The 72,089-nt window shown below is 34.9% G+C and overlaps 2 protein-coding genes and 1 long non-coding RNA gene across 3 annotated transcripts; 2 read left to right on the plus strand and 1 right to left on the minus strand.

Moving 5' to 3' along the window:
- The first annotated feature begins 419 nt into the window (after positions 1-419).
- On the plus strand, positions 420-785 carry LOC139890380 (uncharacterized). Its single transcript, XM_071873267.1, has one exon. It carries the CDS (start codon positions 420-422, stop codon positions 783-785), a length of 366 nt encoding a protein of 121 aa, XP_071729368.1.
- Positions 786-26,301: 25,516 nt separating this feature from the next.
- Positions 26,302-28,079, minus strand: LOC139890381 (uncharacterized). Its single transcript, XM_071873268.1, has 2 exons — positions 27,954-28,079; positions 26,302-26,913 (listed from the first exon to the last, which is right to left on the minus strand). Exons 1-2 carry the CDS (start codon positions 28,077-28,079, stop codon positions 26,302-26,304), a joined length of 738 nt encoding a protein of 245 aa, XP_071729369.1.
- A 12,487-nt stretch (positions 28,080-40,566) lies between these two features.
- Positions 40,567-41,889, plus strand: LOC139894078 (uncharacterized). The gene is made up of 4 exons (XR_011774797.1): positions 40,567-40,759; positions 40,958-41,014; positions 41,118-41,370; positions 41,460-41,889. It is a non-coding gene; the product is annotated as an uncharacterized lncRNA (long non-coding RNA).
- The last annotated feature ends 30,200 nt before the right edge of the window (positions 41,890-72,089 follow it).

Below are 72,089 nucleotides of genomic sequence, written 5' to 3' on the forward strand. Positions count from 1 at the left end.
AAAAAAAAAAAAAAAAAAAACCATAGTTAGACATTTCTGGCCATAAATTTCTTCCCAAAATTCTCTTTAGCAAAAAATGACCACCACCATTAGACAAATACATATCGTAATTAGTAGTTGGTGAGTATTTGTCATATATCTACCTCATACTTTTTGGTGTTTGTTTCCTACTAATATTTGAGACAATTACTTAGATGACAAAATTTGATACTTGATATCTTATAACATCGAGAAGGATTGACAAGGACGTGACTCACCTTATTAAAGTAGGATGATTGAAGTGGAGAGCTTCGACCAGAGTCTTGTGCGATAACAAGGCTCCTTTTAAGCTGAAGGGGAAATTCTTCAAGGTGGCAATTAGACCGGCCATATTATACATATCAGAGTGTTGGCCATTGACGAAGGCCCGGGAAAGAATGATGGAGGTGGCTGAGATGAGGATGTTAAGGTGGACATGTGGTAGAACCATGCTAGATATGTTACCAAATGGGTTTTTTAGGGAGAACATGGAAGTTGAGAGCATCATCAACAAACTTAGAGAAGGACGACTTCGTTGGTTTGGGCATGTAATGAGGCGCCCACTTACTGCACCTGTTAGGAGAGTAGAAGCCCTCACGTTGGAAGGTGTAAGAAGAAGAGGTAGATCTAGACGTAGGTGGGAGGATCGAGTGAAGAACGACATGAGAGAGCTTTTATTGACTGATGACGACATGACTTCTAACACCCCTTTCGTCATAAGGCGTGGAATTAGAATAGGAATGTGTGGAGGTCTAGAATTAGAATAGAGGAGTAATTTTTTTTTAAGATAAATTACTTTTTTTGTCGGTGGATGTATGTATTCATGTTTATGTACGTAGGGATGTATGTTTGTATATGTGTGTATGTATGTATATATGCATGTAAGGAGGTTTATGTAAGTTTATGTATGTATGTTTACGTATGCATGGCTATGCACGAAATATATATATATATATATATATATATATATATATATATATATATATATATATATATATATATATATATATATATATATATATATATATATATATATATGAGTAAGGTATTTTTGGTTTCTGAATATATGAGTAAATTTACATAAACGTTTGTTGTGTAAGATATATGATAATGCTAAAAACGAACATATATTTCATAGCATTATTCCTCAAGAAAGACAAGCTTTTAGTTGCAATTGTTCTATTTACAAGTGATATTCGTTTAAATAATAAAAGGTGAAGACAAAAGACAGATTCGACGAATTGAAGACGCAAACGACCAAAAAGCTCAAAAGAACAAAAGACAATCAAAGAGGTTCCAATTATTGATAAGAAACGTCTCGAAATTACAAGAGTACAAGATTCAAAACGCAAAGTACAAAATATAAAATTGTACGCAAGGACGTTCGAAAATCCGGAACCGGGACTAGAGTCAACTCTCAACGCTCGACGCAACGGACTAAAAATTACAAGTTAACTATGTATATAAATATAATATAATATATAATTAATTATATTAATTATATATATATTATATTTATAAATAAAAACTGTCGGCAGAGAAAGACTCCAAAAGGGTGAGCTGTAAAAACAAACTCCGCGACTCGCGGAGTTTGAAGGCCAAAAAGGCCGCGAGTCGCGGAGCCCCAAAATGAAAAACTGCCTATAAAGCCAACCGAATTCTGATCATTTTCATCCATCTTTTTCTTCTTCTCTCATATATACGTAAAATATATATTTATAATTTATATTTTAATTTTAATTTTAATTATAATTCTAATAATAAGGGTATGTTAGCGAATGTTGTAAGGGTGTAAGTCGAAATTCTGTCCGTGTAACGCTACGCTATTTTTAATCATTGTAAGTTATGTTCAACCTTTTTACATTAATGTCTCGTAGCTAAGTTATTATTATGCTTATTTAAAACAAAGTAATCATGATGTTGGGCTAATTACTAAAATTGGGTAATTGGACTTTGTACCATAATTGGGGTTTGGACAAAAGAACGACACTTGTGGAAATTAGACTATGAGCTATTAATGGGCTTTATATTTGTTTAACTAAATGATAGTTTGTTAATGTTAATATAAAGATTTACAATTGGGCGTCCCTATAAATTACCATATACACTCGATCGGACACGATGGGCGGGGTATTTATATGTACGAATAATCGTTCATTTAACCGGACACGGGAATGGATTAATAGCCACTAGAATAATTAAAACAGGGGTGAAATTATGTACAAAGGACACTTGGTATAATTGATAACAAAATATTAAAACCTTGGGTTACACTCAGTCGACATCCTGGTGTAATTATTAAACAAAGTATTAAAATCTTGTTACAGTTTAAATCCCCAATTAGTTGGAATATTTAACTTCGGGTATAAGGATAATTTGACGAGGGCACTCGCATTTTATATTTATGACTGATGGACTGTTATGGACAAAAACCAGACGGACATATTAAATAATCCAGGACAAAGGACAATTAACCCATGGGCATAAAACTAAAATCAACACGTCAAACATCATGATTACGGAAGTTTAAATAAGCATAATTCTTTTATTTCATATTTAATTTCCTTTATTTTATATTTAATTGCACTTCTAATTATCGCACTTTTATTTATTGTTATTTAATCGCACTTTTAATTATCGTACTTTTTAATTATCGCAATTTTATTTTATCGCACTTTTATTGCAATTTCATTATCGTTATTTATTTTACGCTTTAAATTAAGTCTTTTATTTATTTAATATTTTACATTAGGTTTTAACTGCGACTAAAGTTTTAAAATCGACAAACCGGTCATTAAACGGTAAAAACCCCCCTTTATAATAATAATATTACTTATATATATATTTGTATTTTTATAAAAGTAAACTAATATAGCGTTAAGCTTTGTTTAAAGATTTCCCTGTGGAACGAACCGGACTTACTAAAAACTACACTACTGTACGATTAGGTACACTGCCTATAAGTGTTGTAGCAAGGTTTAAGTATATCCATTCTCTAAATAAATAAATATCTTGTGTAAAATTGTATCGTATTTAGTAGTATTTCCTGCTAAAATTAATAACTATTTCGTATCCCTTAGCTTTGACATCAATATATTAGGATTAGGATATATATTTTTTATTTTTTGAGGAGCAAAGTTTTCATATGATATTTATGTGTGGATGGATGTCTATGTATGTGTAAGTAGGTGTATGTATGTATCAGTATGTGTGTATGTAGACATGTAGTTATGTGTATGTGTGATAGAATAAATGTTCCCGCATCGTTCGGTGCCTCTTGGAACCATTTTAGCTAGTGACGGCCTTCCTTGCATTTGAGCTTGGTTGGTGGTTATTAGTCGTGTGGTTTCGGAGATGTATACCATAAAGGTGTATGAGTGATGTTTGGCTTGTTATGGGTGATGGGCTCTTTGCTTGCGCAACAACCTCCACCTGGCATATTGATATCGGCTATAAAATTACGTTTTTAACCCCGATATTAGCCCCATTTATAATAAATTTTGGAAAAGTTTATTTACTTAATCTTATGTTGTAGGATATTTTATAACAAATGCGTGGGCGCAAGAATCGCTTAAAACAGACAAGAAACGAAGAAGTTAGAACGAAAACGGTGAAAACGAAGTTATGATCTCGAAAACAAGGGTGGCAGCTCGTGTACACGGCTTGCTATTCATACGGCCCGTGCACACGGCCTCTTCACACTGGCCGTGTACACGGCCTGCCTAATATACACAGGCTCTTCACATGACTTTCCAGTCAGAAAAATAATCACTTGGCCATCAAATTAAAAGATGTCATAGAGATGCTTATGAATAGAGGAGTAATTTTTTTTAAAGATAAATTACTTTTTTGTAGGTAGATGTATGTATTCATGTTTATGTAGGGATGTATGTTTGTATATGTATGTATGTTTATGTATGTATGTATGCATGTAAGGAGGTTTATGTATGCTTATGTATGCATGGCCATGCATAATATATATATATATATATATATATATATATATATATATATATATATATATATATATATATATATATATATATATATATATATATATATATATATATTATTTATTTATTTATTTGAATCTTTAATTTAAGTTAAGGTCCCAGGGATAAATCTCAGCCCTTGGATCATGTGATGGGCGGGACAATCACATGTGATTACCAGCCTTGAATCACATGTGATTTACGATATTAAAACACAAAAATAAAGGAAGGGTAATCAGGTAATCACATGTGATTATATTATTAAATCTAAGGGCTGCTAATTACATGTGATTGTCTCGCCCAGCAGATGATCCAAGGGCAGGGATTTAGCCGTTGGATCTCAACTTAAATTTAAGGATGTAAATGAATATCTACCATACATTATATATATAATATAATATATATATATATATATATATATATATATATATATATATATATATATATATATATATATATATCATATGTAGATGTATATATGTTATGTATATATGTATCAACGGTATTCGAACTCGTAGCTTCCAATGTTCTGATTTCGCTATGAGTGTCGAACATAGGTGATTTGTTCCTTTCTCTTTCAGTCTGCTCTTGCTCGTTTTGCACAGAAACCTTGTTCAAATTGGATTTAGGCAGAGTACCTTTATCGCTAACATGTTTTGATTTAGCCCCTCTTTTACGAATAACATCCCAGTAGCTTTGACACTCTTTATCTATGCACTGGTTTTTCTTTTGCTCAGCTATTGGTGAAGTAATTTTGACATAAATTTTTGTTAGTTTGAAGGAGAATCTATTTTTGGTTGACTAAGTGTTGACAGTTTAGGAGGAATGGAAGGGAACTCCCTTTTATTATATGCAAAAGGTAATTTTTGGAAAGGGGAACAGTTTTGAACATCATGGTCACCATCCGAAATGGGTTCATTTTGAAACATGTTTTCAAGGCTTGGGAAATATATTAATACAAGATATAAAATGAGATATGCACAATCTCTGTATTAAATACAAGACATATAAAATATACGGGTAGAATCCATTCTGTTACCCCACACAAGTGAAGAGGGGGTAGGTACCAACACGCAGGGGCGATTTTATGAAGGGACAAGTGGGGGCAGTCACCTCCAGTGAATTTGCAATTTTCAGTGTAAAAATTTTGGATTTTTCGACTTTGCCCCTGGTGGATTTTTTTTTTTGCCCCAAAACTTAAATATTTTGCCCCAAAACCTTCAAATTTTGCCCAAAAATATCCAAATTTTACCCCAAAACTTTTAGATTTTGCTCACAAACCTTCAAATTTTGCCCCAAAACCTCCATAATTTTCCTAAAAACCTTCATTTTTTTGTCCCAAAACCTCCATATTTTGCCCAAAAAAATTGCTACGGTTTTAAAAATTTCTTTGCCCCCGGTGAAAAAAAATCCTGGTATCGCCACTGCCAACACGTAGCTTGGATCGAATATCTTCTAAAAGAGGTCGTAGAAGACTTTTGGTAAAAATATCTTGCAAGTGTGTGGATACATATTTCGTGTGAAGTTTGCTTGAAAGAACCAACTCGCGTACAAAATGAAAATCAATGTCTATATGCTTAGCGCACTTATGAGATATAAGATTTTGACTTAAAAATAAGGCACTGCGATTATCACATAGTATAATAGGACGTCCATATAGAGCCTTCTTTAAGCTACAAACATGATTCGGAAACTGAGAATTCACAAATCCTGGGGTTGTTCCATGTAAACAACATTAGATAAACTGCCATTTAAGAAGGCATTTTTGACATCGAGTTGATGCAAAGGCCATTTATTCAGAACCGCAATGGAAATAATAATACGCATCTCAGATGCCTTAAAAACTGCTGAAGGTGGCCGTGTAATCGATACCTGGTACTTGAGTAAACCCTTGTGCAACCAAACGAGCTTTAAATTTATCAATCGAACCATCGGCAATAAACTTAGTCCGAAAAATCCACTTAGAACCAACAATGTTGGTAACGTTGTGGACGAGGAACAAGAGTTCAGATTTCATTTAGTGTTAGTGCCTTCATTTCATCACTCATGGCAGCAAACCACTTGGGATCTTTAGCAGTAGATTTGAATCCTTTAAGTGTTAAGTGTTGTTGTAGTAAAAAGAGCATGATGAAGGGCTAATGTTGCAACATGGGAGAGATCAGCAATCTACAGAGGTTTAAATGTACCAACCTTTGAACGAGTTACCATAGGATGATGGGAAACAGGAGTGGTTTGTGGTGCAGTAGTAACAGTGGTGGTGGGAATGAGGGTATTGAGGGTGGTGAATTATCCGGTGAGGAAGAGGTCGTAGGTTCATCATCAGGGCATATATCACAAGAAGCTGTTGGTGTGACTGAGGTAACGATGGTGGCAGGTTTGGAAGGTTGAGGCGTGTGTGTGGATGAGATGAGTAAAGGATAATTGTCACAATAAGTCGAAAGAAGAACTATGGTAGATGGGGTAGTGGATGTGTGATCTTGAAAAGGAAAGGATGCCTCACCAAATTGAGCGTGACGCGTGGTGTAAATGCGATGTGTAGATGTATCGAGACATCTATATCCTTTATGTTTTGAACTGTAACCGATAAAAACACACGGAGTACTTCTAGGAGAAAGTTTGTGAGATAAATAATCCCGAGATACGGGAAAGCACAACATCCAAAAACCCTAAAGTTGCCATAGTTTAGTGGTGTGGCAAACAACATTTCATAAGGAGACTTATGATTAAGTAACTTTGTGGGTAAACGGGTGATGATATAGGTAGCAGAGATAAAGGCATGAGTCCAATAAGTGTCCGGAACATGGGCATTAAACATGATGGCCAACACAGTATCAGTAATATGGCGATACTTACAACTTTTTGTATATTTTTATATTTTGTCCCTTTTTAATCGTTGTAGCGTAATATTTGTATTTTTCGCTCATATTTAATTTTAAACTTAGTTTTTGCCATAGTCATTTTTACTCCTAGATTTTTAGGCTTTGCCGTAGAATTCCTTAAGTGCTTTTTCTTTAGACTAAGATTTAGGTACTCTAGAATTTTGCGACGCCTTTTTAAGTTTTAGTTTCTTTTTAAGTTATTTCCATTTGAGATTTAGTTTTTCCTGTAAGCTTTAATATTTTTAGACACTTTTTACTATGTATCAATTATCATTCCAATTAGTAATATCAATTTGCGATTATAATTTTAAGTTAGTTGTAGTAATAAGGTTAGGTTAGTCAAGTATTTTTAATTTTTTATAAGTTTCTTTTATTTTTCCGTCACCTTTTATTTTTTTCAACCATTTTTCTTTTTCAATTTTTTTTTTCCGACGAACTCTTTTTCTTTCTTATTTCTCGCTATTCTAGTTTTAGGACATAGATTTTTATTCTACTTCTTATCTAAATTTCTTAAAATTACGAAAATTTATTTTGAGTGGTTAAATTGATAGACATCAAAATTTTCTGGTTCGTAGTAATAGTTGGATTTGTACGTGGACCGGGTTATTGGAGCCAAACAGTCCTCAATTATATTGAGACCAAACGAATCCTGCCCCTCTGCTGCATCTTTTGGCTATTCAAAACGTGGACAAAATCAGAAAAGTCTATTGGTTGGATAACTTATTATAATTTTTCTTTCCTTTTTAAAACTAATAGGATATTCAGTGAATGCACCGAGCAAGACGTTCATCACCTTTTGTACGTTCACCACCTGTAACTAGATCAAGACATTTAGCAAATATAACCGCCGTTGATTTTTCTTTAGAATCGTCATCCAGTCGACCAAGTACTTCAGTTCAAATTTTCGATAATCCATTTTTTGAACCCGACCTCACAATTGAGAATCCGGAAAATATTCAGGAACGGTTCGTAGATCCTGAACCATTAAACTTTCCTCCGGAGCCACCAATAATTCAAACAGAGATTGTTGAGGAACGAACCATTAAATCAGAATCATCTAGTGATACCGATTCAACAAATTCAATTATGGAGAATCTGGAACCTTTAAGTATGGAAGACCGAATGAGAGCTAAACGCACTGGCCAAGGTCACGCAATTACTCATCCAGACATTAATGCGCCAGATTATGAAATCAAAGGACAAATTCTACATATGGTGACTAATCAATGCCAATTTAGTGGTGCGCCGAAGGAAGATCCAAATGAACATCTACGTACCTTTAATAGGATCTGCACACTATTTAAAATCCGAGAAGTTGAGGATAAACAGATATATCTCATGTTATTTCCCTGGACTTTAAAGGGAGAAGCCAAAGATTGGTTGGAATCATTACCTGAAGGGGCGATTGATACATGGGACGTTTTAGTTGACAAATTTCTTAAACAATTCTTTCCTGCATCTAAAGCCGTAAGACTTCAAGCAGAAATTGTTACGTTCACACAGAAGCCAAATGAAACTCTATATGAGGCGTGGACTAGATATGGAAAGTTGTTAAGAGGATGTCCGCAACATGGTTTAGACACCTGTCAAATAGTACAAATATTCTACCAAGGATGCGACATCACTACAAGGAAAGACATAGATATAGCAGCTGGTGGTTCTATTATGAAGAAAACCGAAACTGATGCTTACAAAATTATTGATAATACTGCTTCCCACTCACATGAGTGGCACCAAGAAAAAGACATCGTTAGATCATCTAAAGCAGCTAGAGCCGATTCTAGCCATGACTTAGATTCCATTTCCGCAAAGATAGATGCTGTGGAGAGACGAATGGAAAAGATGACTAAAGATATTCACTCAATACGAATTAGTTGTGAGCAGTGTGGAGGACCACATTTGACAAAAGATTGTCTCAGTATTGAATTAACAATGGAACAAAGAGAGAATATTTCATACATAAACCAAAGGCCTGGAAATAATTATCAGAATAATTATCAACCGCCAAGACCGATTTACAATCAAAACCAGAATTATAACCGAAATATTCCATACAACAACCAACAAGGTCCTAGCAATCAACAAATATCCAATAATACTTACAACCAGCAAAGACCTAATTTTCAAAACAAACCACCACAACAAACCGATGATAAAAAGCCGAATTTAGAAGATATGATGACGAAGCTAGTTGAAACTCAAACGCAGTTTTTCACATCTCAAAAACAAACCAATGAACAAAATGCTCAAGCATTTAGAAATCAACAAGCTTCTATTCAAAATCTGGAACAAGAATTGAGTAACCTAGCAAGGTTAATAGGTGAAAGAAAACCGGGAAGTCTACCTAGTGATACAAATGCTAACCCCCGGAGTGAAACAGCTAAAGCCATTACCACAAGAAGTGGCACAACACTTAAACCACCTGAAATACCTGTAACTTCTGATGAAACCATTCCTACTCCACAAGAACCACAACCTGATCAAGATAAGGAAAAAGAACCGGTAGTTGAAAAGGTTAATGAAGATAACACAGTTAAGGATAAACCTTATGTTAAACCATACCAACCACCACTTCCTTACCCGAGCAAAATGAAGAAAGAGAAACTTGAAGCCGAGCAATCCAAATTCTTGGATATGTTTAAACAGATAAATGTAAATCTTCCTTTCATTGATGTGATTTCAGGAATGCCTAGATATGCTAAATTCTTGAAAGATCTAATCTCAAATAGAAAGAAAATGGAAGAACTCTCGGCTGTTACGATGAATGCTAATTGTTCAGCAGTGCTGTTGAATAAGATACCAGAAAAAATATCTGATCCAGGAAGTTTCACAATTCCATGTTTTCTGGGTAGTCTTAGTTCAATAGAAGCATTGGCAGACTTAGGTGCTAGTATAAATCTAATGCCGTATTCACTATACACTAAACTAGACCTTGGAGAATTGAAATCAACAAGAATAAGCATACAACTAGCCGATAGATCAATAAAATATCCTAGCGGGATAATGGAGAACATGCTAGTTAAAGTTGGTACTTTAGTATTTCCAGTAGATTTTGTTGTTTTGGACATGGAAGAAGATTCTCAAGTTCCTCTCATATTAGGAAGACCATTCTTAAACACGGCTAAAGCAATGATAGACGTGTTCGGTAAGAAACTGACCCTAAGTATAGAGGATGAGAGTGTTACCTTTTCAGTTGATAGAGCAATGCAACAACCACAATCTGCAGATGATACATGTTATTATATTCAAACTATAGATGCACATGCAGAATTATTAGAATAATTTCCAGAATTACAAGGAACAGGAGAATGTTCTTTAGGAGAAGGTAATGAACCAATTGATGAAGCTGAAATGTTAGCTACACTTATAGCTAATGGATATGAACCAACAACAGAAGAAATTCAAATGCTAAAAGAAGAAGACAGATATCGATACAAATCATCGATAGAAGAACCTCCGAAATTAGAGTTAAAGCCACTTCCAAACCATTTGGAATACGCTTATTTACATGGTGAATCTGAATTACCTGTAATAATATCGTCTTCTCTTACTGAAAATGAGAAATCACAACTCATTTCTGTGTTGAAAGCTCATAAACCAGCCATTGCATGGAAGATTCATGATATTAAAGGAATAAGTCCTTCGTATTGCACACATAAAATCCTTATGGACGAAGGTCATAAAACGTATGTGCAACGCCAACGAAGACTAAATCCTAATATGCAAGATGTAGTTAAGAAGGAGATTATTAAACTGCTAGATGCAGGTTTGATATATCCAATTTCTGATAGTCCATGGGTAAGCCCAGTTCAATGCGTACCTAAGAAGGGTGGCATGACTGTCATTACAAATGAAACAAATGAGCTTATTCCTACTAGGACTATAACAGGATGGCGTGTATGTATTGATTATAGAAAATTAAATGACGCCACCAGAAAAGATCACTTTCCCTTACCTTTCATAGATCAAATGTTGGAAAGATTAGCCGGAAATAGTTACTATTGTTTTCTAGATGGATTTTCCGGATATTTTCAAATTCCAATAGCACCCGAAGATCAAGAGAAAACCACATTCACGTGCCCTTATGGTACTTTTGCTTACAAACTCATGCCATTTGGACTTTGCAACGCCCCTGCAACCTTTCAAAGGTGTATGATGGCGATTTTTCACGACATGATAGAAGAATGCATGGAAGTATTCATGGATGACTTTTCAGTCTTCGGTGATACATTTAAATCATGTCTAATTAATCTGGAACGAATGCTAATTAGATGCGAACAATCAAATCTAGTACTTAATTGGGAGAAATGCCATTTCATGGTTAAAGAAGGCATCGTTCTTGGACATAAAATTTCAAAAGAAGGAATTGAAGTGGATAGAGCTAAAGTAGATGTAATTGCTAAACTTCCACATCCCACCAATGTTAGAGGAGTTAGGAGTTTTCTAGGGCATGCCGGTTTTTACCGACGTTTCATAAAAGATTTTTCTAAAATTGCCACTCCTATGAATAAACTCCTAGAAAAGGATGCGCCATTCATCTTTTCAGATGAGTGTATCAAATCTTTTAATATTCTTAAAGAGAAACTCACTAATGCGCCGATCATGATAACACCAAATTGGAATCTACCATTTGAACTAATGTGCGATGCAAGTGATTTTGCAATGGGAGCCGTTTTAGGACAAAGGATTGAAAAACGATTTCAACCTATATATTATGCTAGTAAGACGTTACAAGGAGCACAAACGAACTATACAACTACTGAAAAAGAACTCCTTGCTATTGTCTTTGCTTTTGACAAATTTCGATCATATCTCGTTCTAGCAAAAACGGTGGTCTATACCGACCATTCTGCTCTTAGATACCTATTTTCAAAACAAGATGCTAAACCAAGATTAATCCGTTGGATCTTACTCTTACAAGAGTTTGATATTGAAATCCGAGATAAAAGAGGAGCAGAAAATCTCGCCGCTGATCATCTTTCTCGTCTTGAAAATCCTGAGTTAGAAGTTCTAAATGAATCGGCCATACAAGATAACTTTCCTGATGAATATCTATTGAAGATAGATTATAAAGAAATACCATGGTTTGCAGACTATGCAAACTACTTAGTTTGTGGATTCCTTGAAAAAGGATTATCGTACCAAAGACGAAAGAAATTCTTCAGTGATATAAAACACTATTTTTGGGAAGATCCACATCTGTTTAAAAGTTGTCCCGATGGAATAATACGCCTATGTGTATTTGGAGATGAAGCTAGTAAAATATTAAACCATTGTCACACAGGACCAACAGGAGGGCATTATGGGCCTCAACTAACAGCAAGAAAAGTTTATGATGCTGGATTCTATTGGCCAACAATTTACAAAGACGCACACCTTCTTTGCAAATCCTGTGATGCATGTCAAAGGGCCGGAAAAATAAATCAACGTGATGAAATGCCACAAAATGTCATCCAAGTATGTGAAGTATTTGACATTTGGGGTATTGACTTTATGGGTCCATTTCCAAAATCTCATAATAATCTATATATACTCGTAGCCATTGATTATGTATCTAAATGGGCGGAAGCACAAGCTCTCCCAACTAACGATGCACGAGTTGTAGTCAACTTTTTAAAACGTCTTTTTACAAGGTTTGGAACACCGAAAGCTTTAATAAGTGATCGGGGTACTCATTTCTGTAATAATCAACTTGAGAAAGTTCTTAAAAGATATGGAGTAACTCATAAAATCTCCACCGCATATCATCCACAAACAAGTGGACAAGTTGAAAATACCAACCGAGCTTTAAAACGTATTCTAGAGAAAACCGTAGGATCAAATCCGAAGGAATGGTCCATTAAATTGGAGGATGCACTCTGGGCTTTTAGAACAGCCTACAAAACTCCAATTGGAACCACACCTTTTAGACTTGTTTATGGAAAAGCATGTCATCTTCCAGTAGAAATTGAACACAAAGCATTTTGGGCTTTGAAGACATGTAATCTTGATTTACATGAAGCCGGACGTCTACGATTAAGTCAACTAAACGAATTAGAAGAATTAAGACATGAAGCATACGAAAATTCGTTAATCTATAAAGAAAGAACGAAGAAATGGCATGATAAAAGAATCAGAAGTTCAAAAGAATTTAAAGAAGGAGACAGAGTTCTTCTTTTCAATTCACGATTCAAGCTATTTCCTGGAAAATTGAAATCAAGATGGTCTGGACCATTCATAGTCAAAAGAGTTTTCCCATACGGAACGATAGAATTAATAAATTCAAATGGGATTGAATTTAAAGTTAATGGTCACAGAGTTAAACATTACATACATGGTCCGATGGAAGTCGACAACGAAGTTAATCACAATTTCGACACCACAGCTAACTAAGTGTGGGGAGAATCAAGTCTTTAAAGGATAATATGTATTTCTGTTAGAGTTAGATTGTCTGTTTTCGTGTAGTTCTCGAAAATGGAACCCGAATGGTCTTTCCCTAGCAGACCCTAAAGAACTAGTCTTCTCCCCCCATTCTGAATTTTTATTTTTTTTAGGTTTTTACAAAATGAAGACTGCCTGTGAACTAAACCATGGTCTAATGCTACACGCTTTGATCACTAAACGTAATAATGACATACTACCGAGTGAATTAGTATCAGTAATCAGAGAAAGAATGGACGGAGTTAGAAAAGAATCTAGATGCCAAGATAATAAGTTACAATTTGGTAAAGGAAAATCAAAATCCGCAACGAAAAGAAGAGCACGACACCTAGAAAGATGTCACAAATGCGGAAAATGGTCACATAGAGGTAAATGTTCAAATAATCAAACCTATTCAAATACCGAATTTGTTACTTTATGCAGAGACGGACCGCTCATATGTTTAGAAGAAAAGACACTGAATGCTCGAGGTTACGCCTATGTAGCCATGGAAAACCAATTAAACCGACTATCTTATGAATGGGATAGATCATATAACTAAGAAATCTATTTCACAGGTATGTCTGTACAGTTTTTATTTTTATTTTTATTTTTAACCTTTTGATAATAAAAGCTAATTTGTTAGCTAAAAAGTATTAAATTGGTATTGAATAAAATTAGGTTTGGCGACCGAAATTATTGATATCATTCAAAAATTTATTACATCACTGGGAAATTTAACGTTTATTCTTAAGGTATAAATATCTTTAATCAATCAACCCAAAATATTTCAAAAATTCGTCATGAGTTAAATTAGGTCTTGGAACCGAAATTACTTTACCGAAAAGAGGGGCGCATATTTTTGATAATATTTGATTGATTAAAGTGGGATAAAAAGCCAAAAAGATTTTAAATTTTATTTTTACCATGTTTTTAAAATTAATATTTAAATCTTAAATTAATATTGTAAACTTTGTAAAAACAATATATTTAAAATTGTAAATATTTGAAAAATTAATATAAGTTTGGTATGAATTTATAATATGAATTTTTAAATTAAGATTGGTGTGAACTTTTAATTTTTAAAATATGAATTTTTAATTTTATGCATTTCAAATTTTAAGTTTGGTGTGAATTTTTAATATTAATTTTGAATTTCATATTTAAGTTGTGTGAATTTAAAAACAAAAATTTACTTTATCTCATTAAGTTAAAAATATGATTTTTAAAATTCGTCGTAAGTTGAAGACTAGGTCTTTGAACCGAAATTGCTTTACCCGAGGGAGGGACGAGAACTTTTATTATCATTATTTTTAATCTTATTGAATTAAAGTATGCCAAAAACATTAAAAAAAACCCCAAAAATCTTAGCTTTTAAAACAATCGCTACAAAAAGACAAATTTTAAAATTTTGTCGAGGGACGGACTAGGACATCGATCCGAAACGACCTCGTCCTAAATAACAAGGGAAACAAAATTTTAAAATTAAGTACTTAATTGTTTCAAAAGTTAATGATTATAAAAAAAAAAAAAAAAAACAAACTCCGCGAGTCGCGGAGTTTGAAGTGCAATTCGCCGCGAGTCGCGGAGGAGTCGGATTACAGAAAAAAAAATAAAGAGCTGCAACAGCTCAGTTTCACACACCACAACTCAAAAATACTGCGAAAAACACTCCGAAAATACACCCAAAAACACCCCAAAAATCCCAATTTTTAACGGTTAATCACCAATTTTTTTTACTAAAATCATGTTGAGAAGGATGCTATCTAAGAATTACTCAAGAAAAACGGTAAATTTCTACACCTAAACACCATTTAATCCGAAATTTGGTGTTCTTGAGCAATTTTTTCCCCAATTTGATTTTGATGCTTTTTAGTGTAATTATGCTTAAATTGTTTATGTATTATGCTTGTATAACCTAGATTGATGCTGTTTAACATGATTAGAAGCCTTAAACTTCAAATTTTGAATAATCTAGGGTTTGTGTTCTTGAGCAAATTTGGGGCTTTTTGATATAAACAGGTTATGGCCGATTTTTGTCATGAATTGTTGCTAAATTAAGTAGTGTAACATGTTTAGGTAGTTAAATGATCCAAACTTTGAGCCTAAACATGATTTTGAGAATTAAAGTGGACTTTTTCAAGTCTAAAATTCATGAACTTGATTTTTGAAAGATAATGCCATTTGAGACTTGTTTAATTGCTAGTAATGATTATTTTGACATGTTATTTGAGTTGAATGTTTATGAACTTGGCGAACATTTTCGTATATGCTTATTTGAAAAAGTGTAGATTTGATAAAAATGTGAAAATGAGCTTAAGTTTGATATAAATTGATAATGTCATTGTAATTATTTTGATTGATGATTTTGCTGACACTAATGCATATTTGGATGCACAAAAATTGTGTTTGATGTGTTTTGCAGAATGAAAGGGGTGAATCTTCATCCCAAGCCCGCAATGCTCCTGCTGAGAATTTGGAACAACAGGAGGTGGATAACTACTACAAGCAGGATATACCTCATCCAGTCATGACCTTTTCCGATATGCACTTGGAAGAGTTGCACCCGAACCTGAGATTTGACAGACTTTGGATAGATTATCCAAAATATCAAAGGGGTTTGCATACTCTTCATTCTAAGGTTGTTGAGGTACCGAGGGTCATAGAATGGGGACCCTTAGAAGCTGTAGAATTGGCCGGGCCAATTAGGGAATTACTTGTACAGAGGTATGGTAATTCTTCTTTTAATGACTGGGTACGTTTATTCACCATGCGTAGACCTGTATATAAAGTATGGTGTGAAGAATTGTTATGTAGTATAGAGTTGAATGATCGGGTAGCTAGTTTAACCGATCGTTCTTTTATTAGATTTTTGTTAGGCGGTTCGATGCGCCACATGTCTTTACTGGACATGGCTCAGGCTTTACGTATATATACGCCTGAGGAGTTAGCGTCTGCCGATTGTAGAGGATTGATACTAAACGGTAGAAAGATAGATGAAAATTTTGATACACACGGTGTGTGGAGTCAAACGACAAGCCATCACCGTTTCAAAGGGGGAAATTACTCTTATTTGGATATAGATAGAGCCGAATTAAGAGTGATACATAGGTTTTTAGCTAATTCGATTACACAAAGGGGTAAGAACAAGGAAAAAGTAAATGAACAGGATTTGTTTTACCATATGTGTATTCGAGACCCACAAAGCGCTGTAAGTATACCGTATTGTGTGGGTTATTATTTATCAGCTATGGTTCGGGGGATGCGACCGCATAGCATAATAGGAGGTGGTATTTTTATTACTTTGATTGGTGAATATCTCGGTGTGGATATAAGTCGGGGGGGATTATTAGTAGAAGAACCAGAACCCCGCGATACTATAGGTTTAAATGTATACCATGGTGCGAAAGTTTTGAAGAGGCGAAATAAAGCCGCAGTACGATACCATGGTAGACATCCACAGGTGGAGAGAAACCAACAGCAAGGTAATGTAGGAGGGGGGAATGAGATGCAAGAAATACAAAGGTTTATAGCTTCTCAGGAATACGAAAATGCTAGACAGAGAGCATTTGAAGATTGGCAAGTTCATCAGAACCAAATCATAGCTCATTGCCAACATATAGGTAGAAACTATATTCCTACACCGAAACCCATCTTCCCTCCCTGTTCTATAGAGATGCAGCCACCGTATCCTATGTATGACCCTGCCGAAGCATTCTATAGCACCTATGGTAATGCCTGGAATCCCTATTGGTACCAGTATCATCCCTAGTATACTTATTTTTTTTTTTTTTTTTTGTAATTTGTAATTATAGATACGTTTAATGCTTTTGTTAATATTGTAATCATTTTTATAATTATCTAACTTTTATTCTTAGATTTTAATAATTTTTGAATGTGGGGTAATATACCAAACTTCAAAAATATGTATATATGTTTGCAGTTTATCTTATGTACACAACAGGGTAAAACAACGCATTTTCAAAGACTGGCATTAAGTTCAGCAAAAGCAACTAATTTTGACGACAAGATGCAAAATATATGTGAAATAACAACAAGACGGAATGAACAAATGATGTGCACCATTTATCATTCAGCAAACAAACGCCAATATATTTAGAAACTTTGGTAAAAATTTAATCATTTTCACACTAATCACCCTCAATAATTTAAATTGTTATTGATTTCTTGCAAATGAGGGCATTGCAAGATCTTAAGTGTGGGGAGGGGTTAAATTCTTTCGGATTTTAAAAATTTTTACTTTATACACTTGGTTACCATTAAAAATACTAGTAAAGCAGTAGTTGTATTAGAATCTAGTGCTCTCTGATAATAAAGAACAGCCCTGGTCTTATATACTGACTACCCAATTCTAGTAAAATTTTTCAAAATTTTCAATTAAATGAACTAAAAATCATGTTTATACATATTTATGAACGATAAAACTAGGTTTTAACACCGAAATTATTGTTACCTCAAAAAGGACATAAATTGAGAAACAAACCAAAATGTTAAAATTCATTTAAAATGGAATATAGGACGATAAAAAGGAAAATAAAAGCCAAGTGTGGGAAAATTTACCAAGTTATCTTAAACATATGTCACATATATCTGTAACAAATAACTGAAAATACTTCTGCTTTGGACTAAACTAAACTGTTTTACCCAATGAAAGAAAAGAAGAGATGGATCTACACGATGAATCAATTCCATCATTAAAAGGAAGTAAAGTCTTCCGAAAAAGAAACGCGCTTCTTGATTTAGGTCATGAAGTTGTCGTCCAGACCAGCTGTAGGTTGACGAAAAATCTAGAAAAGTCATCACTAAAATCAGCAGGAAATCCACGGACCTCAGCATTAAACAGGGTCGCCAAGTGGTCAGATTTATCCTAACCATGAGAAAGATTTATCTCGTACAATGGGGGGGCACCATGCAAATTAGCTGGATAAGACTAATGAATCAGACCCCCAGAAAGGATAATCTCCTTTTAAAGATTAAAAATCAGCTTTTAAGACTGATATTACTCAATCCTTGAGATTGACTTTAAAGATTGAGAATTACAAACTCATGGAATTCAATGATATCTAAACTCGAGCTTGAACGAGAAAATATTTTGATCAAAATTACAAACCGATTTATTTTCTGAAAACCCTATTTTCAATGCGTTCATTACCATTGAACGTAAAAACCTAGGAATTCACCTGGAATTCATTAGGTCACCTGAACTAAATCGGGTGTCAACCGTAAGAACGGTGGTTGCATAGTGGTCAAAGACAGGACCTTGTGCCATACCGAAAAATTATAAGGGTGAGCTTTACTATTGCTCCTACCAAGGATAGTAATTGCGTCCGACACGTTATAGACCATAATTAAAAGCATGTCAGGGGACATTGCCTTAACAGTTGCTTGTTCAACGCTTTCCTTTACAACCGGACGGTAGTTTATCGAAAGGTAATATACGGGACAAGTAAACTGGACGTGTTGCTTTCCAAATACAAGGTTAGCAAGTGGGTGACACAAAACAGCAAGTTTTGAGCTAAAATTTTCAATTCTGAAACCCACCAAACCCACAAAAATATTTTGCAAACACCGGTAAAGGGTTATTCCGGAAAACTTATCTAGGGTAAAAACTAGATTTTCAAAAGATCAAATGTTTTCATAAAGATCCAATTTCCTTAATGGATCTAAATTTTTATAGTCATATGGGACTGTAAACCATATCGTTACTACCATTGTTCATACCACCGTATAGAAATCACTGATGTACAAAGTGTGAAGAATAAAGAAGTGATTCTAGTATTTCAAGACGATATTGCTTGAGGACAAGCAACGCTCAAGTGTGGGAATATTTGATAATGCTAAAAACGAACATATATTTCATAGCATTATTCCTCAAGAAAGACAAGCTTTTAGTTTCAATTGTTTTATTTACAAGTGATATTCGTTTAAATAATAAAAGGTGAAGACAAAAGACAGATTCGACGAATTGAAGACGCAAACGACCAAAAAGCTCAAAAGAACAAAAGACAATCAAAGAGGTTCCAATTATTGATAAGAAACGTCTCGAAATTACAAGAGTACAAGATTCAAAACGCAAAGTACAAAATATAAAATTGTACGCAAGGACGTTCGAAAATCCGGAACCGGGACTAGAGTCAACTCTCAACGCTCGACGCAACGGACTAAAAATTACAAGTTAACTATGTATATAAATATAATATAATATATAATTAATTATATTAATTATATATATATTATATTTATAAATAAAAACCGTCGGCAGAGAAAGACTCCAAAAGGGTGAGCTGTAAAAACAAACTCCGCGACTCGCGGATTTTAAGGCCAAAAAGGCCGCGAGTCGCGGAGCCCCAAAATGAAAAACTGCCAATAAAGCCAACCGAATTCTGATCATTTTCATCCATCTTTTTCTTCTTCTCTCATATATACGTAAAATATATATTTATAATTTATATTTTAATTTTAATTTTAATTATAATTCTAATAATAAGGGTATGTTAGCGAATGTTGTAAGGGTGTAAGTCGAAATTCTGTCCGTGTAACGCTACGCTATTTTTAATCATTGTAAGTTATGTTCAACCTTTTTACATTAATGTCTCGTAGCTAAGTTATTATTATGCTTATTTAAAACAAAGTAATCATGATGTTGGGCTAATTACTAAAATTGGGTAATTGGACTTTGTACCATAATTGGGGTTTGGACAAAAGAACGACACTTGTGGAAATTAGACTATGAGCTATTAATGGGCTTTATATTTGTTTAACTAAATGATAGTTTGTTAATGTTAATATAAAGATTTACAATTGGGCGTCCCTATAAATTACCATATACACTCGATCGGACACGATGGGCGGGGTATTTATATGTACGAATAATCGTTCATTTAACCGGACACGGGAATGGATTAATAGCCACTAGAATAATTAAAACAGGGGTGAAATTATGTACAAAGGACACTTGGTATAATTGATAACAAAATATTAAAACCTTGGGTTACACTCAGTCGACATCCTGGTGTAATTATTAAACAAAGTATTAAAATCTTGTTACAGTTTAAATCCCCAATTAGTTGGAATATTTAACTTCGGGTATAAGGATAATTTGACGAGGGCACTCGCATTTTATATTTATGACTGATGGACTGTTATGGACAAAAACCAGACGGACATATTAAATAATCCAGGACAAAGGACAATTAACCCATGGGCATAAAACTAAAATCAACACGTCAAACATCATGATTACGGAAGTTTAAATAAGCATAATTCTTTTATTTCATATTTAATTTCCTTTATTTTATATTTAATTGCACTTCTAATTATCGCACTTTTATTTATTGTTATTTAATCGCACTTTTAATTATCGTACTTTTTAATTATCGCAATTTTATTTTATCGCACTTTTATTGCAATTTCATTATCGTTATTTATTTTACGCTTTAAATTAAGTCTTTTATTTATTTAATATTTTACATTAGGTTTTAACTGCGACTAAAGTTTTAAAATCGACAAACCGGTCATTAAACGGTAAAAACCCCCCTTTATAATAATAATATTACTTATATATATATATTTGTATTTTTATAAAAGTAAACTAATATAGCGTTAAGCTTTGTTTAAAGATTTCCCTGTGGAACGAACCAGACTTACTAAAAACTACACTACTGTACGATTAGGTACACTGCCTATAAGTGTTGTAGCAAGGTTTAAGTATATCCATTCTCTAAATAAATAAATATCTTGTGTAAAATTGTATCGTATTTAGTAGTATTTCCTGCTAAAATTAATAACTATTTCGTATCCCTTAGCTTTGACATCAATATATTAGGATTAGGATATATATTTTTTATTTTTTGAGGAGCAAAGTTTTCATATGATATTTATGTGTGGATGGATGTCTATGTATGTGTAAGTAGGTGTATGTATGTATCAGTATGTGTGTATGTAGACATGTAGTTATGTGTATGTGTGATAGAATAAATGTTCCCGCATCGTTCGGTGCCTCTTGGAACCATTTTAGCTAGTGACGGCCTTCCTTGCATTTGAGCTTGGTTGGTGGTTATTAGTCGTGTGGTTTCGGAGATGTATACCATAAAGGTGTATGAGTGATGTTTGGCTTGTTATGGGTGATGGGCTCTTTGCTTGCGCAACAACCTCCACTTGGCATATTGATATCGGCTATAAAATTACGTTTTTAACCCCGATATTAGCCCCATTTATAATAAATTTTGGAAAAATTTATTTAATTAATCTTATGTTGTAGGATATTTTATAACAAATGCGTGGGCGCAAGAATCGCTTAAAACAGACAAGAAACGAAGAAGTTAGAACGAAAACGGTGAAAACGAAGTTATGATCTCGAAAACAAGGGTGGCAGCTCGTGTACACGGCTTGCTATTCATACGGCCCGTGCACACGGCCTCTTCACACTGGCCGTGTACACGGCCTGCCTAATATACACAGGCTCTTCACATGACTTTCCAGTCAGAAAAATAATCACTTGGCCATCAAATTAAAAGATGTCATAGAGATGCTTATGAATAGAGGAGTAATTTTTTTTAAAGATAAATTACTTTTTTGTAGGTAGATGTATGTATTCATGTTTATGTAGGGATGTATGTTTGTATATGTATGTATGTTTATGTATGTATGTATGCATGTAAGGAGGTTTATGTATGCTTATGTATGCATGGCCATGCATAATATATATATATATATATATATATATATATATATATATATATATATATATATATATATATATATATATATATATTATTTATTTATTTATTTGAATCTTTAATTTAAGTTAAGGTCCCAGGGATAAATCTCAGCCCTTGGATCATGTGATGGGCGGGACAATCACATGTGATTACCAGCCTTGAATCACATGTGATTTACGATATTAAAACACAAAAATAAAGGAAGGGTAATCAGGTAATCACATGTGATTATATTATTAAATCTAAGGGCTGCTAATTACATGTGATTGTCTCGCCCATCAGATGATCCAAGGGCAGGGATTTAGCCGTTGGATCTCAACTTAAATTTAAGGATGTAAATGAATATCTACCATACATTATATATATAATATAATATAATATAATATAATATATATATATATATATATATATATATATATATATATATATATATATATATATATATATATATATATCATATGTAGATGTATATATGTTATGTATATATGTATCAACGGTATTCGAACTCGTAGCTTCCAATGTTCTGATTTCGCTATGAGTGTCGAACATAGGTGATTTGTTCCTTTCTCTTTCAGTCTGCTCTTGCTCGTTTTGCACAGAAACCTTGTTCAAATTGGATTTAGGCAGAGTACCTTTATCGCTAACATGTTTTGATTTAGCCCCTCTTTTACGAATAACATCCCAGTAGCTTTGACACTCTTTATCTATGCACTGGTTTTTCTTTTGCTCAGCTATTGGTGAAGTAATTTTGACATAAATTTTTGTTAGTTTGAAGGAGAATCTATTTTTGGTTGACTAAGTGTTGACAGTTTAGGAGGAATGGAAGGGAACTCCCTTTTATTATATGCAAAAGGTAATTTTTGGAAAGGGGAACAGTTTTGAACATCATGGTCACCATCCGAAATGGGTTCATTTTGAAACATGTTTTCAAGGCTTGGGAAATATATTAATACAAGATATAAAATGAGATATGCACAATCTCTGTATTAAATACAAGACATATAAAATATACGGGTAGAATCCATTCTGTTACCCCACACAAGTGAAGAGGGGGTAGGTACCAACACGCAGGGGCGATTTTATGAAGGGACAAGTGGGGGCAGTCACCCCCAGTGGATTTGCAATTTTCAGTGTAAAAATTTTAGATTTTTCGACTTTGCCCCTGGTGGATTTTTTTTTTTTGCCCCAAAACTTAAATATTTTGCCCCAAAACCTTCAAATTTTGCCCATAAATATCCAAATTTTACCCCAAAACTTTTAGATTTTGCTCACAAACCTTCAAATTTTGCCCCAAAACCTCCATAATTTTCCTAAAAACCTTCATTTTTTTGTCCCAAAACCTCCATATTTTGCCCAAAAAAATTGCTACGGTTTTAAAAATTTCTTTGCCCCCGGTGAAAAAAAATCCTGGTATCGCCACTGCCAACACGTAGCTTGGATCGAATATCTTCTAACAGAGGTCGTAGAACACTTTTGGTAAAAATATCTTGCAAGTGTGTGGATACATATTTCGTGTGAAGTTTGCTTGAAAGAACCAACTCGCGTACAAAATGAAAATCAATGTCTATATGCTTAGCGCACTTATGAGATATAAGATTTTGACTTAAAAATAAGGCACTGCGATTATCACATAGTATAATAGGACGTCCATATAGAGCCTTCTTTAAGCTACAAACATGATTCGGAAACTGAGAATTCACAAATCCTGGGGTTGTTCCATGTAAACAACATTAGATAAACTGCCATTTAAGAAGGCATTTTTGACATCGAGTTGATGCAAAGGCCATTTATTCAGAACCGCAATGGAAATAATAATACGCATCTCAGATGCCTTAAAAACTGCTGAAGGTGGCCGTGTAATCGATACCTGGTACTTGAGTAAACCCTTGTGCAACCAAACGAGCTTTAAATTTATCAATCGAACCATCGGCAATAAACTTAGTCCAAAAAATCCACTTAGAACCAACAATGTTGGTAACGTTGTGGACGAGGAACAAGAGTTCAGATTTCATTTAGTGTTAGTGCCTTCATTTCATCACTCATGGCAGCAAACCACTTGGGATCTTTAGCAGTAGATTTGAATCCTTTAAGTGTTAAGTGTTGTTGTAGTAAAAAGAGCATGATGAAGGGCTAATGTTGCAACATGGGAGAGATCAGCAATCTACAGAGGTTTAAATGTACCAACCTTTGAACGAGTTACCATAGGATGATGGGAAACAGGAGTGGTTTGTGGTGCAGTAGTAACAGTGGTGGTGGGAATGAGGGTATTGAGGGTGGTGAATTATCCGGTGAGGAAGAGGTAGTAGGTTCATCATCAGGGCATATATCACAAGAAGCTGTTGGTGTGACTGAGGTAACGATGGTGGCAGGTTTGGAAGGTTGAGGCGTGTGTGTGGATGAGATGAGTAAAGGATAATTGTCACAATAAGTCGAAAGAAGAACTATGGTAGATGGGGTAGTGGATGTGTGATCTTGAAAAGGAAAGGATGCCTCACCAAATTGAGCGTGACGCGTGGTGTAAATGCGATGTGTAGATGTATCGAGACATCTATATCCTTTATGTTTTGAACTGTAACCGATAAAAACACACGGAGTACTTCTAGGAGAAAGTTTGTGAGATAAATAATCCCGAGATACGGGAAAGCACAACATCCAAAAACCCTAAAGTTGCCATAGTTTAGTGGTGTGGCAAACAACATTTCATAAGGAGACTTATGATTAAGTAACTTTGTGGGTAAACGGGTGATGATATAGGTAGCAGAGATAAAGGCATGAGTCCAATAAGTGTACGGAACATGGGCATTAAACATGATGGCCAACACAGTATCAGTAATATGGCGATACTTACGTTCAGCTCAACCGTTTTGTAGCCGGGTATAAGGAAAATACATCTGATGGTGTGTGCCATTTGTAGACAAAAGGGTGCAGACCTGATTATTTGTAAATTCCGTTCCACCATCAGATTGAAAAATCTTGATTTTACATGAGAATTGCGTTTGAACTAGAGATATAAACGTAGCAAATATAGCATAAAAGTCGGATTTTGGTTTTCGTAGGGTAAAACCATGTAAACTGTTCAATTCTTGGCTATGCCAAATTGTTCAAAAAGGGAGTGTGACTAGAGAGTGTGCATAATGCACCATTCAACCAGTACAGGTCTCGCGCTCGGGGAGCTTGATTACCCTAGGTTTTACCATCTTCTATGGGAAGCCAATGTGCTCGTTCATAGAAGGGTTTCCTCGCTTACCTAAAAAAAAACCATGTAAACCTCGACTAATCATCAATAAATATAGCATAATAACGATAACCATCAACATAAATAACAGGAGATGGTCCCCACAAATCACAATGAATCGAGTCTACTGGATGAGAAGCACGTTTAAACAACAACAACAACAACAACAAAACCAAATCCCACAAAAGTGAAGTGGGGTATGGGGAGGTAAGATGTAGGCAATCCTTGGGGAAGTAAGATGTAGACATTCCTAGGGGAAGTAAGATGTAGACAATCCTTCATCTATCCTAGAATAAAGAGAAGTCATTTCTCCACTCAGTGTGAAACACCCCAAAAGTAGAGAAAGTCCTTCCTCTCAATGTTCTATGGATAGAGAGATTGCTTCCGAATGGACCTCCGACCAATAAGTAGGTTGAAAAAAAAATATGAGACGCCATTAAAATGGTATAATCAAATTTTCATGGGTTTTAGACTTGTCTGAAGTTCAATTTAGGCTCTAAGCGACAGTCAAGTCGCCAATAAATCGACACTTGGTGTTGACTCGATTTAGGGTCAAGTCGCTAATAAATCGACGCTTGTTGTTGACTCGATTTAAAATTAACGTTTACTTTTAGATAATTGACAAGATGAACAAAGTTTGAGCAGATAAAGATTCTAATTTATTCAAAACAAAAATAATGTCATGAGACACATGTCCCAGGCGATTGTGCCATAAATCAAAAGAAGTTGAAAGGCATTTAGAAGAAAGCTTAGCAAGAAAGGCTTGTTTTCTTTGTCCTAAGATGTAAAGTCCATTCCTACGTCTTCCTTGAGCTAGAGGCTCTTTAGTGTGTCGGTTCTGAATAAAGAATAAAGGATGCATTAAGTTGATTATCTTGTGTGAGCTTACAAACAGAAAGAAGATTTTTGTAAGTTTTGGAACAACAATAACAACTTGAAGTGATATATTAGGAGAGATAGTGGTTTTATGAGAAATTGGAGAAGTTTCACCATTAGCAAAGAAAAGAGATACATGACCAGACTAAGGAGTAGTGGAATCAATTAGCATTAGATGTCATATGTGCCGATGCTCCTGTATCAACATACCAATTAGGAGTCGTATTATATTGGTTGGCATCGAGTGTAGCAAGACCACGAGCAAATGTCTGTATATCCGGACACTTTTTGGCATAATGACCGTCTGTTCGACAGAGTTGGCAATGCGTTGGACGACGATTACCACGACCCATACCCCGAGAAGAAGAACCACGCATATAACTTTTGCCTCGGCCACGAGAAGTTATATTTGTTGAATTATTAGAAGATGCGGTGTTGAACGCAACATGAGCAACAACACTATCACTTACCGATTGTAAAAACAACCCGTGACTCTCAGCTTGAGATACGAGAGCACGAAACAAGGGTCGTGGAGTAAGTAATCGTTGTGTGGTGGAGAAAGTTTTAAAGGATGAACCAAGACCGCATAAATACCAGTGGGTTTTATCATCATCAGCAAGGGGATATTCAGAAACAGTTGATGAACCTTTCTTTAGATGTCGAAGTGTATCACGAAGGGTGTGAACACGTTCTGGAGAATCATGGTGATACGTGCGTGCAAGGGCAGTCCAAACATCATGTGAAGTAGAATTGACCAAGGGTTTCGTCCATAGCTACTTCAGACAAGGAGGAATAAATGAGAATTATTGCACGCTGATCAGCAGGAACCAATGACACATAGGCTGGGTTGGGGAGAAGTAGTGTCACGAGATGTAATGGTGGGCGAGGACTGGGGTATTGTTCCATCAACGTAACCGGATAGGTGTTGGTAGGAAAGAAGAGGTATCATCTGTTTATGCCATAGTAGATAGTTGGTGGAAGAAAGTTTAATTATTAACATGTGAAGAACAGTGTCTATAAAGTAAGGGGGTTATCGGTTGTATGAGAAGATCTTGAACTGGTAGTCATGGTGATAAGAAAAGAAGAAGAAGGTCGACCAGGAAATCAAGCTGATACCATATAATAATTTAAGAAATCACCACACTTGTGGGTCTAGTATATTATATATATATTAATATATTTATATTACAAGAATAAAAAAAAAGTAGCTTTTGTAAAGTGATATGCACGATCACCATAATAAATATACAAGACAAACAATGATGTGCACAATCTCTATATTAAATACTCGTACGAGATATAAAAGAGATACTAGTGTAATGACCCATGAAACTACGGGTTTGTTTAAACGAAACATTTTAATGATATGTTTTAGGTATTAAGTGAACGAAATGTTAAATTCATTTAGTTTAATGACCCGTGGAACCACATACTCCGACTAAGAAACTCGTCAGATGAACATTTCATCAAACACCTAAAATGCATATTAAACAATCCACATCAAATCATAAGAGATAATATTGGTTGTCATTTTATTTTGAAAGTGTAAATTAAAATATAAATGGGCAAATGGCCCGAAAAGGTAACATAAGTTACCCAATTTGACAATCAAGGTAACCCTCAATTCACTGAAGCTCGAAAAGGATTTCAATTTAATTTTTGCGCAAGAAAAGGATTACGTGTTCAAAAATTTTAGAATGAGGTAATCTTCGTTAAATTCATTAACAATCGTTAGTCAAAAATACACGTTTGATCCCCTAAGTTTCTTAAATAATAGCACCACTCATCCTCTTCATCACCATCTTCATATTACCTGATGGAGATCTTCATCTTCTTCATCAGGCGGCTGTGGTTGTGTGGTAGTGAACGGCGGCAGTGGTTGTGTGGTGGTGGACGACGGCGACAATGGAAAACAACTCAAATCACCATGAAAATGCATGAAATTTTGCAGAAAGTTGCATTTAAACCCGTTAAACAACTTTCCATTCTCATATTCTCCAAAAACACAACGAAAATCGAGCAATAATTCGATTTCAGTTGAATTTTTTCGAAATTAAAAAATTTCTGGATCTCGATGAATACAATGAATCAGAGGCTCAAATTTTGGAGAAATGTTCACTAAGTGATTACCAAGCTTTCTATTTAAACACATTTCCAAGATTTTCTCTAAATCTCAAAATCGAAAAAAAAACAGAAGGTCGAAATAGAAGTAGATGCACAAATAGAATGAGGGGTACCTGCTGTTCTAGATCCAATTGATTGAGGATTCGAGTTCCTGGATGTTCGTTTGAACTATTTGAAGCTTAAACAGGAATTAAAACATCAACAACTTCATGAATTTCGAGATCAAAAGGTTTGGTTTGAAAAGTAAAATTTTCAATTGCATCGAATTAGATGTTAGATGTGATTGATGATGCTTTGCGAGTGTTGTGTAAACAAATTCAAGCACGTTTCATGAAGGAAGACAGATCTGAAAGCATCTAAAATGAATTTTCAAGTATCAAGTTAATCAATGGCTGTTTTTGGTTTTTTGGATATTTTTTAAAAAACTTAAGGGACCAAACATGTATATTTGACAAACGATCGTTAATGAATTTGACGATGGTTACCTTTTCTTCAATGTTTTTTTAATCAGAATCCTTTTCGGGCTTCAGTGAATTGGGGGTAACGTGACTGTCAAATTGGGTAACTTATGTTACCTTTTCGGGCCATTTGTCAAATATAAATTTAGAATTAGTTTCCTTCTGCCTAGCTTTTATACTTTCTAGTACTTAATTTAAAATAATTAATTAATAAATTCCAAAATTATTTAATTAATAATTAAAATAATTATTAATAAGATTTAATAATAATAATAATTAATTAATAAGATTTAATTTTAATTCAAAATTATTTAAATTAATGACATCACCCACCCTGTTTAGATTTTTTTCTTTTGCTTTTTGATTTTTTTAATAAAAGAATTATTCTAATAATGACATCATCATTATAGGATTTTAATATAAACTATAGATAGATGCACAATACCATTAATCATTAATTATAATCTATATAAATCACCACACTAATTCGGACACGTGACGCTTCCTGGTTACTCCACAGCATTTCTAATTTTCTCATAATTTTGAATTAGAATTATGTAACACCCCGTTTTCCTCGTATGTGGTCCAAAGGTGCGTATTTAACCTTGTGAATGTTTAATTTTAACTATGGTAAGTTGTAAATGGTTTAAACGATGATAATAGGATGAAACTGGTATTGTATCGCGTTTAAATGTGGTGTATCGCGGATCAGTCCATCGCGATACGCGATGGTATGTGCTAAAATGTGACTGCTCGAAAGTCCCATCTCCTGATCTGTTCGTCGCGTCTGAGTGGGTGTTATCGCGTTTTTGATGTCGTGAAACGCGTCTGTGTCACTGAAGTGACAAATTTAACCCGTTTTTAAGGGTATCTTTTGGGGTGTTTTGGTCTTTTTACTTGGTGAACGGTTTGGAGACTTAAAAACTGATACAAGGCTTATCCTAACTCATTAAACACTCCTTCACCTACACCAAATTAATTTCTAGAGAGAGAGACAAGAGTTTTAGAGTGAGAGAGCTCACTTTGGGGAAGAAGAAGACCAAATCTTGCCTAAGTCCAAGGTTTAAAGTTGTTCCCTACATCTCTAGCTACGTTGTGATAGTGTTGGTAAGTCTTAACTCTGAGTTTTGAGTTCTATTTGATTTATGGCTAGGGTTTGTTCATTTAAAGCTTGTAAGACCCATTTTAGGGTTAAATGGGTGAATTTGGGTTAAATTGATGTATGGAAACCCTAAGGTCTATAATCTAGGGTTTAGTCATGGGATTTGGTGTTTGTAAGTGTTAAATGTGTTGTTAAATCACTAACACACATATGTGTTAGTGAAAGACTTGCAAATGGGTTCAAGTTTGACCAAATTATGAGTCTTGATATTTAAATGAGTCAAATGGGTAATGGTTGACCTAATTGGGCAAGATGGGTATGAAAATACCCTAAATTGTGTTAGTTGGTGTTATTGGACTTTAATCACTAGCATTTAGTGATTTATGATAAGTCTTGGCCTTGAATGGGCGGTTTTGTTGTGAATGAGTCATTTAATGCAATTGGGTCATTAAATGCACAAGAGTTAAGTGTTGGTGGTTAGTCCAACTAGTTTGTATGTTGATAGGGTACTTAATGTATTAGGTACTTTGCTTTGAAGCTTATGGAAGTGTTTAATCATCACCGACGTGATAAGGTGAGTGGAATAATTATATATGTATGTATATGATTTATTTACTTGTGGGGTACGGGTTTAAGTTCGATGTTGATGATACCATATCCTATAGTATGTTGTTTGTTTTGATGACGGTTAAAGTTCGATGTTGACGATACCTTATGTATGGATTTAAAGTTCGATGTTGACGAAGCCATACCACTATTGTAGTAACATTCGATGAGGGTTTAAGTTCGATGTTGACGATACCTCATATGTGAGTTTAAGTTCGATGTTAACGATACCACATTTCGTAGGACGGATGGGAATTAAGTTCGATGTTGACGATACCATTCGTTGGGCTAGCCTTGAAACCTTGAATATTAATGGATGTTGTGAACATCAATGTTTTGGTGTGTTGTAACGTAGCATATTATGTTGTTCGTGTTATATGCTAATGTTATACTAGCTTGTGTTATCGGAGATTTAGCGTTATGCTTTGCGATGGTATGCTAATTATATTGCTAGTATGTATACGAAAATTATGTAAGTGATTGCAAGTAAGTATATTACATATGTATGTGTATAATTATTACATTTCACTAAGCGTTTTGCTTACCGCTCTCGTTGTTTACTTTTTAGGTACAAGTATGGAGAAGGGAAAAGGGGTTGCCGGGGATTAGATATTCCCATGATGATTATGTAGGCATAGCTTTTGGAAGATGGCCTATTGTTTTGGGTAGTTTAGTCCCAAACCATGCTCGTATGTCGTTTGGTATAAAACTATCATTTTGAGGTCGAACTTGTAATGCTTTTGATTAAGGGCCTTCGTGCCTATCGTGTAACTTTAAACTTGTTGAATGTTTAAACGATTCGTATAAACCGGTCGACATTATGTAACCATTTAAAGTGGCATGTGAATGGTTTATTTATAAAAAAAAAAATTTGTCGGGTTAAATACGGGTTGGGTTGTTTCAAGTGGTATCAGAGCATGATCTAAGGGATTTAGGCGACTTGAGATAGGTGCCTAGACTTAGACTTTATTGTGTATGCGTTTTATGCGGGACTTGTAGAGGACGAGTCGGACCGGGTTTTGGTTAGTACCTAGGTTTAGGTGAACTAACCTTGTAATTAATTGTTTTGTATTGTGTTTGCAATCATCAAGTGAGATAGGCGTTGTACTAGCGAGTTAATACGACGTGCTCGCGTAATGACTAGCTACCATTGTTACGGGTGCAAATCGTGTCAAACAAGCGATGTACGACGAATGTTGAGCAAGATGGGGTGGTGCGGTATGTTTATACGTCGTTTCCGTTCGTTCTGTTGTTTAACCTGTTTCGTTTTATAGAATGAAGATGAGAAATGGGCATGATACCGATAATGGAGGCCCGAGCAAGGAGTCCGAATTCACGGCCAAGGTTGAGGCCATCTTTAAAAGTCAAAAGACAAAATTTCTCGAAGATGTTAGAAAGGTCTTCCAAGAATGGGTTAATGAGCAAATAACCGAGTTAATCAATGAAGGAATGAATGCCGCGATCGAAGAGGCATTCGAAGCTAGAAACATCTATCCTCGTGGTGAAGGGGGTGATGGTAATGGTGGACATGGGAGGCTAGACTTCCATTATAAGAACTTCAAGGATGCTCAACCTCCTATGTTTAATGGGGTGAGAGATCCGTTGAAGAGTAAATGTTGGGTTTCCGACATCGAGGGGGCTTTCCGTATCGCGGAATGTCCTCCCGAGAAGAAAACGAGATATGGTTCTAGCATGTTGCGTGAAGAGCCGAAGTTGTGGTGGGATGATAAAATTCAATTGTATGGTGAAGAAAAATGTATGAGCTTGTCGTGGGAAGAGATTAAAAAGGAGTTCCTTGATGAATATCGAACTCAAGCCGACCTTAATACAATCCGGGACGATTTGCGCGATTTGCGACAAGGTTCGATGGACTTGGTTACTCTCAAGTCTACCTTCTTGTCAAAGACTCGTTTTTGTCCGGAGTATGTTGGTGACGACCGAATGTTGATTCTAGATTTCTATCGTATTTTAAGCGATGAGTTGAAATGTAAGATTAGTCGGGGAATGGCTAAGTCTTTTGAAGAGTTGTATGAGTTGGCTCGAGGTATCGAACCGGAGATCCCAAAAAGAAGTGATTTCTCTTTTTCTAAGAGAAAGTTTGAAGGTTCAAGTCGTTCGAACTTTTCAAACAAAAAGAACAAGAAAGGTTCCGAAAGTTTTAATAGCGTGAAGAAGGGTGGTTTCGGGAATTTTATCCCTACTTGCTACAATTGTGGGGTACGGGGTCACTTGTCTTGAGATTGTACGAAGCCTCCTTCAACAAACAAGCTCACTTGTTTTAATTGTAATAAAGAAGGACACCGAAAGTCAGAGTGTCCCGATTTGAGCACCGATCAAGTTAAAAGGCTAGAGAAGGCTGCTGGTACGGCTAGGGGACGAAACTATTTGATGACCAATGATGAAGCCAAGCAATCCAATGAAGTTGTCTCAGGTACTTTCATGGTTAACTCTAATCCGACAAGGATACTTTTTGATAGTGGTGCTAATTTGTCGTTTGTGTCCCCGAGATTTGTGCATAAACTTAATAGACCGCTAGCTAAGTTAAGTCATCCGGTAGAAGTTGAAATAGCGGATGGTAAGACGGTGCTAGGGGTTGATGTTTGTAAAGATTGTAATGTTGTGTTTGGTACCGAAACGTTCAAAATCGATCTTATCCCGATGACTTTGGGTGAGTTTGATATTATCGTGGGTATGGATTGGCTCGATCGTTATAGAGCCGATATTGCATGCCACAAAAAGTCTATTCATGTAAAGGCCCCAAGTGGGGGAGAGTTAATTATTCATGGCGAGAAACGAAGAAGACTTGTGCAATTATGCACTTATGCACAGGCACGTCGTTTTCTTAATAGTGGTGGCATGGTTTTTCTTGCCCATGTAGTCGATACTCGTGAAGAGCCACCATCCATTCGTGAAATTTTGGTGGTTAATGAATTCGAAGACGTTTTTCCGGATGAGTTACCGGGTGTTCCGGCGGAAAGACAAGTAATTCCGCATTGAGTTGGTTCCGGGGGCTACTCCCATTTCTAAAACTCCTTATCGTTTAGCGCCAACGAAAATGCAAGAGTTGTTAAACCAAACCCAAGAGTTGCTTGAAAAGGGTTTCATTCGACCGAGTGCCTCGCCATGGGGTGCTCCGGTTTTATTCGTGAAGAAGAAAGATGGTAGCATGCGGATGTGCATTGATTATCGGGAGTTGAACAAAGTGACGATCAAAAATCGTTATCCATTGCCTCGGATTGACGATTTGTTTGACCAACTCTAAGGCACGATATATTTTTCTAAGATTGACTTACGGTCCGGCTATCACCAAGTGCGGGTCCGTGAGGAAGATATCGAGAAAACGGCTTTTCGAACTCGTTATGGGCATTTTGAGTTTGTAGTTATGCCTTTTGGTCTTACGAATGCACCGGCGGCATTCATGGATCTTATGAACCGAGTGTGCCAACCAATGTTGGACAAGTCGGTAATTGTGTTCATTGACGACATACTTGTCTATTCAAAGAGTATGAAGGAACATGAACACCATTTGCGTGTGAAGTGTTGAAGACGTTGCGGAGGGAGAAGTTGTATGCTAAATTCTCCAAGTGTGAATTTTGGCTAAGGGAAGTGCAATTCCTTGGCCATATTGTGAATAAAGAAGGTATTCAAGTAGATCTGGGAAAGATAGAGACGGTGAAGAGTTGGGGACAACCGACTACGCCTACGGAAATTCGAAGTTTTCTCGGATTGACCAGTTATTATCGTCGGTTTATCCAAGACTTTTCTAAGATCGCTTCTCCGTTACAAAGTTGACAAGGAAGAACGTGAGATTTAATTGGGAAAATAAGCAAGAGATTGCTTTCCAATTGTTGAAAGAGAAGTTGTGTCAAGCTCCGGTTTTGGTGTTACCGGAAGGTGTGGAAGATATGACGGTTTATTGTGATGCCTCATTAAATGGGATCGGGTGTGTTCTAATGCAACGAGGTAAGGTCATCGCTTATGCCTCTTGACAATTAAAGGAACATGAAAAGAGATACCCGACTCATGATCTTGAATTGGCGGCGGTGGTTCATGCATTGAAAATTTGGTGCCACTACTTGTATGGTGTTAAATGTACGATTTATTCGAATCACAAGAGTTTGAAACATCTCTTTAACCAACGAGATTTGAACTATCGTCAACGTAGATGGATGGATGTGGTAAAGGATTATGATTGTGAGATACTTTACCATCCGGGTACGGCGAATGTGGTCGCGGATGCATTGAGTCGAAAGAGTCAACATCCGGCAATACGAGTAGGATCGTTACGCATGATGATTTTCTTGTGAAGCTCGGTGAGATTCAAATTGAAGCTTTTGTTAACAACAAACATGAAGAACGAATCATGGGACAAACGGAGTCTATTACCTTAGGCCCGCATGGTTTGTTGTCATTTCAAGGAAGAGTGTGGGTGCCTAGAATGGGAGATTACCGACAAGTGCTACTCGATGAAGCACATAAGTCAAAGTATTTCATTCATCCGGGTGCGACAAAGATGTATCTTGATTTGAAGTAAGAGTATTGGTGGCCTGGAATGAAGCGTGATGTTGTTAAGTATGTTGAACAATGCGAACGTGTTTACAAGTTAAGGCCGAACACCAAAAGTCGCATGGTATGTTACAACCGTTATAAATCCCGAAATGAAAATGGGAGCACATTACCATGGATTTCATTACAAATCTACCAAAGACGGCGAGAACCCAAATTGATACGATTTGGGTGATAGTTAATCGGTTGACGAAAAGTGCATTGTTTCTTCCTATCCAGGAAACGATATCGTCAGAGACTTTGTCTAAGTTGTTTATCAAGGAGGTGATATCAAGACATGGGGTTCCTATATCTATTGTTTCGGATCGAGATACTCGTTTCACGTCTCGGTTTTGGAATAAGTTTCATGAAGATATGGGTACTCAATTGAAGATGAGCACGGCGTATCATCCTCAAACGGACGGTCAAACCGAGCGTACGAATCAAATGTTGGAGGATTATGTTACGGGCGTGTGTTATTGATTTCGGTGGTAGTTGGGATGAACACTTACCTTTGGTGGAATCCTCGTACAACAATAGCTATCATGCTAGTATCGGAATGCAACCGTATGAGATGCTTTATGGGCAAAGGTTTCGAACTCCTATTTGTTGGGGTGAAGTGGGACAAAGAGAAATCGGGAGTACCGATTTGGTTTTAGAGACGAATAGTAAGATTGAGATGATTCGGGCTTGACTTAAGGCGGCGCAAGATAGACAAAAATATTATGCCGATAAATGAAGGCGACCGATTGAATTGCAAGAAGGTGACATGGTGATGCTTAATGTTTCGCCATGGAAAGGTATTATTCGGTTTCGAAAGGAAAGTTAGCTCCTCGGTTTATTGGTCCTTTCAAAGTTGTGACTCGTGTTGGTGAGGTTGCTTATAGACTAGAGTTACCTGAAGAGCTTGCGGGAATCCATAACATATTTCATGTTTCCCATCTCTGTAAGTGTCTTGCGGATGACTCGACTTGGGTGCCGTTAGATGAGATTGCTCTAAATAACAAATTAGAATATGTTGAAGAACCGATTGCCATTCTTGATGAGAAAGTAAGATGTTGCGAAACAAAGAAGTTAAAACTTACAAAGTACAATGGAGTCATCGAAAGGGTTCCGATTTTACATGGGAACCCAAAGAGTTTGTATTGGTGTATCTTCCGGCTTGTCATGCGGCTTGGATCGCGAGGACGCGCTCCGATTCAAGTGGGGGATAGTTGTAACACCCCGTTTTCCTCGTACGTGGTCCAAAGGTGTGTATTTAACCTTGTGAATGTTTAATTTTAACTATGGTAAGTTGTAAATGGTTTAAACGATGAAAATAGGATGAAACTGGTATTGTATCGCGTTTAAATGTGGTGTATCGCGGATCAGTACATCGCGATACATGATGGTATGGGCCAAAACGCGACTGCCTGAAAGTCCCATCTCCTGACCTGATCATAGCGTCTGAGTGGGTGTTATCGCGTTTTTGGCGTCACGGGACGCGACAACTCGTAGCGAAACGCGACTGTGTCGCTGAAGTGCCAAACTTAACCCATTTTTAAGGGTATCTTTTGGGGTGTTTTGGTCTTTTTACTTGGTTAATGGTTTGGAGACTTAAAAACTGATACAAGGCTTATCCTAACTCATTAAACACTCCTTCACCTACACCAAATTAATTACTAGAGAGAAAGTAGAGTTTTAGAGTGAGAGAGCTCACTTTGGGGAAGAAGAAGACAAAATCTTGCCTAAGTCCAAGTTTTAAAGTTGTTCCCTACATCTCTAGCTACGTTGTGATAGTGTTGGTAAGTCTTAACTCCGAGTTTTGAGTTCTATTTGATTTATGGCTAGGGTTTGTTCATTTAAAGCTTGTAAGACCCATTTTAGGGTTAAATGGGTGAATTTGGGTTAAATTGGTGTATGGAAACCCTAAGGTTTATAATCTAGGGTTTAGTCATGGGATTTGGTGTTTGTAAGTGTTAAATGTGTTGTTAAATCACTAACACACATATGTGTTAGTGAAAGACTTGCAAATGGGTTCAAGTTTGACCAAATTATGAGTCTTGATGTTTAAATGAGTCAAATGGGTAATGGTTGACCTAATTGGGCAAAATGGGTATGAAAATACCCTAAATTGTGTTAGTTGGTGTTATTGGACTTTAATCACTAGCATTTAGTGATTTATGATAAGTCTTGGCCTTGAATGGGCGGTTTTGGTGTAAATGGGTCATTTAATGCAATTGGGTCATTAAATGCACAACAGTTAAGTGTTGGTGGTTAATCCAACTAGTTTGTATGTTGATTGGGTACTTAATGTATTAGGTACTTTGCTTTGAAACTTACGGAAGTGTTTAATCATCACCGACGTGATAAGGTGAGTGGAATAATTATATATGTATGTATATGATTTATTTACTTGTGGGGTATGGGTTTAAGTTCGATGTTGACGATACCATATCCTAGAGTATGTTGTTTGTTTTGATGAGGGTTAAAGTTTGATGTTGACGATACCTCATGTATGGATTTAAAGTTCGATGTTGACGAAGCCATACCACTATTCTAGTGACATTCGATGAGGGTTTAAGTTCGATGTTGACGTTACCTCATATGTGTGTTTAAGTTCGATGTTGACGATACCACATTTAGTAGGACGGATGAGAATTAAGTTCGATGTTGACGATACTATTCGTTGGGCTAGCCTTGAAACCTTGAATATTAATGGATGTTGTGAACATCAATGTTTTGGTGTGTTGTAGCGTAGCATATTATATTGTTCGTGTTATATGCTAATGTTATACTAGCTTGTGTTATCGGAGATTGAGCGTTATGCTTTGCGATGGTATGCTAATTATATTGCTAGTATGTGTGCGAAAATTATGTAAGTGATTGCAAGTAAGTAGATTATATATGTATGTGTATAATTATTGCATTCACTAAGTGTTTTACTTACCCCTCTCGTTGTTTACTTTTTAGGTACAAGTATAGAGAAGGGAAAAGGGGTTGCCGGGTATTAGATATTCCCATGATGATTATGTAGGCATAGCTTTTGGAAGACGGCCTATTGTTTTGGGTAGTTTAGCCCCAAACCATGCTCGTGTGTCGTTTGGTTTAAAACTATCATTTTGAGGTCGAACTTGTAATGCTTTTGATTAAGGGCATTCGTGCCTATCGTGTAACTTTAAACTTGTTGAATGTTTAAACGATTCGTATAAACCGGTCGACATTATGTAACCATTTAAAGTGGCGTGTGAATGGTTCATTTATGTAAAAAAAAAATTGTCGGGTTAAATACGAGTTGGGTTGTTTCAAATTACTCGATTTTTATGTATGACTGACGCGTGTCCAGAAGCATTCAAATTTTTGTTTTAGGGTTGTAACCCTTTTTCATTCTCCTTCTTCAACTGAAACATTCAAACCGTCTCTCTCTCTCTCTCTCTCTCTCTCTCTCTCTCTCTTCAAACCATCAAACCGTAATCAGATGCAATTCAATCACAACTGAAGATTCATCCATCGCTTGAATTATGGCTTCCAATTTCATAGACAGATACGTTCTTTTTTCCTTTCATAAATTGATGATGCAATCGGTTGATTAGGGTTTCCAATTTCATAAACTCAAGACGTAATCTCTTGAATCTCATATGGAGATGATGAATCGGTTTAAAGGTACGAATATTACAACCTAATCGTCAACGATTATGAGACCTTTAGTCCATATTCTCAAACGATTTCAATATTCAGTTATTGATTAATTTGTTGTAAGTATTCAATGTTTTATGTATCGATTAATGAGTTTTTGTTTTTGTTTAATTTTTATTAATATTGATATTCATATATCGATTTTGTGATGGATGTATCTTATTATTTTTCTTCTTAAGGTTTTGTTTTTTTCCTTTTCAGGTTGTTTTGAAAAGATTTCAAATGGATCATCAAATTAAAACAGGTTTTTCATTTGAGGTCCCTAAATCAGAAGTTGCAACTTTGAGCCATAAAGTCTTTTTATGCTCATTTTCTGCATTTCGTTAAGGTATTATTGAATGTTTGATGTTTTATTAGTTCAGTTTTTGAGCTAAATTGACTGCTGAACTGAATATTTAAAACTAGATTAATTATTTCCGTTTAATTGAACCCTATTATTTTGGGAATGTATATGTACTACCGTATTTTGTTCATTGCAAAAGCTTCTGTACCATTTGAATAAGTACCAAGAATCTACTAAGGTTAAGTTTAAGCCATGGTGACAAGGTGATATAGTGTGAATCTTTGGAGTTTTTTAATGCTCATAAAATACAAATTTTATTTTCTCTTTTTTCTATTACTGTCCCATTCCATTGATTTTTATTGATACAGACGGTTTGAAGATTTTTGGACTTGGACGACAATGATTCTATTCTTGATCATGAAGACCCATAAAGTAAAATCGTATATTCTGCTGTTACATAAGATGTTTTGGTTGATTTATATTACCACTTTTGGCATTTCGTTTATTCTTAAAGGCTTTATATGATATGATGCACATGGCAAGATGCTTATGGAATAAACATAGGTTTGGATATATGCCTGGTATAAAGGTCATTATGGAACCAGTGGTCAAGAAGTTACAACTTAAGACATTGTCACACACGCAATAACTTAAATATGTAACTGTAAGAGTTATGTGTAATTCAGTAATTCTCATCAGATACTTATTTTTTATTTTCACATGTTGTAATGACTTCAATTGTTATAATACACATTGATATATTGATATGAAAATCTCAAGATTGGGGTGAGGAGTTTGTTCCTGACCCCTGAAGACAAGGAGCCTGAGGTAGTAATTAATATATTTATGTATTCTCTTTATTTTTAATATTCAAAATGCGAACTCAAATTTGATTGTTTGATCACTGGAAGACAGTTCTTTTAAGTTTTTTCCTGTTTATTGCTGTTGTTCTAATTTTGCGACTTGTTTTGATCACTGGATTCCTGATTATTGTTGTTGTTTATTGCCTTTGATCTTCTATTTTGTTTTTAGGTAACGTGATCTTTGGTTTTTCATGAGGCATGTGTTTTGTTTGCTTTTAGTGGCTGATTTTGGAATTGGTAATTTGTGTTTTTATAGCAACTACAAAAAAGCGAAAGTTAGGTAGTGATAAAATGTGTTGGTGTTTGATAAAACTCTACTCTCTGATGACGACGATGTTCGTGACGAGTCTTCGTTGTCTTTGCGAAAAATTGCTAGGAGGCGTTCATTGAGGCACCATAATTATTTGAACAGGCCATCTACAAGTAACACGTCTGTTGCTCTTGTGATTGCCACTTAGGTTGGTTTTCGTCTATTTTAGGTTATCGGCGTGTGGATGGAGGCTTACTTAAAAATGGTATGTTTTGAATTTATTTGTTTATTTTTGTTGATATACGTGTTTATAACTGCTGTGTTTCTGTTATTTTTTTACACTACAAGAAAAATGCTCATTTGTAACGATCTTTTAGTGACGACTCAATATTTGGTCACTAATAATGCTATTTAGTTACCATTAAAAAAGTGGTCACTAAATTTTGGTCACTATACGATATTAGTGACAACACAAATGGTCACTATAGTGACCAATTTTGGTATTTTGGTATCTAAATTTTTTTTGTGACGGATCTATAGTGAGAAGAAGTGACCAACTTATTTTGGTCACTAACTTGATTTAGTGACCAATTTAGTGTTATTAGTGACCAATAGCCTTCGTCACTAAAGCTCATTTTTCTTGTAGTGTTAGTTAGGTTGGTTTTCGTCTGTTTTAGGTTATCAGCGTGTGGATGGAGGCTTACTCAGAAATGGTATGTTTTGAATTATTTGTTTATTTTTGTTGATATATATATATATATATATATATATATATATATATATATATATATATATATATATATATATATATATATATATATATATATATGTGTGTGTGTGTGTGTGTGTGTGTGTGTGTGTGTGTGTGTATGTGTGTGTCTAACTGCTGTGTTTCTATTCTTTTTTTTTAGCTGGAGCTACTTCTTGAAGGTATTCTACAGTTTGCCATACGGTTGTCAAGTCTCCAGGTTTTTTTGTGCATACTTTATTGTTTTCTGTTAAACATTGCTGGCTCACTAAGGGTTTTAATATTTGTCACTTTCTGAGTTATTTCTTTTTCCGATTTTTTAGTTGTCTCGGGCTTCTACTGTGATATGGGTGATTGTGATCCGACTCGTCGACAGTACAACACAGTATTTTGGTATGATGAGCGTATTAAATCGTACTTCAACATAAGTGCCTCCATTACTGTCAGGTTAGGGCATGGGACAGAAAATAGTCTAATAGAGGCCAGAATATACTGAAAATGGACCACCCACGGCGCCTTCACCAGCAGCTTCTGCAACAGCCTACTACTCTATGTTATGTATATTGATGCCCCACTGTAATACTTTTTATGACACGTGCAACCAAAATATATATAGGCTGATTTGCTTTACAAACTGATAACTAATTAACCCCGAATGTTTACAGGGAACAGCCATACTGGCAAGTATGAATCAACGTGACAAACAGTGCTTTGATGGCATCATTAGGGCTTTTACTGTGAGGCCGCAAACACAGGGCAAAGGCTACTACCAGGTCCTAGGTCCTACAGGCCTTAGATTTGGCCGAAATCGTAAGTTTGAGCAACTAACAATGCCGAATTTCCCAGCGCATTACTTTCAGTTCGTAGCAAGTCACTTTTGTAACGTAACATTTAATGCTCGAATTCAATTGTCTGCACTTGTATTACATATAACACATAATTTTTAATAACAGACTTCATCGGTTGCGTTGATGATCGTGTGGCGACCCAAATTATAATCAAACAACAAAGGGGTGAATTAACCTCACAAATCTTAAGTGCCATTCTCCCCTCATAAGATGTTCTTTTGCTCTGTATTAACTTAACATGCATACAAACTTTACCTATTTTATTTTCTTTATAGCATTTACTTGGTAGGTTTTGGCAATAACAGAAGGTCTACATGATGTTTACACTCTGGGTAAAGAGCCTTCTGCCTTCTGCATTACGATCTTGTCTTATGAGAGATCTTTTAAAGGCCTTAACTTGTCTCTGAACTTCTCTTATGGGTTGATCAACCCATAAGAAGCTACAATTTTGTTACATAAGAAACGAATCACAGTAAGACACTCTCCAATTGATCATCTTAAACACGGTAATTGTGAGGCTTAGGTTCTTGGGAATGCTGATTATTCCTTCGTAAAAGCAGTTGTATTGATATCATAAACTGTAGTTATGTACTGAAATAAGGGTATCGTAGCTTATCATAGAGTCAATATTGTGTATTTTGTTCACTAATATCCTTCCATAAATTTTTTTACTTTGTTTTAAACAGATTAGATGATAATCGACTTCTAACGCCATTTTGTAGTTTGTCAATCGAAGTTTATATCGATTTTGAGCGTCAGTGGCGGAGCCACATGTAATTTAGGGTGGTGAAATGACATCATCGAAAAGAATTTGATATGTAGTAGTTTACAACTTAAGTCGGTAGAAGTTTATGGATTCTCAAAAATTGACCCCATCCTTCATCCCACTTTAATAAGACACAACACTCAAGAGAAGTTAATATATTTAATAGTACGATATAGTTTTGCATTTGGTTATGGGATTGGAAATCCGAAGCACAATTGTTTATTACTATACACAATCCAATTACTCCGTATTACTTTAATACGGAGACACGGAGTAATACAAATACAAATTTTTGTTGTTCGTGTGTTACAAACTTGGAGTTTATTTATATTCATACAAATAATATGAAGTATTATACTTTGCCGAAGTTGATTCGTTAATCTTCATCTATTAGCGAACCAGGGCCGCATAGAATCGTAAATCCCCATTAAAATTTTATAGGGTTATTAATTTTAAGTTTTATGTTTAATTGTGCAGTTTGATAAATCTAATTTACTTGATATTATCATGATACTTTTCCGGCAAGAAAAGTAGGGCCTACGAATAGTCGTTTTGTACTTAATCATAGTTTTTAAGCGAGAAAACCACCTATGAACGAGTACATTGCCTCCCCATAGAGGGTAAACATCGGGTAATCGAGCCCCCCGAGCGTTTTACGATAATACATTTCGATGTTATTTTGTGACACCAACCAGTTGTAATCCTGGCTCCGCCACTGTTGAGCGTTCTTCTACATTACGGTAACTTTATAATCGATTAGTGCATCTTTGCATTTCATTTACTGTGAATAAAGAATCAATTTACCATTGTAGCACAAGCTTGACCATTATATCTGTTTCCTGCTTTCCTTTTTCGTTTCTTTATACCATCCTACCATAATAAAATCTGATTGTAGAAACCCAATTGTAGAAGATCTCCAAATGAAAACCGAGGAAGACTTGGATATGTTGTCAATGGCACACTTAATACTCTTAATGTAAATTAGGCAGGGAACATTATTCTAAAGCAGTAATTTTCTTTACACCTATTTGTCACTTAAGAAAGTATGCGCTTGATCAAAAGATTTTATAGAAATTTTCATTATAAGAGCGATTGTATAATAGAAAAGCAGTTTCGTAAGAATTGTATGGGTTGTGGATTCATTGTTTACAATTGCTCTGAAGAACACTTGGATATGTTGTTAATGGTACACTTAATATTGTTGCTGCAGAAACTAACCCCAAGTAATAGCTCTCTTAGTACTGCTGATGGTGCTTTAAAAAACCCGTTTGATCTACTTTTAAGTAAATGAAACCCATAGTGACCTGCTTTCATGTTAATGGGCTGAAAATCAACATGTCATGGACCTAAGAAGTATACTTATACATTTAAGTTAACAGTGTTTTTAATGTTTCTTAATGTTTCCTATTGCAGCATCATAGTTTATTTACGTGTACTTCGCTTGGTGACGGACCTGAAGCGTTTCAATTCAATTCTTGGCGAAAATATAAAATGCTTACTCATGTAATAATTATATTTAGTACAAAACATGTGAACTTCGAAGTCCTTAGGTACTCATTCATGTGTTACAAAAAATTAGGAAGTGGTAATAAGTTATCTAAATATCTATATCCTTAAGGTCAGTCTAAATTGTGTGTAGTTTAAAGATTTAACATCTGAAAATGTTAAGCAAATTCTTTAATTCATTGTCTTTTGATCAAATCCCTTAGAATCAAGGGTAGACACTCTTCTATTCGATTATTGTTTATGTCTACTATGCGTATTTTTATGTTAGTTTTGTTATTATTTGTCATTTATTTGATGTAAGAATGTAATGGTTATTATTAGTCAAATCGTTTGCGGTAAATTCGAATTGTATGTGGTGTGTTAGGCTATGCGTTAGGATTGATTTATAATAGTATGTTCTTTTAGTTTTGACATATTATTATAGATGCCTTTGTTTATTAAAATCATGTTATGCTTCACTCTTTGTTGATGCTATTGTATCAATGTATATTCTTAGGAAGCAATTGATGTATTTGCCACTAACTTGAATAATACAGCTCTCAGGAGGAAAAAATTATTTCTTATTTTACACTTTTGCAGCCACCAATGGAATGGACAAGTGGTGTTGTTTTTGTTTCATAAAAACATATTAGTTACCCATTTGACTTTGTTAAAGGTGAATTCCGAGGGCACGGGTTGTGAGACCAGGTGCCCATTTGACTTTGTTGAAGTTGACTTGAAAAAGTTTTTTTCACAACTGCTTATCAGCTCAAAAAAGTTTAGAATTGCCTGGGGTAATTTTTATTACTAATATATTCAATCTCTTTTTTTAATTTAAAATTTTTATTTCAGTTTATACAACACAAACAATTGACTTAATGCAGGGTCGACTCACAACACTAACATGTTGATAAGCTCGGTAAATTTTACACGGTTATTTTTATCACCCGTTCAACGCACGAGCTCTAAACAAACTGTATTGTGAGTCTTATAATTGATTATTTCTTTAGATTTTATGCTTCGGTTCAACGCACTGTCTCATAAATGAGACGTTAAAATGAGACTATAAACAATTGGATGTTAAATTGTAAATGTATTTATTAATAGCATTTACGATAATAATATTCTCAATACATTAGCTTTTAGTACAAATATTAACAAAAACGACGAGTTTCGTCATTCTAATTCTATCATACGATTAATCAATAGCAAGTTGTTAAAACAAAATGTCTTAATGAGCATAAGGTTATTTGATGTACATGAGTTAGTTAAAGCTGTCAATCTTTGTGTTATTGTCTTTATTTGATGGACGAGCTCTAAAGCCTATATATTGGTATGATTTAGAGCTGTCGTGCAACGCACGGGCTCTAAATGTAAATGTTTATAGAAATTAATAACTTTAAATGATACAACATATTACATTTCAATTTAGTTTGATTATAAGTCCCTCGTGCAATGCACAGACTCTTACACAAATGACCGTATATTACCGTTATTTCATTGTGTTATGAAGAACTGTATGCAAAAATAGTTTAAACATTTTGGTGATGAGTATTCTTTATACTTTACAAATTCAAACGACAATAGTACTTACGCAAATGACCGTATAATACTGTTATTTCATATACATTCGTAAAATAATAGATAATGTTTTCGGATGAGTTCCCGTGCAACGCACGGGCTCATAAATCTAGTATTAAATATAAGACATATAAAATATGGGTAAAATACTAGAATCCATTCTGTTAGGAAAGCTAACCTCGACTCGGGAAGAGATTTCCAAATGAAGTTATCAGATGGGACCAACAAAACCATTTTTGCTGGAAGCATATCCAATTTCTTCAAGTTCACTTCAGTTTACGAAAACAACTGTGCATAAAAAAACTTGAGTTAAGAAGTACACATATCATTATTGTCGTCCAACTGAATAGTTCAATACTCATATTCCAAGTTTTAATTAAACTAACTAATAGTAATAGTTAATTGTATGGCATGAAATTAAAGATTGTTCAAACGCTCTAAGAAACATCTCAGTCGAGACTTTTATCGAACACCTTGTATACACCATCAATATCATTACATGAATATTACAAATTAACAAAATAGTTACAAGATTATATCATAACTGCAATTCAAATAGTTTCGTTTATTTTAATCTGTAAGTTTTTATGTATCATATAACTGTAATACGGAATACAAATTAGCATACCTTGTTTCTAAGAAGGTCTTGTAAAATTAAATGTTTTAAACCAAGGCTTGCGTAAGTGGCCACCGAGTTGGCCAATGAAGCACACCGCCCGGATTCAATTCCTTATCCCAAATTGTTCAAAAAGGGAGTGTGACTAGAGGATTGCGAATTAATGCACAATTCACCCGGTACCGGTACCAGGTCTCTTGCTTACCCAAAAAAATCAATGTTTTAACTGATGATTTAAATTTGATTTAATGAAGCCATGAGCTTATCAACTGCTGACTTCAGAATACTAGAAAAGTAAATATAAATATAAAATTGTGTTAAAAATTGAACGATATTTGAGTTCTCAATTTATCAACGGTCCCAAATAATCATCAGGCTTCCATTATAAACATATATCTGTAAACAAAGGATCATTTGAAGAACCCTTTCACAATACGCAAGAAAGAAGCGATACCATAATTAGATGCATATGTTAAAATACAATGCAAATTTAGAATAATATGGAATTAGTAAATGTATATGGGTAAAATATCTAGATATTAATATGTATAAGAAAATATATAGATATTAGAATATGAGGGAAAAATCTAGAAATTGAAATGTAAAAGAAAAATCTAGATATTTGTAGGTTGTAGAAATATCTAGATATTTATATATCTATGGAAATATCGAGGTTATATAATGTTCCATGGAGTAGTATAAATATGGGAGGAGATTTCATTTGTGTTGTGTGAAGTTGTGAGAGTGAAATAAGAAGTGAGTTGTGAAGAAGAGAAGAAGAGTGTGAGTTAGCGAAAGTAGAGAAGATAAAGCTTGTAAGTAATATTGTAATTGTAATTTAATATAAGTGTTTTTGTTAAGTTTCCCGATCAAGCCTTAGTTTGTGTTTAAGTTCTTAGTGCACTTTTGTTGTTCTTATTATATGGTCGGCTCTGCCGCCTAAGTAATACATGGTCGGTTATACCGCCTAAAGATATATGGTCGACACTGTCGCCTAAGTACATTGTGCACTAAGGATTTATAAAATTAAAGGCTAACCAACGTCAAAGTGTTGGTGTAGTGAGTCTAGTATAGTCTAGATCCTCTATAGTGGTGTGTTGGGCTCGTCGAAGCTTCCAACAATTGGTATCAGAGCGGGTCGTTCGGGACCATTTCAAGTGGAGGAAATCGGTAAACGTTGGACGTTTACATCGACTTGTTTTCACCAAGGCTCTAAGGGATATTCTGTCGGAGCACAGTTAGGAACTGTGAAAGCTCATCGGTCAGGGACCAAGCTTATTGAACGTTGGACGTCATGATGGCAGATATTGCAAGTACGAGCAGTGGAATCAAGAGTCTCAATAACCACAACTATGGTTATTGGCGGACTTGCATAGAATCCTACCTACAAGGACAGGATTTATGGGAAATAGTTGCTGGCAGTGACACAACGCCTCCACCGAAAGAAAATGCCGAAGCCTTTAGAAAATGGAACATCAAGGCCGGGAAGGCTTTATTTATATTGAAGACTACAATCGAGGAGGATCTATTGGAGCACATCCGTGACGAGAAAACACCAAAGGCAGCTTGGGAAACTTTTGAAAAATTATTTTCAAATAAGAATGAAGCACGCCTCCAGCTCTTGGAAAATGAGCTCGCGGGTATCTCACAAGGAAGTCTGTCTATTTCTCAGTATTTCATCAAGGTGAAATCAATTTGCCGTGAGATATCTCAACTTGCTCATGAAGAGAAAGTGAGTGATGCAAGGATGAAAAGAATTATCATCCACGGCTTAAGATCCGAGTATAATGGATTTATAGCCGCTGTGAGAGGATGGCCTACTCAACCATCATTAATAGAGCTGGAGAATCTATTGGCAAATCAAGAGGCATTAGCCAAGCACATGAATGAAGTAACCGTAAAAGACGGAGAAGATGCACTCTTCACCAATAAAAAGAAAGCAACATCTCGAAGACAAGAAGCGATGAAAGAAAGTAAGACATATGGGTGGAAGGGTCACCCAAAATCAAAAGGCAACGCTTCAGGGGGAGCTCAACAAGGAAGAAGAGATCATCGCCAACAATACGGGGAAAATGATAAGAGAAAGAATGGTGAATGCTTCAATTGTGGCAAGAAGGGTCATTTTGCTCGAGAATGTAGATTCCCCAACAGGCGAACTTTCGAAGGAAATGTGGCCGCCACAAGAGATGAGAAGAAAGAGGTCACATTCGAAGCAACCATTAATGAGGAAACATGGGATGCAGAAGCAGGACTCTCCGTTGAAGCTGACATGGATGATCAAGCTCTTGCAGCAACCTTAAAGTCAAAAATAAACTACAAAGATGATTGGATCATTAATTCTGGGTGCTCAAATCATATGACCAATGATGAGACGAAGCTGCAAGAAATGGAGGATTACAAAGGAAAGAGAGTAGTGTTAACAGCCGACAAATCAAGGTTGTCTATTTCTCACATTGGAAAGACAATAATTCCAAATGAAGGCGACTCTCATAAGCTCCAACTCGAGAAGGTGTATCTTGTCCCTGGCCTAAAGAAGAATTTACTGTCAGTACCACAATTGACAGCAGAAGGGAACTATGTGCTCTTTGGACCAGAAGATGTGTCCGTATTCAAGAGAGTAAAGGTGGTTGGCAATCCAGTTATGCATGGAAGAAGAATAGAATCGGTCTATGTATTATCTGCTGAAACAGCTTATGTGGATAAGACTCGAAAAAATGAGACGGCTGATCTTTGGCATGAACGTCTTGGGCATGTGGGCTACAACAAGTTAAAGGAGATGATGGTAAAACGCATAGTAAATGGGCTTCCTCAAATTGATATCCGAACAGATACAATATGTGCTGGATGTCAATTTGGCAAAGCTCACCAATTGCCATTCAAGGAGTCAGCGCATCAGTCCAAGACACCACTAGAGCTCATACACTCAGATGTTTTCGGCCCAGTGAAACAAACATCACTTGGAGGTATGAAATATATGGTGACATTCATTGATGACTTCTCAAGATATGTGTGGGTTTACTTCATGAAGGAGAAGTCGGAGACTTTTCTGAAGTTTAAAGAGTTCAAGAACAAGGTAGAAAGTGAGCTCAATACTAAGATTCGATGCTTACGCACAGATAATGGAGGAGAATATTTATCAACCGAGTTCAATATCTATCTTAAGAAGCACAAGATCAGAAGGCAATTAACTTGCCCTAATACTCCACAACAGAATGGAGTGGCAGAACGTAAGAATCGTCATCTTGCTGAAACCTGTCGAAGTATGCTTCATGGTAAGAATGTACGAGGAAAATTTTGGGCCGAATGTATGAGGACGGCTTCATACGTGATTAACAGACTCCCACAAACAAAGTTGGGATATATTTCACCATATGAAAGATTATGGAAGATCAAGCCAACCGTCAACCATCTCAAGGTTTTTGGATGTGTATGCTACATCTTCGTACCAGATCATCTACGAAGCAAATTTGATAAGAAGGCAATTCGGTGCATTTTTGTCGGTTATGATGAATCAAGAAAAGGATGGAGATGTTGTGATCTAAATACTGGGAAGTGTCATACTTCAAGAAATGTGGTATTTGATGAAGCTTCTTCATGGTGGTCACCTCAAAAGATAGAGCTTCCAGAATCTCATGGATTAGAAGAAGTTCCAGAAGAGAAAGAAGAACATAAAGAGCACATATCGGATCCAATTAAAGAAGGAGATGGATCGTACTCTAAGGAAACGAGTCCATGGAAAACTGGGGTACATCAATCTACATTCGAAGAGGTTCGTCCAAGCCAAATGGATGCCGAGGAGCATGTGCAAGAATTACGGAGATCAACAAGGCCGAGGCAACCTAATCCGAGGTATGCCAATGCTGCTCATGTGGATGAATTAATACATATTGAGCCTTCCACTTATGAAGAAGTAGCACAAAGTCAAGAATGGCAGAAAGCGATGGAAGAAGAAATTAATGCACTAAAAGAAAACCAGACATGGAGTTTAGTTCCAAAGCCAAAAGATGTAAAACTAATATCTTGTAAATGGGTTTACAAGGTGAAGACTCGATCAGATGGCTCCATTGAAAGGTATAAAGCTCAACTTGTTGCTAGAGGTTTTTCTCAACAATATGGGCTGGATTATGAAGAAACGTTTAGTCCCGTGACGAAGATCACAACAATTCGAGCTCTACTAGCTTTAGCCGCTAGCAAATCTTAGAAGCTGTGGCAGATGGATGTCAAGAACGCTTTCTTACATGGAGAACTTGACAAAGAAATTTATATGGAGCAACCAAGAGGCTTTGAGAACAAGTCCCATCCTGACCATGTCTGCAAATTAAAGAAAGCACTATACAGCTTGAAGCAGGCTCCAAGAGCTTGATACGGGAAGATTGGCGAGTTTTTAGTAAAAAGTGGTTTCACAGTTGCTCCTTCAGATTCTAGTTTATTTGTGAAACAAGATCAAGGAAAACTAGCCATAGTGCTAGTATATGTGGATGACTTAATCATCACGGGAGATCACTATGAGGAGATTCAAAGAACAAGAGAGAATCTGTCTATCAGATTTCATATGAAGGAGCTTGAAGAACTCAAACATTTTCTTGGACTCGAAATAGAGCAGAAAAGAGAAGGATTATTTCTGTGACAACAGAAATATGCGCGAGATCTTTTACAAAAGTACGGAATGCTTAATTGCAAACCTATCTCAACTCCGATGGATCCGAATACAAAACTACGAGCAGATGAAGGAAAAAGTCTTCAAGATGTTACCATGTATCGAAAGATGGTCGGAAGTCTTATTTATCTCACACTAAGCCGGCCAGACATATCTTATGCAGTTGGAGTGGTTAGTCGATACATGAGCAATCCGAAGAAGCCTCACCTTGATGTTGTACGACGCATCTTAAGGTATGTTAAAGGCACTATTAACTTTGGCATTTTGTACAAGAAAACAAAAGAATGTCACGTGACTGGATATTGTGACGCCGATTACGCTGGAGACTATGATACACGACGGTCAACAACTGGATACATGTTTAGTCTTGGATCAGGAGTAATATCATGGTGCAGCAAGAGACAACCAACAGTATCCTTGTCAAGCACTGAAGCAGAATATCGATCGGCATCGTCAGCAACACAAGAAATTACATGGTTGAAACAACTAATGGAAGATCTTCATCAATCAACAGACTATCAAGTAGAGCTTTTCTGCGATAACCTATCAGCTATACGTCTAGCAGAGAATCCAGTCTTTCACGCAAGAACAAAACATATAGAAGTACACTATCACTATGTTCGCGAGAAGGTCCTTGAAGGGGAGATCAAGATGGTTCCAACAAAGACAGATGAACAGGTAGCAGATATATTCACCAAGAGTCTAAGTAAACCGAAGTTTACAAAATTCAGAGAAGCAGTTGGAATGGTCTGCAAGACATCGTTGGAAGAAAATTTGCATTGAGGGGGAGTGTTAAAATACAATGCAAATTTAGAATAATATGGAATTAGTAAATGTATATGGGTAAAATATCTAGATATTAATATGTATAAAAAAATATCTAGATATTAGAATATGAGAGAAAAATCTAGAAATTGAAATGTAAAAGAAAAATCTAGATATTTGTAGGTTGTAGAAATATCTAGATATTTATATATCCATGAAAATATCTAGGTTCTATAATGTTCCATGGAGTAGTATAAATATGGGAGGAGATTTCATTTGTGTTGTGTGAAGTTGTGAGAGTGAAATAAGAAGTGAGTTGTGAAGAAGAGAAGAAGAGTGTGAGTTAGCGAAAGTAGAGAAGATAAAGCTTGTAAATAATATTGTAATTGTAATTTAATATAAGTGTTTTTGTTAAGTTTCCCGATCAAGCCTTAGTTTGTGTTTAAGTTCTTAGTGCACTTTTGTTGTTCTTATTATATGGTCGGCTCTGCCGCCTAAGTAATACATGGTCGGTTATACCGCCTAAAGATATATGTTCGACACTGTCGCCTAAGTACATTGTGCACTAAGGATTTATAAAATTAAAGGCTAACCAACGTCAAAGTGTTGGTGTAGTGAGTCTAGTATAGTCTAGATCCTCTATAGTGGTGTGTTGGGCTAGTCGAAGCTTCCAACAGCATACAATTAGTAAAATAAGATTTTGAAGTAAACTATCCGAAGTAATTTTCAAAGTGTAAAATGTAAAGTTATTGTTCAGAAGGTAAAATAAACCCCGGAATTATTAGGTTAATTCCTTTATTAAAAAAAATTAAAAATAAAAAGAAAAAATTTAAGCCATCTTGATGATGTCATTAACATTAATTAAATATTTTATTTATTTATTTAAGTTAATTGAAATTCACTTAGCTATACGTAAAGATTCGGTATATGTAGCAATTAATAATATAGATTTATTGTTATCCATAATTTAATTTGATGTTATATTGTTAGTTAACGATTTATGCCTATAAATTTTGCAACACTCTAAATATTTTGTTTGTAGTACTTTGTTTTTTAAAACGTGTACCTATTATATTTTATAGGTATATATTTGTGGGTATTTTTAGCGTAAGATAGAGAGTGTTTAGCTAAATGAGCGTCTATGTTTTTGAGAGTGATGTGGCGTGTGGAGGATACAAGGTGTTCGATAAAAGTCTGACAAAGATGTTTCTTAGAGTGTTTGAACAATCTTTAGTGTCATGCCATACAATTACTATTACTATTACTTACTTTAGTTAAAACTTGGAATGTGAGTATTAAACTATTGAGTTGTACAACAATGATATGTTGTATACTTCTTATCTCATTTTTTGACGCACAGTTGTTTTCGTGAAGTGAAGCGAACCAGAAGAACTTGCATATGTAACCAGCAAAAATGGTTTGTTCGTCTGTTCTGATAATTCATTTAGAAATCTCTTCCTGAGTCGAGGTTTGCTTTTCAAACAGAATAATTGTTGACTAACTTCATATCAACGTGTTTCATTGGTAGGAACATATAAACAATTCCTTGTTTTCTTATATTGGTGAGTTATGGAGTTTGCAATATTTTTTAAAAAAGTATACGTGACAATTGCATCTCTACATTGGTACATTTGGAGATTCATGAATAGTGGAGTATGATGTTTCCCGGTTAAGCTATGAAGAAGTCGTTTTTATTTTATTCAATTTGTAATTTGTAATTTTTATGGTTTACAAGTAGAGACAAAGTTGATATAAATTGGAACATTTGGGTTTTAAAACCGGTGTAACCGTCTGTTTTTTATCCTCTAGCAAATATATATCAAATAACGTATATGACTTTCTACATTTTTCAATATTTAGAAAATTAGAACACACTTTGATCTGAATTTTCTGCTATGGGTCGAAGCTCCATGCCATGTACAATAAGACCACGCATAGTTCCTTCATAATATTTCATTTTCAAATTCAAAGGATAGTGACAGTTGATCCTGTTTGAGAATTCCCACACGATAACCTCCATCAATCCATCATATCTCAGCTTCGGAACCCTTTTAGCATCGTGTAAATTTACCAAGCTTGGTGTTCTGAAATAAATAAACTTGGTCTCTTTGTTTTCATGTATTTTCACTGGACACTGCAGGCCTCTGCAATTTTCTGCTAGCCTGAATATGAGATAACATGCTTAATGTGTTTTTGACAACAACTTTTCATTTTCGATCTGGCATTTGATCCGAAACACTTGGTATGATAGAAACTCGACCACCTTTTTAGATCTACATATATTCCAGGATTTTGGAAGATATCTCCAAGCGAAAACTTTTCATTAGAAGGGTAAGATAAAATCATCTTTGCTGGAAGCATGCGATTTCTCAAGTTTGCTTCACTTTCTGAACGTAATTTTTTATCAAATGATTGAGTTAACGAAAATAATAATAATAACAATAATAATAATAATAATAATAATAATAATAATAATAATAATATAATAATATAATAATAATAATAATAATAATAATAATAATAATAATAATAATAATTATTATTATTATTATTATTATTATTATTATTATTATTATTATTATTATTATTATTATTATTATTATTATTATTATTATTATTATTATTATTATTATTATTATTATTATTATTATTATTATTATTATTATTATTATTATTATTATTATTATTATTATTAAGAATAAGAATAACAAACCTTATCAAAATATTGCACTAATTTGTTTTTTTGTTATTATCAGTTGGTTGCACCCCTTGTTTCTGACATGCTTCTGGTTGCACCTGTTTCAACAAATAAGACCATGTAATAAAATTGTAATGTATAACAAGATGTGTATGTATAAATCTCGTGAACCTAAAATAAAATTTACTATGAGTATTATAACCGTGCTTAATTCAAGACAACAAACTTCTAAATTGCGTATATAAATATGTTCAAGCTTATTCGGAGTTTACAGTATGGTTATCTTATTTGTGGTTTGTTATAGATGTTGTGCAGGTATTTGGTTGGTATTTATGCTTTGTTCAAAGGCGGATGATGTGCTAGTCTGATCGAAGTATGATAGGTTGGAGAGTTGATATTGTAGAGTTTAAGGGGTAATGGTGGAAGTTTCAATACTTAAAGGGTGATAATGAAATTACATGTACACTAGATATTGTATCTAGTGTAAGTAGTTTAAGGGTACAACCTTTCATTTGGCACGAAAAATATTAACTTAAAAGTCAACCTTTCATTTGCCAGGAAAAATATTAACCTAAAAGTTGTGACTTTTGGTGGAAAAACTATTTAGAACTCAAGGGGCGCTGCCCATAGACCCCCACAAGCGGCACTACCACTTGACAATCATTTGGTTGAGATTAATCTTCTGTTCAAGAACGAGTATTTAACCACAAAAAACTTAACACACTGGTGTTATTTCTATTTTTGGAATAGTAATGACTATAATCAAAACAATAAAAACGTACAAAAGAACTAGTACCTCTAAACTCGTATTGATGGCACGAAACTCAATGCCTTCTATAAAGACTGCGCCTTTTGCGCAGTAGTACCGTGAAAAACTCTCCAACTGAACTTCAAATTTAGTATACTTCTCGTTATGTAAGATTCGACACAATTCTATCTGCATCCATTTATCCTCTCTCCATGTTGCAAAGTACGCGTGCAATATTTCACCCCCCATTTTGTACTCGAGGTTTACATACATTGGTTGATTTGAAACCTTTCTTGGATTACAAAATTCAAATACTAGATGAGCTCCATAATTTACATTTTGAGATAAAAATTGAGGTTTTATCTTGATTTTGATCTTTAACCTTGAACTAGTTAACATCCTTACAACTCTTTTAAACCTGTAGGTACATAAAAATGGGTTATTGGCCAATAACGTCGCTAGAGACTATATCTTTATATAATAAAGTGTTGGATTGTTTTAGCTCAACAACATGTGCTGTATATAAGCTCAAGAGTTCCCTAGTACTCTAAAACTAATTGGTGACAGATGGAGGTTCCTCTAAGCTTATATGCATACATTATATTCTTTCAATTTCCTATGTGAGACACAAAAACCGATTAGCTCCAACAATCACCCCTTAATTGGTTTGTTCATGCACATGTATCATAACGTTTTATCCCAGAACACCCGACCTCTTCCCCTAGTCACATCCACTGACACCTCGATTTGAACCGTCGCTGCAACAATGATTACACCCGTGCCACCTGCTCTGATACCATTTGTAGGATTGTTTTATCCCACCAACATGTGTGTTTATACACTTTCCGACGAGCCTTGCTCAAGGAACAAGGTTATGTAGATCTGATCACTAGTTACGTGGGATTTGGGGATATAAAATGGATTGTATGCTTGTTGGCGGTTCCCCGAAGGTAGTAGGAAGGTATCCTACTTTACACCACCAAGATACGAAGGTAACTCATTGCGAGTTGTATGTGTGTGTGTTGTAATATGACTTGAGAGAGTCAGTCCCCTCGTTCAGAGATCATGCTCTTTATATAGGGCTCTTCTAGGATCTTTTCCCCAGTCTCCCATGTAAGGATCAGTCTCCAAGGCAATCTTTAACAAGACAAGATGGACTTTCCTTTTGGTTGACTGAGATCCCTGTGGTAGAAGAAAGCGAGTCTAATGCATTCCTCTTTGGTCATTTGGATGCTAGTCCAAGTAAGCAAGTCAACCCGCTTACTTCTCCTCTTTACTCTTTAGCATATGAAGTCCTGCGACTCTTGCTCATGTATGTGTCCATTGGTTATATCTCCTTGTGTGATACCTTCGTGACCAGATGTCTTCGATATCATAGCTTCATTTAACAGATATAGTGTGTAACCGCCTTACCACGACCACAATACTGTCCGCTTTGCCCACAGGCGCACGTCTTTTTCTTGGCGACCACACAAGGCATTCCCAGGAGGTCACCCATCCTAGTACTACTCCCACTCGAGCACGCTTAACTGCAGAGTTCTAACGAGATCTGCTGTACTTGTAGTCCCAAAACGCGTTGTGTCTGGTAAGGATGGAAGTTACCTTATACGGGACTCAAACTTTCTTACACAAATCGATGTGGGACGAGATATTACAAACTCCCCCACTTGACTTCAGGACGACATCAGACAGAAACAAATTGATACCCAAGATCTATACCTCAGGAGATGCACGAGTCGAGTGCCCGTCACACCCCGAGAGGCTGGGCTCTGATACCATATGTAACGTCCCGCCTTACCACGACGACAATATAGTCCACTTTGCCCACAGGCGCACGGATTTTTCTTGGCGACCACACGAGGCATTTCCAGGAGGTCACCCATCCTAGTACTATTCCTACTGGATCACGCTTAACTGCAGAGTTCTGAAGGGATCTGCTGTGGTTGTAGTCCCAAAATGCGTTGTATCTAGTAAGGATGGAAGTTACCTTATGAGGGACTCAAACTTTCTTACACAAATCGATATGGGACAGGATATTAGATAGTGTCTTATTGAATCAGAGTATTAAAGTCATGCTTTTGGTGTATTCTCTTTTTATGTTTTGGAGAGTAATGTTTGAATTTGAAGGTATCCCGCCCTTAGTATCTCTTCAACTTATGTGATCTCGTGACCTTTTCCTATGTCTCCGATCATCGATAATCATGATACCTTCATGATGAAATGTCCCGTTCATATTGATTATAAACGTTCCATATTAATTGATTTCGTTGCGAGGTTTTGACCTCTATATGAGACGTTTTTCAAAGACTGCATTCATTTTTAAAACAACCATAACCTTTATTTTATCAATAAAGGTTTCAAAAGCATTAAGTAGATTATCAAATAATGATAATCTAAAATATACTGTTTACACACGACCATTACATAATGGTTTACAATAGAAATATATTACATCGACATATGTTTCTTGAATGCAGTTTTTACATAATATCATACAAACATGGACTCCAAATCTTGTCCTTATTTTAGTATGCAACAGCGGAAGCTCTTAATATTCACCTGAGAATAAACATGCTTTAAACGTCAACAAAAATGTTGGTGAGTTATAGGTTTAACCTATATATATCAAATCGTAACAATAGACCACAAGATTTCATATTTCAATATACATCCCATACATAGAGATAAAAATCATTCATATGGTGAACACCTGGTAACCGACATTAACAAGATGCATATATAAGAATATCCCCATCATTCCGGGACACCCTTCGGATATGATATAAATTTCGAAGTACTAAAGCATCCGGTACTTTGGATGGGGTTTGTTAGGCCCAATAGATCTATCTTTAGGATTCGCGTCAATTAGGGTGTCTGTTCCCTAATTCTTAGATTACCAGACTTAATAAAAAGGGGCATATTCGATTTCGATAATTCAACCATAGAATGTAGTTTCACGTACTTGTGTCTATTTTGTAAATCATTTATAAAACCTGCATGTATTCTCATCCCAAAAATATTAGATTTTAAAAGTGGGACTATAACTCACTTTCACAGATTTTTACTTCGTCGGGAAATAAGACTTGGCCACTGGTTGATTCATAAACCTATAACAATATATACATATATATCAAAGTATGTTCAAAATATATTTACAAAACTTTTAATACATTTTGATGTTTTAAGTTTATTAAGTCAGCTGTCCTCATTAGTAACCTACAACTAGTTGTCCAAAGTTAGATGTACAGAAAAAAATTGATATATATTATCTTGAATCAATCCATGACCCAGTGTATACACGTCTCAGGCTAAATCACAACTCAAAGTATATATATTTTTGGAATCAACCTCAACCCTGTATAGCTAACTCTCACATTACTGCATATAGAGTGTCTATGGTTGTTCCAAATAATATATACACATGGGTCGATATGATATGTCAAAACATTTGCATACGTGTCTATGGTATCCCAAGATTACATAATATATTAGAATACATGTATAATACAATATAAGTTAGCTAGGATATGATTAATATAGATTTGTTACCAATTTTCACGTTGCTACAACAAGAAAAATTATCCAATTTTGTTTTACCCATAACTTCTTCATTTTAAATCCGTTTTGAGTGAATCAAATTGCTATGGTTTCATATTGAACTCTATTTTATGAATATAAACAGAAAAAATTATAGGTTTATAGTCGGAAATATAAGTTACAAGTCATTTTTGTAAAGGTAGTCATTTCAGTCGAAAGAACGACGTCTAGATGACCATTTTAGAAAACAAACTTCCACTTTGAGTTTAACCATGATTTTTGGATATAGTTTCATGTTCATAAGAAAAATCTTTTTTCCAGAAGAACAACTTTTAAATCAAAGTTTATCATAGTTTTTAATTAACTAACCCAAAACAGCCCGCGGTGTTACTACGACGGCGTATGTCCGGTTTTACAGTGTTCTTCGTGTTTCCAGGGTTTAAATCATTAAGTTAGCATATCATATAGATATAGAACATGTGTTTAGTTGATTTTAAAATTCAAGTTAGAAGGATTAACTTTTGTTTGCGAACAAGTTTAGAATTAACTAAACTATGTTCTAGTGATTACAAGTTTAAACCTTCGAATAAGATAGCTTTATATGTATGAATCGAATGATGTTATGAACATCATTACTACCTCAATTTTTCTGGATAAAGCTACTGGAAATTAGAAAAATGGATCTAGCTTCAAAGTATCCTTGGATGGCTTGAAAGTTCTTGAAGCAGAATCATGACACGAAAAACAAGTTCAAGTAAGATTTCCACTCGAAATAAGATTGTTATAGTTATAGAAATTGAATCAAAGTTTGAATATGAGTATTACCTTGTATTAGAAAGATATCTTACTGTAAATAAGAAAGATTTCTTGAGGTTGGATGATCACTCTACAAGATTGGGAGTAAGCTAGCAAACTTGGAAGTATTCTTGATTTTATGAAACTAGAACTTGTAGAATTTATGAAGAACACTTAGAACTTGAAGATAGAACTTGAGAGAGATCAATTAGATGAAGAAAATTGAAGGATGAAAGTGTTTGTAGGTGTTTTTGGTCGTTGGTGTATGGATTAGATATAAAGGATATGTAATTTTGTTTTCATGTAAATAAGTCATGAATGATTACTCATATTTTTGTAATTTTATGAGATATTTCATGCTAGTTGCCAAATGATGGTTCCCACATGTGTTAGGTGACTCACATGGGCTGCTAAGAGCTGATCATTGGAGTGTATATACCAATAGTACATACATCTAAAAGCTGTGTATTGTACGAGTACGAATACGGGTGCATACGAGTAGAATTGTTGATGAAACTGAACGAGGATGTAATTGTAAGCATTTTTGTTAAGTAGAAGTATTTTGATAAGTGTATTGAAGTCTTTCAAAAGTGTATGAATACATATTAAAACACTACATGTATTGATGTGGTAGCGGAGTGGTATAAAATAGTTATTAATTTTAGTAGAAAATATTATTAAATACGATACAATTTTACACAAGATATTTATTTATTTAGAGAACGGATATACTTAAACCTTGCTACAACACTTATAGGCAGTGTACCTAATCGTACAGTAGTGTAGTTTTTAGTAAGTCCGGTTCGTTCCACAGGGAATCTTTTTAAACAAAGCTTAACGCTATATTAGTTTACATTTATAGAAATACAAATATATATATATATAAGTAATATTATTATTATAAAGGGGGGTTTTTACCGTTTAATGACCGGTTTGTCGATTTTAAAACTTTAGTCGCAGTTAAAACCAAATGTAAAAATATTAAAAATAAATACAAGACTTAAATTAAAGCATAAAGTAAATAACGATAATGATATTGCGAATAATAAAAGTGCGATAAAATAAACTTGCGATAATTTAAAAAGTACGATAATTAAAAGTGCAATTAAATACAATAACAATAAAAATGCGATGATTAGAAGTGCAATTAAATATAAAATAAAGGAAATTAAATATGAAATAAAAGAATTATGCTTATTTAAACTTCCGTAATCATGATGTTTGACGTGTTGATTTTAGTCTTATGCCCATGGGTTAATTGTCCTTTGTCCTGGATTATTTAATATGTCCGTCTGGTTTTTGTCCATAACAGTCCATCAGTCATAAATATAAAGTGCGAGTGTCCTCGTCAAATTATCCTTATACCCAAAGTTAAATATTCCAACTAATTGGGGACTTAAACTGTAACAAGATTTTAATACTTTGTTTAATAATTACACCAGGATGTTGACTGAGTGTAACCCAAGGTTTTAATATTTTGTTATCAATTATACCAAGTGTCCTTCTACATAATTTCACCCCTGTTTTAATTATTCTAGTGACTATTAATCCATTCCCGTGTCCGGTTAAATGAACGATTATTCGTACATATAAATACCCCGCCCATCGTGTCCGATCGAGTGTATATGGTAATTTATAGGGCCGCCCAATTGTAAATCTTTATATTAACATTAACAAACTATCATTTAGTTAAACAAATATAAAGCCCATTAATAGCCCATAGTCTAATTTCCACAAGTGTCGTTCTTTTGTCCAAACCCCAATTATGGTACAAAGCCCAATTACCCAATTTTAGTAATTAGCCCAACATCATGATTACTTCGTTTTAAATAAGCATAATAATAACTTAGCTACGAGACATTAACGTAAAAAGGTTGAACATAACTTACAATGATTAAAAATAGCGTAGCGTTACACAGACAGAATTTCGACTTACACCCTTACAACATTCGCTAACATACCCTTATTATTAGAATTATAATTAAAATTAAAATATAAATTATATATATATATATATATATATATATATATATATATATATATATATATATATATATATATATATATATATATATATATATATATATATATATATATATATATATATATATATATATATATATATATATATTTTACGTATGAGGAGAAGAAGAAAAAGATGATGATTTGCGATCAGAATTCGTTTGCTTTTATAGGGATTTTTGACTTTTGGGGCTCCGCGACTCGCGGCATATTTTGCCTTCAAACTCCGCGAGTCGCGGAGTTTGAAATTACAGCTCAGATACTTTGGAGTCTTTCTTGCCGACGGATTTATAAATATATATAATATATTAAATAATTATACGAATTATTTAAATATTATATTATATTTATTTGCCTAGTTGATTTGTAATTTTTAGTCCGTTGCGTCGAGCGTTGAGAGTTGACTCATGTCCCGGTTCCGGATTTTCGAACGTCCTTGCGTATAATTTAATATCTTGTACTTTGCGTTTTGAATCTTGTACTCTTGTAATTTCGAGACGTTTCTTATCAATAATTGGAACCTTTTTGATTGTCTTTTGTACTTTTGAGCTTTTTGGTCGTTTGCGTCTTCAATTCGTCGAATCTGTCTTTTGTCTTCACCTTTTATTATTTAAACGAATATCACTTGTAAATAGAACAATTGCAATTAAAAGCTTGTCTTTCTTGAGGAATAATGCTATGAATTATATGTTCGTTTTTAGCATTATCAAATATTCCCACACTTGAGCGTTGCTTGTCCTCAAGCAATATCGTCTTGAAATACTAGAATCACTTCTTTATTCTTCACACTTTGTACATCAGTGATTTCTTTATGGCGGTATAAACAATGGTAGTAACGATATGGTTTACAGTCCCACATGACTATAAAAATTTAGATCCATTAAGGAAACTGGATCTTTATGAAAACATTTGATCTTTTGAAAATTAAATCTAGTTTTTACCCTAGATAAGTTTTTCGGAATAACCCTTTACCGGTGTTTGCAAAATATTTTTGTGGGTTTGGTGGGTTTCAGATTTGAAAATTTTAGCTCAAAACTTATGGTTTTGTGTCACCCACTTGCTAACCTTGTATTTGGAAAGCAACACGTCCAGTTTACTTGTCCCGTATATTACCTTTCGGTAAACTACCGTCCGGTTGTAAAGGAAAGCGTTGAACAAGTAACTGTTAAGGCAATGTCCCCTGACATGCTTTTAATTATGGTCTATAACGTGTCGGACGCAATTACTATCCTTGGTAGGAGCAAATGTAAAGCTCACCCTTATAATTTTTCGGTATGGCACAAGGTCCTGTCTTTGACCAGTATGCAACCACCGTTCTTACGGTTGACACCCGTTTTAGTTCAGGTGACCTAATGAATTCCAGGTGAATTCCTAGGATTTTACGTTCAATGGTAATGAACGCATTGAAAATAGGGTTTTCAGAAAACAAATCGGTTTGTAATTTTGATCAAAATATTTTCTCGTTCAAGCTCGAGTTTAGATATCATTGAATTCCATGAGTTTGAATTCTCAATCTTTAAGGTCAATCTCTAGGATTGAATAATATCAGTCTTAAAAGCTGATTTTTAATCTTTAAGGAGATTATCCTTTCTGGGGATCTGATTCATTAGTCTTATTCAGCTAATTTGCATGGTGCCCCCCCATTGTACGAGATAAATCCTTCTCATGGTTAGGATAAATCTGACCACTTGGCGACCCTGTTTAATGCTGAGGTCCGTGGATTTCCTGCTGATTTTAGTGATGACTTTTCTGGATTTTTCGTCAACCTACAGCTGGTCTGGACGACAACTTCATGACCTAAATCAAGAAGCGCGTTTCTTTTTTCGGAAGACTTTACTTCCTTTTAATGATGGAATTGATTTATCGTGTAGATCCATCTCTTCTTTTCTTTCATCGGGTAAAACAGTTTAGTTTAGTCCAAAGCAAAAGTATTTTCAGTTATTTGTTACAGATATATGTGACATATGTTTAAGATAACTTGGTAAATTTTCCCACACTTGGCTTTTATTTTCCTTTTTATCGTCCTCTATTCCATTTTAAATGAATTTTAACATTTTGGTTTGTTTCTCAATTTATATCCTTTCCGAGGTAACAATAATTTCGGTGTTAAAACCTAGTTTTATCGTTCATAAATATGTATAAACATGATTTTGAGTTCATTTAATTGAAAATTTTGAAAAATTTTACTAGAATTGGGTAGTCAGTATATAAGACTAGGGCTGTTCTTTATTATCAGAGAGCACTAGATTCTAATACAACTACTGCTTTACTAGTATTTTTAATGGTAACCAAGTGTATAAAGTAAAAAATTTTAAAATCCGAAAGAATTTAACCCCTTCCCACACTTAAGATCTTGCAATGCCCTCATTTGCAAGAAATCAGGAATAATTTAAATTATTGAGGGTGATTTGTGTGAAAATGATTAAATTTTTACCAAAGTTTCCAAATATATTGGCGTTTGTTTGCTGAATGATAAATGGTGCACATCATTTGTTCATTCCGTCTTGTTGTTATTTCACATATATTTTGCATCTTGTCGTCAAAATTAGTTGCTTTTGCTGAACTTAATGCCAGTCTTTGAAAATGCGTTGTTTTACCCTGTTGTGTACATTAGATAAACTCCAAACATATATACATATTTTTGAAGTTTGATATATTACCCCACATTCAAAATTTATTAAAATCTAAGAATAAAAGTTAGACAATTATAAAAATGATTACAATATTAACAAAAGTATTAAACGTACCAATCATTACAAATTACAAAATAAAAAAAAACTAAGTATACTAGGGATGATACTGGTACCAATAGGGGTTCCAGGCATAACCATAGGTGCTATAGAATGCTTCGGCAGGGTCATATGTAAGATACGGTGGCTGCATCTCTATAGACCAGGGAGGGAAGATGGGTTTCGGTGTAGGAATATAGTTTCTACCTATATGTTGGCAATGAGCTATGATTTGGTTCTGATGAACTTGCCAATCTTCAAATGCTCTCTGTCTAGCATTTTTGTACTCCTGAGAAGCTATAAACCTTTGCATTTCTTGCATCTCATTCCCCCCTCCTACATTACCTTGCTGTTAGTTTCTCTCAACCTGTGGATGTCTACCATGGTATGGTACTGCCGCGTTATTTCGCCTTTTCAAAACTTTCGCACCATGGTATACATTTAAACCTATAGTATCACGGGGTTCTGGTTCTTCTACTAATAATCCCCCCCGACTTATATCCACACCGAGATATTCACCAATCAAAGTAATAAAAATACCACCTCCTATTATGCTATGCGGTCGCATCCCCCGAACCATAGCTGATAAATAATAACCCACACAATACGGTATACTTACAGCGCTTTGTGGGTCTCGAATACACATATGGTAAAACAAATCCTGTTCATTTACCTTTTCCTTGTTTTTACCCCTTTGTGTAATCGAATTAGCTAAAAACCTATGAATCACTCTTAATTCGGCTCTATCTATATCCAAATAAGAGTAATTTCCCCCTTTGAAACGGTGATGGCTTGTCATTTGACTCCACACACCGTGTGTATCAAAATTTTCATCTATCTTTCTACCGTTTAGTATCAACCCTCTACAATCGGCAGATGCTAACTCCTCAGGCGTATATATACGTAAAGCCTGATCCATGTCCAGTAAAGACATGTGGCGCATCGAACCGCCTAACAAAAATCTAATAAAAGAACGATCGGTTAAACTAGCTACCCGATCATTCAACTCTATACTACATAACAATTCTTCACACCATACTTTATATACAGGTCTACGCATGGTGAATAAACGTACCCAGTCATTAAAAGAAGAATTACCATACCTCTGTACAAGTAATTCCCTAATTGGCCCGGCCAATTCTACAGCTTCTAAGGGTCCCCATTCTATGACCCTTGGTACCTCAACAACCTTAGAATGAAGAGTATGCAAACCCCTTTGATATTTTGGATAATCTATCCAAAGTCTGTCAAATCTCAGGTTCGGGTGCAACTCTTCCAAGTGCATATCAGAAAAGGTCATGACTGGATGAGGTATATCCTGCTTGTAGTAGTTATCCACCTCCTGTTGTTCCACATTCTCAGCAGGAGCATTGCGGGCTTGGGATGAAGATTCACCCCTTTCAGTCTGCAAAACACATCAAACACAATTTTTGTGCATCCAAATATGCATTAGTGTCAGCAAAATCATCAATCAAAATAATTACAATGACATGATCAATTTATATCAAACTTAAGCTTATTTTCATATTTTCATCAAATCTACACTTTTTCAAATAAGCATATACGAAAATGTTCGCCAAGTTTATAAGCATTCAACTCAAATAACATGTCAAAATAATCATTACTAGCAATTAAACAAGTCTCAAATGGCATTATCTTTCAAAAATCAAGTTCATGAATTTTTAGACTTGAAAAAGTCCACTTTAATTCTCAAAATCCTGTTTAGGCTCAAAGTTTGGATCATTTAACTACCTAGACATGTTACACTACTTAATTTAGCACCAATTCATGACAAAAATCGGCCATAACCTGTTTATATCAAAAAGCCCCAAATTTGCTCAAGAACACAAACCCTAGATTACTCAAAATTTGAAGTTTAAGGCTTCTAATCATGTTAAACAGCATCAATCTAGGTTATACAAGCATAATACATAAACAATTTAAGCATAATTACACTAAAAAGCATCAAAATCAAATTGGGGAAAAAATTGCTCAAGAACACCAAATTTCGGATTAAATGGTGTTTAGGTGTAGAAATTTACCGTTTTTCTTGAGTAATTCCTAGATAGCATCATTCTCAACATGATTTTAGTAAAAGATTTGGTGATTAACGGTTAAAAATTGTGATTTTGGGGGTGTTTTTTCGTTTATTTTTCGGCAGTATTTTCGCAGGTTTTTAGTTTTTGTGGGTTGGGGACTGATCTGTTTTGCGGTTATATTTTTTTCTGATTTTTAGTCCCTCCGCGACTCTCAGTGAATAACCCTTCAAACTCCGCGAGTCGCGGAGTTTGATATATTATTTTTTTATTTTTTTTTATAATCATTAACTTATAAAACAATTAAGTACTTAATTTTAAAATTTTGTTTCCCTTTTTATTTAGGACGAGGTCGTTTCGGATCGATGTCCTAGTCCGTCCCTCGACAAAATTTTAAAATTTGTCTTTTTGTAGCGATTGTTTTAAAAGCTAAGATTTTTGGGTTTTTTCAATGTTTTTGGCATACTTTAATTCAATAAGATTAAAAATAATGATAATAAAAGTTCTCGTCCCTCCCTCGGGTAAAGCAATTTCGGTTTAAAGACCTAGTCTTCAAATCACGACGAATTTTAAAAATCATATTTTTAACTTAATGAGATTAAGTAAATTTTTGTTTTTAAATTCACACAATTTAAATATAAAATTCAAAATTAATATTAAAAATTCACACCAAACTTAAAATTTGAAATGCATAAAATTAAAAATTCATATTTTAAAAATTCACACCAAACTTAATTTAAAAATTCATATTATAAATTCACACCAAACTTATATTAATTTTTCAAATATTTACAATTTTAAATATATTGTTTTTACAAAGTTTACAATATTAATTTAAGATTTAAATATTAATTTTAAAAGCATGGTAAAAATAAAATTAAAAATCTTTTTGTCTTTTTATCCCACTTTAATCAATCAAATATTATCAAAAATATGTGCCCCTCTTTTCGGTAAAGTAATTTCGGTTCCAAAACCTAATTTAACTCATGACGAATTTTTGAAATATTTTGGGTTGATTGTTTAAAGATATTTATACCTTAAGAATAAACGTTAAATTTCGCAGTGATGTAATAAATTTTTGAATGATATCAATAATTTCGGTCGCCAAACCTAATTTTATTCAATACCAATTTAATACTTTTTAGCGAACAAATTAGCGTTTATTATCAAAAGGTTAAAAATAAAAATAAAAATAAAAATAAAAACTGTACAGACATACCTGTGAAATAGATTTCTTAGTTATATGATCTATCCCATTCATAAGATAGTCGGTTTAATTGGTTTTCCATGGCTACATAGGCGTAACCTCGAGCATTCAGTGTCTTTTCTTCTAAACATACGAATGGTCCATCTCTGCATAAAGTAACAAATTCGGTATTTGAATAGGTTTGATTATTTGAACATTTACCTCCATGTGACCATTTTCCGCATTTGTGACATCGTTCTAGGTGTCGTGCTCTTCTTTTCGCTGCAGATTTTGATTTTCCTTTACCAAATTGTAATTTATTATCTTCGCATCTGGATTCTTTTCTAACTCCGTCCATTCTTTCTCTGATTACTGATACTAATTCACTCGGGAGCATGTCATTATTACGTTTAGTGATCAAAGCGTGTAGCATTAGACCATGGTTTAGTTCACAGGCAGTCTTCATTTCGTAAAAACCTAAAAAAATAAAAATTCAGAATGGGGGGGAGAAGACTAGTTCTTTAGGGTCTGCTAGGGAAAGACCATTCGGGTTCCATTTTCGAGAACTACACGAAAACAGACAATTTAACTCTAACAGAAATACATATTATCCTTTAAAGACTTGATTCTCCCCACACTTAGTTAGCTGTGGTGTCGAAATTGTGATTAACTTCGTTGTCGACTTCCATCGGACCATGTATGTAATGTTTAACTTTGTGACCATTAACTTTAAATTCAATCCCATTTGAATTTATTAATTCTATCGTTCCGTATGGGAAAACTCTTTTGACTATGAATGGTCCAGACCATCTTGATTTCAATTTTCCAGGAAATAGCTTGAATCGTGAATTGAAAAGAAGAACTCTGTCTCCTTCTTTAAATTCTTTTGAACTTTTGATTCTTTTATCATGCCATTTCTTCGTTCTTTCTTTATAGATTAACGAATTTTCGTATGCTTCATGTCTTAATTCTTCTAATTCGTTTAGTTGACTTAATCATAGACGTCCAGTTTCATGTAAATCAAGATTACATGATTTCAGAGCCCAAAATGCTTTGTGTTCAATTTCTACTGGAAGATGACATGCTTTTCCATAAACAAATCTAAAAGGTGTGGTTCCAATTGGAGTTTTGTAGGCTGTTCTAAAAGCCCAGAGTGCATCCTCCAATTTAATGGACCATTCCTTCGGATTTGATCCTACGGTTTTCTCTAGAATACGTTTTAAAGCTCGGTTGGTATTTTCAACTTGTCCACTTGTTTGTGGATGATATGCGGTGGAGATTTTATGAGTTACTCCATATCTTTTAAGAACTTTCTCAAGTTGATTATTACAGAAATGAGTACCCCGATCACTTATCAAAGCTTTCGGTGTTCCAAACCTTGCAAAAAGACGTTTTAAAAAGTTGACTACAACTCGTGCATCGTTAGTTGGGAGAGCTTGTGCTTCCGCCCATTTAGATACATAATCAATGGCTACGAGTATATATAGATTATTATGAGATTTTGGAAATGGACCCATAAAGTCAATACCCCAAATGTCAAATACTTCACATACTTGGATGACATTTTGTGCCATTTCATCACGTTGACTTATTTTTCCGGCCCTTTGACAAGCATCACATGATTTGCAAAGTAGGTGTGCATCTTTGTAAATTGTAGGCCAATAGAATCCAGCATCATAAACTTTTCTTGCTGTTAGTTGAGGCCCATAATGCCCTCCTGTTGGTCCTGTGTGACAATGGTTTAATATTTTACTAGCTTCATCTCCAAATACACATCGGCGTATTATTCCATCGGGACAACTTTTAAACAGATGTGGATCTTCCCAAAAATAGTGTTTTATATCACTGAAGAATTTCTTTCGTCTTTGGTACGATAATCCTTTTTCAAGGAATCCACAAACCAAGTAGTTTGCATAGTCTGCAAACCATGGTATTTCTTTATAATCTATCTTCAATAGATATTCATCAGGAAAGTTGTCTTTTATGGCTGATTCATTTAGAACTTCTAATTCAGGATTTTCAAGACGAAAAAGATGATCATCGGCGAGATTTTCTGCTCCTCTTTTATCTCGGATTTCAATATCAAATTCTTGTAAGAGTAAGATCCAACGGATTAATCTTGGTTTAGCATCTTGTTTCGAAAATAGGTATCTAAGAGCAGAATGGTCGGTATAGACCACCGTTTTTGCTAGAACGAGATATGATCGAAATTTGTCAAAAGCAAAGACAATAGCAAGGAGTTCTTTTTCAGTAGTTGTATAGTTCTTTTTTGCTCCTTGTAACGTCTTACTAGCATAATATATAGGTTGAAATCGTTTTTCAATCCTTTGTCCTAAAACGGCTCCCATTGCAAAATCACTTGCATCGCACATTAGTTCAAATGGTAGATTCCAATTTGGTGTTATCATGATCGGCGCATTAGTGAGTTTTTCTTTAAGAATATTAAAAGATTTGATACACTCATCTAAAAAGAGGAATGGAGCATCCTTTTCTAGGAGTTTATTCATAGGAGTGGCAATTTTAGAAAAATCTTTTATGAAACGTCGGTAAAAACCGGCATGCGCTAGAAAACTCCTAACTCCTCTAACATTGGTGGGATGTGGAAGTTTAGCAATTACATCTACTTTAGCTCTATCCACTTCAATTCCTTCTTTTGAAATTTTATGTCCAAGAACGATGCCTTCTTTAACCATGAAATGGCATTTCTCCCAATTAAGTACTAGATTGGATTGTTCGCATCTAAGAAGCATTCGTTCCAGATTAACTAGACATGATTCAAATGTATCACCGAAGACTGAAAAGTCATCCATGAAAACTTCCATGCATTCTTCTATCATGTCGTGAAAAATCGCCATCATACACCTTTGAAAGGTTGCAGGGGCGTTACAAAGTCCAAATGGCATGCGTTTGTAAGCAAAAGTACCATAAGGGCACGTGAATGTGGTTTTCTCTTGGTCCTCGGGTGCTATTGGAATTTGAAAATATCCGGAAAATCCATCTAGAAAACAATAGTAACTATTTCCGGCTAATCTTTCCAACATTTGATCTATGAAAGGTAAGGGAAAGTGATCTTTTCTGGTGGCGTCATTTAATTTTCTGTAATCAATACACACACGCCATCCTGTTACAGTCCTAGTAGGAATAAGCTCATTTTTCTCATTTGTAATGACAGTCATGCCACCCTTCTTAGGCATAGACTATCAGAGATTGGATAAATTAGACCTGCATCTAGCAGTTTAATAATCTCTTTCTTAACTACATCTTGCATATTAGGATTTAGTCTTCGTTGGCGTTGCACATACGTTTTATGACCTTCTTCCATAAGGATTTTATGCGTGCAATACGAAGGACTTATTCCTTTAATATCATGAATCTTCCATGCAATGGCTGGTTTATGAGCTTTCAACATAGAAATGAGTTGTGATTTCTCATTTTCAGAAAGAGAAGACGATATTATTACAGGTAATTCAGATTCACCATGTAAATAAGCGTATTCCAAATGGTTTGGAAGTGGCTTTAACTCTAATTTCGGAGGTTCTTCTATCGATGATTTATATCGATATCTGTCTTCTTCTTTTAGCATTTGAATTTCTTCTGTTGTTGGTTCATATCCATTAGCTATAAGTGTAGCTAACATTTCAGCTTCATCAATTGGTTCATTACCTTCTCCTAAAGAACATTCTCCTGTTCCTTGTAATTCTGGAAATTCTTCTAATAATTCTGCATGTGCATTTATAGTTTGAATATAATAACATGTATCATCTGCAGATTGTGGTTGTTGCATTGCTCTATCAACTGAAAAGGTAACACTCTCATCCTCTATACTTAGGGTCAGTTTCTTACCGAACACGTCTATCATTGCTTTAGCCGTGTTTAAGAATGGTCTTCCTAATATGAGAGGAACTTGAGAATCTTCTTCCATGTCCAGAACAACAAAATCTACTGGAAATACTAAAGTACCAACTTTAACTAGCATGTTCTCCATTATCCCTCTAGGATATTTTATTGATCTATCGGCTAGTTGTATGCTTATTCTGGTTGGTTTCAATTCTCCAAGGTCTAGTTTAGCGTATAGTGAATATGGCATTAGATTTATACTAGCACCTAAGTCTGCCAATGCTTCTATTGAACTAAGACTACCCAGAAAACATGGAATTGTGAAACTTCCTGGATCAGATAGTTTTTCTGGTATCTTATTCAACAGCACTGCTGAACAATTAGCATTCATAGTAACAGCCGAGAGTTCTTCCATTTTCTTTCTATTTGAGATTAGATCTTTCAAGAATTTAGCATATCTAGGCATTCCTGAAATCACATCAATGAAAGGAAGATTTACATTTATCTGTTTAAACATATCCAAGAATTTGGATTGCTCGGCTTCAAGTTTCTCTTTCTTCATTTTACTCGGGTAAGGAAGTGGTGGTTGGTATGGTTTAACATAAGGTTTAGCCTTAGCTGTGTTATCTTCATTAACCTTTTCAACTACCGGTTCTTTTTCCTTATCTTGATCAGGTTGTGGTTCTTGTGGAGTAGGAATGGCTTCATCAGAAGTTACAGGTATTTCAGGTGGTTTAAGTGTTGTACCACTTCTTGTGGTAATGGCTTTAGCTGTTTCATTCCGGGGGTTAGCATTTGTATCACTAGGTAGACTTCCCGGTTTTCTTTCACCTATTAACCTTGCTAGGTTACTTACTTCTTGTTCCAGATTTTGAATAGAAGCTTGTTGATTTCTAAATGCTTGAGCATTTTGTTCATTGGTTTGTTTTTGAGATGTGAAAAACTGCGTTTGAGTTTCAACTAGCTTCGTCATCATATCTTCTAAATTC

Source organism: Rutidosis leptorrhynchoides, chromosome 2 (assembly GCF_046630445.1).
Source record: "Rutidosis leptorrhynchoides isolate AG116_Rl617_1_P2 chromosome 2, CSIRO_AGI_Rlap_v1, whole genome shotgun sequence".
NCBI classification, from domain to species: domain Eukaryota; kingdom Viridiplantae; phylum Streptophyta; class Magnoliopsida; order Asterales; family Asteraceae; genus Rutidosis; species Rutidosis leptorrhynchoides.

What these genes read in the sequence shown, in the direction of transcription:
- LOC139890380 (XM_071873267.1), top strand. Translation starts at nt 420, where the DNA reads ATGGAGGTGGCTGAGATGAGGATGTTAAGGTGGACATGTGGTAGAACC.
- LOC139890381 (XM_071873268.1), bottom strand. Translation starts at nt 28,079, where the DNA reads ATGCATTTTCATGGTGATTTGAGTTGTTTTCCATTGTCGCCGTCGTCC. An exon ending in AAGATGAAGATCTCCATCAG is followed by an intron (nt 26,914 to 27,953) that starts GTAATATGAAGA and finishes TGTCTGAAGTAG; the next exon opens with CTATGGACGAAACCCTTGGT.